Raw genomic sequence first — 72089 nt, forward strand, 5'->3', positions numbered from 1 at the left:
AAATGCCTGGTTTTGTTTCCATTGGAACTTCTCTTTGGAAAGCATCTGTGAATGTTAGACTAGAGTTATGAGTGGGGTAAAAATAAAACTAACTCTTAAGTGTGGAGGTTGTGGCCTGGGATATTTCAGCTATTTGCACGTCAATCACAAATCAGAGGCCAAAGCTGTTTGCAAACTGTGGTCCTCCTGGTTTGGGGTTTTTTAATCCTGAACCAATTGTATTTAAGAAGAACGTAGTAGTTTCCTTAAAGTTGTGCCCAGAGCATCCACGAGGCAAAGAGTTGTTGTGCTCTATAGCTGGAGTTGAGATTCCATTGCAGAGAAGTACTCCCTCCATCAGGATATTTAACTAGTCTGCCACTTCTTTCCATTTTCCTCCCCATTCAGGCTTGCTGTGCAGGAGAAGGAGCATGATTCTTAGGCCACGTCCAGACTGCCCACCATATCGGCGGGTTAAAATCGATTGCTCGGGGATTGATATATCGCATCTAGATTAGACGCGATATATCGATCCCCGAGTGCGCTTATATCAATTCCGGAACTCCATCAACCCCAACGGAGTTCCGGAATCCACACGGAGAGCCGCGAACATTGATCCCGTGCTGTGTGGACGGGTGAGTAATCCGATCTTTGATATTCGACTTCAGCTACATTATTCACATAGCTGAAGTTGCATATCTAAGATCGATTTCCCCCCGCCCTAGTGTGGACCAGCCCTTAGTGTTTTTAACTTTTAAAGTCAAACCTGTAATAATATATTGTACACAGATCGCCCCCTCATAGTGCTTCGTAAATATGAATGAATTTCCAATGCCCCTGTGAAGTAGATGGGTATTATTTTTATAACTGGAGAAACTGAGGAACGAAAATTGTGTGACCTTGGACAAGTGTCAGAGTTGGTGGCAGAGCCAGGAATAGCATCCAAGAGTCCTAACTCCCAGTGCCTTGCTTTAATAAGCAAATCCTGTTCCTTTTAGTGCTTGCCGTCCTGTGGACTCTGGAATCCTCTGTCCACATGGCACAGGCAGTGCAAGGTTCCGCACATTGATTGCTCTGCCATTGTGCTGCAAGCATGATTTAATGAACAGTGTCTAGAGGTCAGAAGCCAGTTCAGTCTCCATGGCCCATTCGTGATAGATGCTCTGCTAGATGCCCCACAAGGACACCAGTTGTGATTTGTGGCAGGTTGGTTTTTTTTTAAATAAGGACGCTAGTCCATGCGGTACTGGCTGGAGACTCCTTGATCCTTTCTGGATGCAACAAGTCTGCTGTGGAGAATTGAAACAGATCTTCTCTTCAGTTGTGGTATCCGGTAGTCATTGAGTCGGCTCCTATGACATAATGCCTTTGGCAAAGAATTGCTTCCAGATTAGCTTTTTGGCAAAGCAGTTGCTATGCTGATACATTAGTTGTGATTAGTCTCAACAGCCTGAAGGTAACTGTCTCTTGATGTGCTTGGCAAATGACCGTATAGACAACAAGACATTCCCTCCTGGACCTCTTGCCGTCAATTCAAAGGGAACATCAAGGAATTACTGATCTTTTCTTCCTATGCTCTGTCATTGTTGACAGCGCCACAGTCTCTCTGGCCCACACCCATCCTTGACTTCTCCTTGTTCCTTTTCCTGTCTGCACTAGAGACTTTTTAAAACGAGGCAGCACAAACACGAGGGAACAAACCTGCATTGGAAGGAACTGGAATGGATGACCTTGCGAGGCCTTCTCCACTTCAAAGCCCAGGCTGCTGCCTAGTTAATCTATGAATTTAGAGTTTGAACCATTGTGCTAGAGCAAAACTGCCTTAATTACCCCTCAGAATAAGAGTCTGATCTTTATTATGAGACACAGGTAGGTAGGAGGATTTGAATTCTACAGTGAATCCTTCACTAATGAACATCTCTAAGAGGAAAACTCCTGGCTTAAAAAACTGCTTTTAAAGTAATCACATGTGGCATTGTCCACAATTTTCATTCCACTTTTTGTCAAATACTTGACTCAATATGGTATTTGCTGGTGACCCCGTAAAACAGATTCATAAACCTCCTTCCTCTCTTTAAGGTAGGATGGATAATTTTGTACTTAAGACACTAGCCTGGAACTCAGGACCCAGTGGCTTCAGTTCCTGGCCCTGCCACTGGGTCCCTGTGTAACCTTGTCACTTAACCTTAATCTGTAATCTGGGGATAATAATTCTTCCCTGGCTCACAAGGGAGGGTAGAGAGGACACTTCTGAGGCACTCATACATTACCGTGATGGGGGCTAATGTGAAAATGCAGACAGGCTTCATTGTGTTAACAGTAAAGCAGGTAACCATCGCTGGAATTACTCAGAAAAATTCAAAACTGAATGATTCAATAGAATGGTCACGAATTCATGGTCTATTTATTAAAATTAAAATAGAGATCTCTCCATTATCTCCCAGTGTTCCAGACCTCTCTCATTTCCAGTCACGTCTATCATGCTATCAGAAATCCAGCTGACACCCCCAAAAATAAAGATTTTTGAGACCTAGGGTGGCGTATATAGAGCTGGGCCCAGGGTTTAGGGATAACTTGGATCTTTTGGTGCTTTTGGGGAAAAAAGAGCACTTTTTACATTTATTGATACCCTTTTTATGTAAGGTTTGAATGGATGGAAAGTTGTAGCCTCCCTGTTTTACCGTGTGTGGTGATGTTTAGCTCAACTGCTCTCAAACTGACGGCTAGGAGTGTATTGATACATCTGTAATTCTAGCCGAGAATTATTGGGGAAATGGGAATGTTGGCTCGATTTCTTAGGCTTCTTTGTGAAATTGGGTCTGGCCTACAGAGAGCTAAGTAGATAGCAAGGCTGCTGCAAAGGATTTGGAGGTTGCTCTATCATTGCCATCCTCTTGCTGATAACTGTGAGTCTTACTGCAACTGAAGATGAGCCAAAGTAGTGGTTCAGATCCAGTTTAAATTCAGATTTTAGGGTTCAGACTGACTGCTGAATCTGAACTCACAGTCTGGTTCCAGTTCGACAGCACAGAACTGTTCTTGCCAAATTTTAGTCTAAAATAGTGGTAATCAGAAGAAAGCATGAGAATTACCACTGTTTGGGACTGAAATCTCCCAAGAGGTTTTTCTCATGAAATTTCTGCCACATCCAAGCCGTAAAAGAAAACCAGACCCCCACTTTGGGACATGGAACAAGAACTGGAAGGAAGGGCTTGGGACTCAAATCCAAGTTCTGTCTATCTGTGTCTCAGATTGAAGGAGTTCAGATTTGATTCTCTGGTTTTATCCATCTTAGTATGAGAGCTGCTGTATAGACTGAAGACCAAGATCAATGAGGGTCCATCATGATCCTTCATGTACACCATTGCCCTAATAAATTCTATTCCACTCTTTCTTTCCCGCTCCAGCTGCCACAAAATGGAATGGAGGTGACACAATGGATACTAAGTATCAGAGGGGGAGCTGTGTTAGTCTGGATCTGTAAAAAGCAGCAAAGAATCCTGTGGTACCTTATAGACTAACAGACGTTTTGGAGCATGAGCTTTCGTGGGTGAATACCTACTTTGTCGGATGCATGTAGTGGACATTTCCAGGGGCAGGTATATATATGTGTCATGGTATAATTCCCCACTCTGAGCCTTAGCGTCCAAAAGATGGGGTACCAGCATGAATTCCTCTAAGCTCAATTACCAGCTTAGAACTTGTAGCGCTGCCACCAACCAGGAATTCCAGTGCCTGGTACACTCTGGTCCCCCCAAAACCTTGCCCGGGGACCCCCAAGACCCAGTCCCTCTGGATCTTAACACAAGGAAAGTAAACCCTTTCCCTCACCGTTGCCTCTCCCAGGCTTCCCCTCCCTGGATTACCCTGGAAGATCACTGTGATTCAACCTCCTTGAATCTTAAAACAGAGAGGAAAATTCACCTTCCCCCCTCCTTCTCTCTCCCCCTCCCAGACTCTCCCTGAGAGAGAAAGTAATCCTAACACAGAGAGAAAATTAACCTCTCTCTCCCCCTTCCCTCCTTTCTCCCCACCAATTCCCCGGTGGATTCAGACCCAGTCCCCTGGGGTCTCACCAGAATAAAAAAACAATCAGGTTCTTAAACAAGAAAAGCTTTTAATTAAAGAGAGAAAAACAGTAAAAATTATCTTTGTAAATTTAAGATGGAATATGTTACAGGGTCTTTCAGCTATAGACACTGGGAATACCCTCCCAGCCTAAGTATACAAGTACAAATTAAAATCCTTCCAGCCAAATACACAGTTGAACTCCTCCCGGCCAAATACACATTTGCAAATAAAGAAAACAAACATAAGCCTAACTCGCCTTATCACCTAGTACTTACTATTTGAATCTATAAGAACCTGTATCAGGGAGATTGGAGAGAAACCTAGTTGCACGTCTGGTCACTCTCAGAACGCAGAGAGCACAACAACCAAACACTAACAGCACACATAAAAACTTCCCTCCCTCAAGATTTGAAAGTATCCTGTCCCCTGATTGGTCCTCTGGTCAGGTGACAGCCAGGTTCACTGAACTTGTTAACCCTTTACAGGCAAAAGAGATATGAAGTACTTCTGTTCTATTAACTCTTACTTATCTGTTTATGACAATATGCAAGCGAGAAGCAAGCTAGAGATAACGAGGTTAGTTCAATCAGGGAGGATGAGGCCCTGTTCTAGCAGCTGAGGTGTGAAAACCAAGGGAGGAGCAGGTAGGAGTTTAGACACCTTACAATCCTTTTTCCTTTGTAGAGAGGTGAAGTGAGTAATGTAGATTTCCTGTTTTATTTTAGTGAAATCCATTTGTATGGAAGTTTGGTAATAAATCCACTGCTATCTACATACTAAACAGACCACAGTGAGAGATAATATCAAAGAAACTGAGGAGCCACCTGATCAGCATCCTATACAGCAAACAGGAAAACATCAAAAAAGAGCTCTCCAACCTGGAGACTTTCATTAATAACCAAACTTCCATACAAACTACTTCACTAAAATAAGACAGGAGATCTACATTACTCACTTCAGCTCTCTACAAAGGAAAAAGGACTGTAAGCTGTCTAAACTCCTACCTGCTCCTCCCTTGGTTTTCACACCTCAACTGCTAGAACAGGGCCTCATCCTCCCTGATTGAACTAACCTCGTTATCTCTAGCCTGCTTCTTGATTGCATATATATACCTGCCCCTGGAAATTTCCACTACATGCATCCGACGAAGTGGGTATTCACCCATGAAAGCTCATGCTCCAAAACGTCTATTAGTCTATAAGGTGCCACAGGATTCTTTCCTGCTTTTACAATGGATACTGTGTCAGTATAGAATCTATTAAGAGTAGAACTACAGTAGCAATATGAAATTTGTACTTATTGACCGGTTCATATTTGTATTCAACAGCACTTCACAGTTTAATCCAAGCCCTTTCCACAGTGATCCTAATGGGATTATTCTGGATTTACACCACTGGAGCAGAGAGTAGAATTTGGCCAACTAATCCTCACAACAGCCACGTGACTAATGTTAATTGTAGTGAGGGTCTGTCTGAAATATTTATGATGAACTGTGCAAAAACTTCACTTTAAGGCTTTCATATTTTCCTTGTGAAACCAGGAACTGCACAAGTGAAGGGGCCAGATCCTCAACTGGTGTAAATTGGCATTGCTCTGGTTTAGGATCTGGCCCAAGACCTCCAAAATGACCTTAGCTGGCCTATGTTACCCATGGAAGTGCCTGGCTAAAGTTAGGAGTCTCATGTTCACAATCCGTTTTTTCCCCTCCTGCACCCCCACTATTCCTCTCAACAGGAGCATCTGCACCAGAAACCTGATTCAGTAAGTTGCATTAAAGTCACATGAACAATACTATGGTGACCTATAGGTCCACTGATAACCACAGTTAAAATTGTAGTGATTAAATACTCTCAACAAACTGCCCATGAACATTCTATGTGTGAAAAATACATTCAGGATGGCTGCTCGCGGACAGTTCATGAACTGAAAGAGAGGCTCGCTTTGTCTGCTTAGTCTGCTATGAATTGCTTACTCAGCCCTTAACAGTAGGCTCCATTTTGCCCTCAAAGATTTAAACGTGGCTCCCACCAGTTTCCAGGGGAATTGCATGATGCATCAAGGGACAGCATTGACCCGTCTATGTATTACTGGACACTTACAGATGCTGGGCATGATTCTCACTAATGAAGGGAATAGGAGCTGAGCTGCTATGAGAAATCTGGAACAGAGTCTCCTTTGTTAAGACAATGCATTCTGGTTGACGCACTGCTGTAATGTAGGTGAAAATTTGGATGCTTGGATGGGAGGTTTAAAACTAATGCATCAAAATCAATGGGAAATTCAAGAATTTACTAGCCACACCCCTCCTAGAACGATTGGGCTGTAGAGGCAAGATTGCTTTGCAGACACAGTGGCTTTTGTGTGTCCTGGGTGGACTTTATGAATTGGTGATAACCCCGACCAGAAATGACTTGTCTTTATGGCTGGAGCGCTGTCACGCTGAACACAGGTACTGACCTCAGTAGATATATTTTCATTTTATAGTGCGAAATACCAACAATGATATCTACCTTATGGCTCCCAGATTATAATATCCGCTCCTTACCAATGCTTGTACAAGCCTTCCATTTAGGCTCACAATAAATACAAACACAGTTGCAGTAATATTTCATTTTTGATGGCATAGCAATGGTTTTTTATTATATAAATCAGGCTTTAGAAAAGGAATACAGCATTGTGACTGACTAAATAAAGAAATGCAAATGTAAAAGCCCTTACAAATAATAATAATAATAATTAATAATAAAGCTGCTTTCGAATGGACATTCAGGATCAACTGGAAAACACTGCACTCTTGGTGTGAATAGGAGAAATCAGATGGGCGCAGCATGCAGGCGGGTTCCTGATAAACTAATGCTCCTTCACACAATTTACAATCCAACTGAATTCATTTGCATGACAAAATTGGCTCGGGTATTCATGTGTTGCAGCAAGACAAGTGTAACATTACAAAGAACAAGTAACCATGGGGAAGGTTAATGCAGACAATAAGGAAATACAATGACATGAATTGGGTTCGTCTTTTGCCAACCTCTTATCTGAAAGAAAAATAACAGCCCCCTTCCTCCTTGTTCATGAATAAAAGAGTTGTTTCATGGAGAGGAAAGTGAGGGAAGGGGAGAAATGTGCGAAGTTGACAAATAAAGATCTATAATTCCATCATTTCACAGCAGGTGGTGGTTGAAGGGAGAGGTTTAATTATGAAGGAAGAACATGGGTTGGTGATGTGAAGCGTGTTTAGCTAATCCAGCCCTGAAGACATGTGGTTGGTAACTGAACCATCAGTTAAGTGTTTTGAGTAGCCAATGCCATTGTGTCAAATTCTGCTCTGTTTCACTGACAGAAGTCCATGGGGGGTTTGCAGAACCACATGGGCTGCACCAGCGTAACTGGGAGAAGAATTTGGCCCATCATGGGCCAGGGTTTCAAAAGACCTCAGCCCTCACAATCAGAGGCAAATTTTCAGAAGATCACAGCAGCACATCGGATGCTGGCTTCTTTGGCAAATCTGGTCACAAAAGTTGCTCCTGGGCGCTGAGCATTTTTGAAAACCTGGCTGGCATTTAGGTGCCAGAGTATTAGCTGAGCTCTTCTGAAAATCTAGGCCTGATTGTGGGTGCTGAATATTTCAAAATCTGGATTACTATGCAGCTTTCAGGAAGGGTTGGTTTTTTAGCCTCGCACATAGATTTATGTTGGCAGGTGGACCGAAGAAGCCTGGGTAAATCTCACTGTTGAAAGGGTTAGGAGAGGTCTCACTTTTGAGGCTGTGATCGCTTGTCCTGGATAGAAAGCGATATTCAGTAATAAAAACCTAACTGTGCAGTTCAGTGTCCCGTGTGACTGGAAAATCAAGCAAAGGGAAATGCAAAAGTCATTGCCAGAACTTGAACTCAGAGCACCACAGGATTTGAGATCAAAGACTCTTCTAAGCAAGCTCCGGCTTCCTATTCTCCACTAATCTGATGAAAAGGATGCTTGTCACTGAATAGAACATTACTTATGGTAGCAAGAAACGGGACTAATACCATGCTGAGGCAAATGTGTTAGAGAAACCAAGCCTACAGGGGAATGCGATCTCTTCCTCTGAGATCACATTGAACTGCAGGGCAGGAGAACAAGAGTTTTTGAGCCACTTTCTCTCAGCGTCACACCCTCCCCCGATTCACACTCATATAGTTTGCCTTTGCTTGGCTTTTGGAGTCATCCTCTAGCCCAGGCCTGCACAACTCGTAAAGTGGCGAGGGCTGAGGACCAAAACCCCCCAGCCCCACAGAAACAGCCCCCCCAGCACCTGAGGACCTAGAGAGAGGATTCAAGCAAGGTCCCATTCTGCCATCGCTTCTCCCATGTGTCCATAGCGTGCAGCTAGACATGATTTGGTACAGTCACGCGTATCTGCTCGAGGTAAGGCCAACTTTGCAGGGGGTGATGTTCATCAGGGTTGAGGTGTGTGGGAGAAGCTGTGCGTGTGGGTGGGTCTGACGTTTACACCTTCCTACAATATCACTGGAATCTGTGCTTTGCTTGCTCACTTTCAGGAGCATTAAAACATTCAACCATCTATTAATTTTTAAATAGAAAGTGTATGTGTGCATGACAACATTTGTAAGTCAGCAGATGACTGAGCTGCTGCTGTCATGTAAAGATAGAGTTATACCTGTATTTTCATAGATTTCCTGTGTGACTTTCGAAAGCCACTTTGTTTCTGTGTGCCTCAGTTTTCTCCTCAGCAATATTAGGATAATGTTACCTTCCTGTCCTCTACAAGCATATTGAGACAAAACTAACGGATATTAGCAAAATGTGCCGAGTTGCTTCAATGGGAGAAGCTATATAAGTGCAAATTATTATATTACGGTATAGAATTCTTTGAAGAGGAGGGGTAGGCTGGCTAATTGACTAAATGCTTATTACATGGAGGAAAGCTTTCTGGGCCGGAGAAACACATCACTTCTAACAAGCAGACTGCATCGTTAGCAGGCCTCTTTATTCATTGTTGTTCTCAAATTGGAGCACTCATCTCCATTTCCAGCCTGGATTAGATGCTCTGACAACAGGTACTTGATAAGTACAAGGGCCCCTCTTTAGATCAGCTCTGCTCAGCGACTCAGCAGGTTAGCCCCTCAATTGCCATCTGCAACAAATCTGTAACAAGTTGACAAACGGCTAATTTTAATTTAATCTTTCGGTTTCCAACATAATGGAAAGAGAAGAAAAAAAAACAGGGGAAGGAAGTGCTCACCCGCATCCATGATTCACACCACTCACTCGATGGGGAGTTTCTGTGCAAAAACTGGTTAGGAGCACAATAAGTGCCTTCCATTTTTGAATTAAATTTAACCCCAGGGTGCCACTGCTTCAGAGCCATTGGAGGCAGAGCTGTAAATCATGGTAGCAGATTCCGTTTCTGATGAGCACTTCCCATCATGATGACATTTAAACTATTAATTAATTAGGAGAGAGCAAGATGAGAAGATTTGGAACTCTCCCATTTGGATAATTACTGTAGAACACATTTGTTACTGTAATGAACATACAGGATATGACTTCAGTGAGTGCATGTTCTGTGTGTGTGTGTGTGTGTGTGTGTGTGCGCGCAGATTTTTCAGCAAGCACTAGAGAGAAGAATTTCTCCCCCCCCCCCCCCGCAACCCTGAAAAGAGGTTGTTTGGGAAGGATGTAATACAGGGGTCGGCAACCTTTCAGAAGTGGGGTGCTGAGTCTTCATTTATTCACTCTCGTTTAAGGTTTTGCATGCCAGTAATACATTTTAATGTTTATAGAAGGTCTCTTTCTATAAGTCTATAACATATAACTAAATTATTGTTGTATGTAAAGTAAATAAGGGTTTTAAAATGTTTAAGAAGCTTCATTTAAAATTAAATTAAAATGCAGAGCCCCCAGGACCGGTGGCCAGGACGTGGGCAGGGAGAGTCCTACCGAAAATCAGCTTGTGTGCCACCTTTTCCTACCCCTGATGTAATATATGCATGGACATGCAGCCTGATTTTCAGACGTGCTGACACCAAAAACTCCCACTCAACGCCCATTGGGCACAATGGGTGTTCAGCACCTCTGAAAACCAGCCTTGTGATACTCATTACACTACCTTCTGCTTTAGAATTGTGTGCTTCTTTATGGCTGATCTGAAACCCACTCATGTCGATGGGAGTCTTTCCAATGCAACTGCCGGTCCAATGGTTTCCGGAGCCAGGCAGAGCGCAAGCTGGTAGCACTCTCGTCTTGCACAGTTCTTCCAGTATCAGCACTGTTGATTCTCAACCCTCTGCTATTCCAGTCTGGGACTTCTTCAGCCATTGTATTAATCTGTATGGTGGACGCCACCAGAGTCTAGGCTGACAACTCTGGCTGAGCGCTGTGTTAAAGCTGCTTCTCATTTTACTTGAAATGGTGCTTATGGAACTGTTTGCCTGAATTCCACGCAGAGATCTCTGAAATCTTGCTCAGATTTCTCTTTTCAAAGAGGATAATGCTCATGTTGATAAAATGGGAGTTGCTGTTTCCTTACAGTATCTCTGCTTCCTGTTAGCAATCAATAAATAAACTCCGTATTTACTTTTTCAATGTAAAAATGACCTTTCCCTGCTAACCCAGTCTAGCTTGACAGAAGCCATTTGAATAGGAATGGGGAATCTCCACTGGTTTATATCAAACAAACCTGAAACCTACGTTTACAAAACTGCTTAATTTGTTAGGTCAGCTCTATCTTTGACAATTGTGACATTTATGGTTTAACAGAAAGAGTAATCGGATATTGACTTGATGATGTGTGGTAGTTAATTATAGACTTCTGGTAATATGAGAGGTTCAGTTAGAACCTCCTTATTGAGGACTTTGAAGGTAAATTGGTGGCCATTACTCCTTGGAGGTAATCAACATCTCTCTAAACAGTGTTCAGTATTTTATTACTGTGAAGCTAGAGGACATTGAAACAGTTACAGAAGACTCTGGAAAACTGGGCTGTTTTGAATAGTCAAATTAAATGACAAAACAAAGTTCGAGGAGAATACAGATGTAAATGTCCATCTGTCCTCTGACCCAGGTAAAAACATGGTTTTGGAAACATGTAAGTTAAAGTTCAGCACATGTTTAAATTCCTTACTAGATAGAGGTGGTTTGCTGCATCAGGGCCTTTGAGTACACAGACAAGTGTGAATACCATGATTTCACATTTTAAATAGGGCTGGTTGAAAATTTCCATCTGTTTTCTGCCAAAGTTTTCTTTTTTTTCTTTTTAAGTTAACATTTTCAGGTGGAGGAGAACATTTTTGATGAGCCCTAGTTTTAAAGGGCCTTGAAAAGGTGGCACTAAGTAGTTACTCTCAAAAGAATCAGTGGGAAATGGTACTTTTTCAGATAAATGGTTCTGCAATGAGGTCTGCATGGATCTAATCTCAATGGTGGAACAGGAGCACTAAAAATGTCACCCCCACCTTTATTCTGCATATTTGTTTCTCTGGATCTGTAGCCATTTCTTTACATTTTAACTCGGTCACCTCTTAGTTCAATATTCAGAAAACAATCTCCCAAAATTCTTCCTCAAACCACCTATGAACCCATCAACATTACTATCACAAACATGAATCCACTGAAAATATCAGAGAATCTCTCTTGGAAATGTTTTTAGAGACCACCTGATGTTCTGGAGCCTTCAGCAACTAAGATATGTGCAGCGATGGGATCCCAGAATGGTGTGTGAATCCCCCACCCCAAAACATACATGAAGTTAACGCAGTTAAGTTCATTCTCAAACTTTTTCTTTCTAAATGCTGAAAATATTCCTAAAGGCTGCTGAGAAAAAGAGAATAAAATGTTTTTTTAAAAAGTCGAAAGAATGCTGGGCTGTAACAGTGGGTTTCAAGAGGAACTAAATGTCAGTTATCTGAGATTCCTGCTGCTCTTCATTCTGATAAAATGGGACTTGGTGGGGTCAGTGCTGAAATTTCTAGTGACATGACTTTTTTCATTTAGTCCCCAACTCAGTAAAGCTCAAAAACCCTCTGATGAATCAGGACCTAAAACATTAGCAGAATGGCCATCTGGGTCACTCAGGAGTCTCTCATCGGGTTTGATTTCAGCTCCAAAAATTAGTAACACAAGCCAAATGGGCCTAATTTTGGATAGACAGTTTCCAATTTTGTTTTAACTTTTTCCACTCTAACCCTCCAAAAAGGGCTCCTTATCAAATACATTTTTAAGGCATGTTCCTATTTTTCTCCTTAAATGTTCCTGTTTACAGCTTTCCAATGCAGACAGTTACGGCAGCAGTGGATAGTCCTCCTCATCTGATGTCTCTGTTGTGGTCTATGTGCAATGAGGAGTTTGGTTAGTCCAGCTCACAAAAACTACTAACTTGCTTGGCAACAATAGTCTGGACTCCTCTCCTTGGTGGATCAGCAGGGCAATGAGTGAACTTCAGGCTTGCGTTTCTACTGTGCTGTGAACTTCTAGGCTAGACTTCAGACTTCACAGCTGTCAACTCAAGACCTTTTCTCAGCACAAAGGTCTCTCAAGAATAAGGAAAATCAAGACTTGTGACTTTTTTCTTTCATCAAATTTTCCTTTCCTTTCCTTTCCTTATCCATCAGTGGTCATGTTGTGGCCATGAGTGGATTATCTTCCTGAATGACCTCCCCTTCCCAACCAGAGAGCAGTGGCACATGAATTGCGGGCCAGCACCTGAAAGCGGATTGGTTCTTTTGTGGTTCCTTTGCTGTAGCAGACTTCCTCAATGGAGATTAGAGTATAAATTGTTTGTCCATAGTTCTTTCAACAGTCCTTACTTTTTCTTCTTGTATCTTGTGGTTAGACCACACTTGCCAGTTATTGCCTTGAAAAGACCTCATTGTTTCTGTGTGTAATAACAGTGAAATACACACCTCCCAGTACTGCAGGCTATACAAGCATTTTGCACATGGTTGGTGTAAAACAAATAATATATGAATAGTTATTATATAGCAAGTTGCTTCTGGAATATCTTAATCATTCAGGGTATTCATAATTATTACCATTTTAGCTTAGGAAAGAACTTGATATAACATGGGGACAACTTGTTCTGAGTCTGGAACAACAGGTACCAAAGTTAATCACAAATGAGTTCAGGACCTGACTGTGTACCAGTGAAATCAATGGGCATTTGCCATTGGCTTTAACGAGAGCCAGATTTGGATCTTCAGCTGTGAAAAATCGCATGTATTCTCAGTAGACTGAAAATAGTGCAAGTGAAAAATTATATCTATTAAACTTTTTATGAAAAGGTTTTGCATGCTGGGTTTTTTGCAAAATGTCATCATGAGAAGTTATGGGTCCCTCCATCTGAACATCTGTCAATCAGATAATTGATTTTTGCACAAATAACATTTAGAATTGTCATTTTTAAATCTTGAGGTTTCAGGTGGCAAATAAGCTCGTTTTTAAGTGGAGAAAACCCACTTTATATATATTCTTGTGTATGAAACATTGCAACATTTTGCAGAGTGGGAAGGGGAGGTTATTCCAAATTTGTCCCATTTCTGTTGAGGGGGGAGGGGGATCTCGAATATCAAAATGTTGTAAATGTTTTGCACATCTTAGCTTCCAGATCACTGCTCCATTGTGTATAGTTGAAGCAGGAAGGTTTGGTTATTACCATAGTAATGCATACAGTGGAAAAGTCTTTGTTTTAACCTTTGCTTGTTTGAGAAAAGAGCTAGATCAGCATTCGTGCTGTGTCAGGAACTCTGAGTTAGCTGGGATGAGGACACAGCTGCCTAGACCTGGTTAGGCTTGATGGTAGAGCCAATTGGCTTTGGAAGCTGAATGCCCCAGTTCTATTCCCAGATGTGTTTTATAATGAATTAGTTTAATTGCATACCTCTCAATCTGCCAATACCCAATTGTGGGACAAAGACCCAAAATGAGACACGCACAAGAAAATTAATACTGCAGGAAAGGTCGTAACAAGGTGGGATTTAATTCTTTCAGCATAAGATATATTTTTCTGTTGCCTCAGATTCACAATGCAGTGTTTTGTTTGTAAATAATGCCACAATAGTAAGTGTGGGCGAAGCAGAGGTGTGTGAGAAGCAGAGTTAAATTTGGATTTAAACTGAAGGATAGCTGAGAGGCACAGTATGGCTAATTATGTATGGTCCGATGTCAAAAAAGGTGATGATGGAAGCCTTTGGAGGCTGAAAAATAGTCTTTATTTGAACCTCCTAATATATGGCCAGTTTGCAACAATAGTCTGTCTGTCTGTGGATTCTAGGTCATTAGTACTTTAAAGCATAACCTTATGAATGTTCACTCTCGCTGATACTTAAACACCTCATTTAGGTTGCTTCCTTTAATATTGTGTTTGTAAAGTGTCACGAGGGTCTTAAAGAGGGCACGGTTGCTATTTCCTGTATGCTTTAATATCTAATATGATGGCCGAGGGTATGGGGGAAGGGGGGGAAAGTTGGTGGAGGAAAGAATAATTTTGACAAATCCAAAGGGGGAAAGCTTGGCAACATGGTGTAGCTGAGTGTAACCATAAATAAAACCCTGTGTGAATTCCCCTTGGAGACGCTACAGATCTATTGAACAGGACACCCTCTCTATAAAAATTGTCCGTGAGCGGTAATAGCAAGCTATACATTATGAGAAAATATAGCATGGGGATTTGCTATACTTGGAAGCAAAACTATGAGAAAAATGGTGGGAAGTTATAAGGAATTGTTGTTCCATCCCCTAAGAAATGTGTTTCATTCCAGACCCCCAGATTTAATCTTCCCCACACACCTGAATTAGAAATGAAAATGACAGTTTTCCAGGGTGTGCCAGAATCCATACAGCAATGGGCATTCTTTTGGGAAGCTAATTAGGGCAAACCGAGATAAAGCACCCTCTGTGCATTATGAGCTTGTAAATAATAGGAAAGGATTTCCTTAGGAAATTAGCACTCAGATGTATAGGAAGCTATGAAATCAAATGCTGCAAATATAGATTGTATTGTCTCTCCATTGATTTTTTTTTTAAACCTTAAAAAATGACATGCAGAAGGGAACCCTCCAGGATTTGACTGGCACAATCCTGCAAAACAACAAGTTCAGATTTAAAAAAAAAGAAATCCACTCATTTCTAAAGAAATTTCCCAGATTAGATTTGTAAATCAAAAACCAATATATAACATGCAAGAATTGATCTGTTTTATATTCCTCAGTTACATTTTTGTGAAGCACATTTAGAAGATTTAGAACGTATTTGCGCCTGCTGGTTGAGCCATTATATGCTTGAGTTCATACATCTATTTGTGAGGCTATAAAACAGGCATCGACTACCCATGTAAATTGTGTTCTCCACAATAAATTATATGCATACTTGCAAAAATACATAACTGCTGTTGGTTGGCTTACGTAGGCTGAATACTAATGATGTTTAAAGTTGCATTGTCCCTCTTCTCAGGCCTAATTTAGCCTCTACATCAAAAATTATGTAGGAAAAAACACTTTATCCTCTCACTGAGAAATAAAATGGCACTTTCGGGCACCCACATATCTTTCTTTTATGAAACACCACCATTTTCATACTAATTTTAGCTGCACAGGGTTCACGGAAAAGTCTGTCTCATCCAAAGCTGGTAGGAGACATCACTATGTATGTACGTTTTACAGCTCTGTGTGCGTGTGTGTCATATCCACCTACACACAGAGTGATCCTTTGTTTTCTTAATATGTTTTTCCCTGAAGTTCACAGACTTAAAGATTCTTATCCCAGGTTCCACAAATGTTGAAAACTATTGAAAGAACAAATTGGAAGCCCTAATGGGGCAATACACAAATGCAATGCCTTTCTCTGGGTGGCCTTCGAAGGATAAATGAGTTAATTAATTGGTTTGGGTGCTCATATTTCAGGCTTCTAAAGAGAAGTGAAATGTGCCTCTTTTCATGATGGAATAGGGGACTGACTCCTGGCTTTCCATTTTAGGTCAGTTGTTCTTACAAATAGGGGCTGTTTAACATGCGTGTACGTTTGGTTATTTTATTGTAGCAAACTTTCTATATTCTCTTCATTTTTGTTGTTTATGTGGTTTCACATCCTTCCTTCCACTCACCTCCGGTCCCCATCCATGGCATCTTGGCGTGTTTCCCCTGTGCCTTTTTCAGTCTGTTGTCTTTATCTAATTTGTTACACCTTTTAACATTTTTCTGCTCATTCTCTTTTCTCACTTCTTTTGAAGATATTTTTTTCTTTTCAGATCCCACCTTCCTCCTCAATTCATTTTCCAGTTTGTATTTTCCCTCTTTTCTCCCTTTTTCCATTACTTCTTCCCACCTCCAGTATTCCTTGTCTCCAGTTCCCTTTATTCTTCCTTGAACCCCAGACTACATCTGTCTTGGAAGCTCATTTCTCCATGTACCAATGGGACACCGTGGGGCTATGACATACAAGAATCTCTGCTCTGCTGGCCCCAGGCCATCCTTCTTGTGTGGACTGGGGTGGGGGGGTCATATTCTTTCCTTTCCCCTCTTTCCCTCTTACCTGGGCTGTATAGGAAATAGAGGAAGCTGTCAGATCACCTCTTCCCATGCCCCCTGCTGAGCGGGAGAGTCGTGTATCCCTTCTCTTGCAGTCACAGATCCAGGTGATGCTAATATACTAACCCGGAAACTTCTCCGGACAAAAGTTGTGTGGGTGGGAGCAAGCCTGGTGTTCCTTCCTCGCCTTGCAGATATTTATTTCAGAACAATGCTCTGCTCATGTCACTTTTCATTGGCACTTGGGTATGTTGTATAGCAAAGTAAGGGCTCTGCTGCGGAGAGTAGTCCTGTAATATGCAAGGAGATAGACTAGATAATGCAGAACTGTCTTTTCAGGCAGCAATTATTAGTAGCACAGCATTGCCTAGAGGCCCCTATCAAGGCCGTGTCTCCATTGTATTTGCGTGTACATGGATATGTGTACATGCACACTACCTACTCCAAAATGATTACAATCTAAATAGTCAGGATAAACAAAAAGGAGGAGGGGAAACAGAGGCACAGAGAGGTCAAGTGGCTTGCCCAACATGCTGCAATAGGAGTAGAACATGGGTCTCTTTGTCCCCATTATTCTTGTTGTATTTATTATTTGTGTTGCAATAGTGCTTAGGAACCCCAGTCACGAACTAGGGCCCCGTTGTGCTAGGTGCTGCACAAACACAAAACAAATAGAAGGTCCACAGCCCAAAGAAGTACCAAGCTCAGCATGACAACAAGTGGAGACAGACAGACAGGGGAGTGCAAGGAAACAATGAGACAATATTCCCATCCAAATATTCCCATCTGGACAGTGCTGCCTCCCAGCAATGAGTTATTGTTATCAATCATCCTCTGAAATGATCGGGCGAATGGTTGTAAGTCACTGGTGGTGGCAGATGTTTGGCAGGTGGCTTCTTTCCAGGGATGGCCCTGCTCTTCAGAGACCTTCATTCTGGTGAGAGATTGGGACCCAGCCTAGTGCATCTGTTTGAGTTCGACTGTCTTCTGGAGGATGACCAGACAGCAAATGTGAAAAATCGGGACAGGAGGTGGGGAGTAATAGGAGCCTATATAAGAAAAAGACCCAAAAATCAGGACTGTCCCTATAAAATCGGGACATCTGGTCACCTTAGTCTTCTGCAAACTTTCTGCACTCTCATGCAGGTCTCTGTTCTTCATGCTCTCCGTGGTTGAGTGAGCGAATGTTGGTTTAATTACTTTCCTCTGATAGCTGCTTACTGAAATAATAATACTAGTACTTTGCACCTATAGAGCACCTTTCATCGTAGGTTTTCAGTGCGTTTTACTAACATTTAATTAAGCTTTCCAACACTCCGGTGAGACAAATATTTTATAGCCATTTTACAGATGGGTAAAATGAGACACCGTGGGTACCCAAAGGGGCACAGTGAGGTCCTGGCTTAATTGGGAATATTGGCTCCCAGGTGTGCTTCTCTAATCGTGAGGTGTAAATGGATTAGTTGCAGTAAGTAGTAGGAGATGCCAATAGCAGTAAGTGCGCAAAAGAGGGAATCTGTATGTTGACTAAGAGGAAAATATTCGCAAATTTTTAATAAGTCTTCAAAAATAAATGCATTTACCCCATATTTATTATTTTGAACATTGCGGCATTTTCCTCTTTTCTATCTTGTCATTGAAAAGAGGGAGAAAAACATTGGAGGGTTCACTGGAGGGGGAACCCCTGAACATTTTTTAAATGAAATGTTTCCATGCTGCTTTTCCTTTATTTATTTTTAAAAGTCCATTTTTGATTAAATATCTTTAATTTGAAAAACTTCAACCCGCTGTAATGCTGATCTATGGGGCTGTGCAGCTAGGAATTACTTTTATTTTTTAGTTGCTAGATCACGTCTTCTCATTGAAAAACCAACAGCTCAGATGCCAGGACAATCACAAGCTAGGACTGGATCACGCAGCCAGGTTTGCATAGCAGCTCATGGTTTTTTTTAAATACCTGTAAAATGCTACGCGCAATCGTGATGCTATAGAAATAATACTAATAATGAAGGTACTCGTATGGGCTTGGGAACACAACGGCAAACAGCCTTCTTGTGGTGTTTCAGGATTTACGCTTCCATTCCCAGGCCAAAATCAATGTGTAGAGTAGTACCAAAATGGAAACTAACAAGATCCTCCAGTGATGACTCAAGTCAGTTCTTATTTGATCTGACTTCATTCACCTATCCATAATGGCAGTGCAGCCATGGCTGGCCTTTTTCGTTAGAGTTACTGTAAGATCTGTCAGCTGATTCATAGTGTACAGAAAACTCTCTTTAAGTCACAGAATAAGGACCCTTATTCTGTTATGGTGAAAGCCAGTGCCCATTGAAGTCAATTGGAGCCTTTCCACTGTAAGGGCAGGTATAACCAGCTGTTACATACAGTTTTATATCTTCATTTTCTTAGTGTACAAGTTTTCGTTCTTTGAAGACAGACAACACTGCTGTTAGTTTGCTTATGCAAGAGTCCACTGAGAGATGCTCTGGCAAGCAGTGCAGGAGAGTCTGCTATCTCCCTTTGTCTCTAAGTAGAGGCAATTCTTAGGATAGATAGGCTTCCTGGGAACTTGGCCACTGGTGTTTGGGCTGTGTTTTCTGGAAGAGGTGATTCTCTACATGCTGTTTGTGACCATCTCTGTTCCAGGACTGGTGAATGTAAGTAGACAAAGGAGGTTACACATAGAATATATCCAGATTCCATGTCATTGTGGGGAATTTTTTTTTATACTGGGGAACTGACCTGCAAAGCCCTGAAATTCTGCTACCGTTCTGCAGAAGAATAACACTAGTGTGAGAAGTGGAAAAATAGTGCCAGCACCTGACACAAAACCATTAGCTTTAACAGGTGTTGAATGGCTCCTAATTACTGTATGAGGAATGTGATCGTCTTGTAAAGTTTCAGCAACCACTTCCAGTGTTGGAAACCTTGTTGAAATAGGTATGCAAGTCTCTGGCTTGGTTTGTGCATGAAATATGTCATCTTTGGGCAGAACAAAATATTCCTAACAGCTGTGTGCCAGAATAATCCATTTAAAGGGTGTGTTACTTTAATACCAGGTTTCAGAGTTGCAGTGACTGACAAAGTAACCTAGATATAATTTGCCTTTGTGTCAGCCACACGCCACTAAAATTAGTATTAAGAGACACACAAAGCTCAGTGGAGTTTTCCCAGTTTATCCTGCGGCTGATCTTTTTTATACATTTTTTTCTTTTAAAAAAATTTTCTTCTCTTATTCTTTGCAGCTGGCATGTCTAAACTACTAACATATGTGCCTCTTATACAACGTACAGTTGCTTAGGACTTTTCAAAAATACAGAACCTCCGAATCCAATAAAATTGCAAATTTCACTGTATTTCACAATATCCTAAATAAACATGAACAGCGTGCATTTCTCTTTCTGGCATCAAATATTAATCTGTCTGTGGTTGGAAATGTGCTTTCCATCTTGTGTGTGCTCACATTGGGTAAACACTTGGGAGATTTGCTATTCCAGACCTTTCATTCTCTCCTAGAGTCAAGAGCATGACAAATTTTTCTCCTAATTACACCTGCCACTGTTTGCCTTCTAATACTGTAAATCCTCCATCACATAGTTTTTCAGATTCAGGATTAGGTTCCTTTTCTGTCATACAAATGATTGGAGGTGCAATATGTAGTTAGCAATGCACATTAGGAATGTTTAGCGGGTTTTTTAGGAGCATAGTTGTTGGATGAGAAGAAATGTGTCCAGATTTAACTTTGAAGGTGGAGTTCAAGCCGGGACTTCTGTCTACGTTTTGCTGCCAGTTTGAACTATAGAGACAGTGAGCACACTGTCAGAGAAAGAATCAGGGAATTTTGAGATTCTTCCCTAGTTTTGTGGGGGGTGGGGGGGCTCTTCCATGTGGGAGCTAATAGGGGGAGCAAGGAGTTAAATAACTTTTCCTTCTTATAGATAAGAGAACTGAGGTACAGAGCCATTGCCTGAGGTGTCACTGCAAGTCAATTGACCGGATCCAGAATGCAACCCATGAGTCCTGGGGAGGGAGAGAAGGATGGGGCTGGACTGGGACTAAGGGGTTTTGGGTTCAGTTTCTTGCTGGGTCAACTTGGGAAGTCACTCGCTGTGTCCTTAGATTCCCATCTGTATGATGGGGATCCAGAGGTGAAAATAACTTAAAGGGCTTACTGGTACTCTGGAGTCCTGGGCAGGGGATGGGGCTTCAACCAGAAGGGGTGGGGCCTTTAGAGCCCCACTGCTGGAGCCGGTGGCAATTTAAAGGGCCCAGGGCTCCAGCTGCTGCTGGGAGCCCCGAGCCCTTTAAATTGCCACCTGGGAAAGCTGGTCCGCTACGGCGCATCAGCTTACTTTCACCTCTGCGGGGATCACAATCCTACCTTTTTGTCTCCTCTATTACAATGTAAACGTCTCAGAGCAGGGACACCCCTTGCCCTCTGGGGTGCACAATGGGACCCCAATAATGGTTGTGACATTCTAGGCTCTACGCTAATATAAAGACTAAATAGTGGGTTTCTCATCCTGCTATCTACCCACTAGAAGACTCAGCCTTCTTTATTGGTATATTGGATGTCTGTCTCTGCTCTGCCCAGAGAAGGAAATTAGTTATGTAAGAGAAGGACTGTCCATCTGAGCAGGCGCTTTCTAAAGAGGTTCTTGTGGGCACTGCCCATCACTGTGGGAGGAAGAAACAAGAAAACTATTAAAATTTGACTAAACTTTTCCTGAGATGATTCTATTAAAAATCACCCCAAATAAAATAAATCTACCCCCCCTTGTCCCCCAAGATAGTTAAGCTCAACCAACCAAAACCCAGCAAAGAGAATCATGAAAAGTAAAAAGAAATTGCAATCTCATTTCAGTGGCGCTTTCAAGAATATCTGTGACATAAGCACACAGGAGTCACTGGAACTCAATTGCCTTTAAGACACAGGCTGCTGATCCGGAGCAGGGAAGGTATAAGCATTGCCTACCTTGTTTTTTCATGGGGCCTGTGCAAACCTCAGTAAGAGAAAAGAAAAGAGCAAAGGAAGAAAAAGGACCTGACCCGCAGGAAAGTGTAACGTTGTTTCAGGTTTGCCCACTTTCAGGGGTCACCCCTAGCCTGTCATACAGTCCTCCTCAGAAGCCTTAGAATTCCTGCATAGTCCAGGTCCAATCCATTTCTGCTCACTAGCAGCTAATCAACACATACAGAAGTGAGCGTCTCGCTGTGAGGGATTTGGTGAGGTCACCCATCACCTGTCCTTCTCAAAGAAGGGGTGGAAAGGGTAGCATTATTTTCACCTCCTGAAAGCTTGGCTTCCAGACAAGAACAGGGTTTTTGTCGTTCACCTTCAGCTTTTCTGTTTGGTTTATTGAATCTCTCTTGAATCAATCAGAGAGCTGGGACATAATGATGAACATGGACTAGATAGCTTAGTCAGGGACCTAAAGTCCCTTCCTGCTTTTTCCCCACTGTTCCTTTTAGTACTCTGAGTTCCATGAGGGGCGGGAGATGCTGGGTGCAAGTTGTACAGGGTCTTGCACTGTGAGGGACTGAGGTCCTATGATAACACAAATAAACTGATAATAAGAAGGAGATTTTAAAATTACCTTCCCTCCACTAGAGTTTCAGCCAACTTGCAAAAATCTCATCTCAGTCTAGAGAAAGTGTCAGGGCTAGTGAGTAACTGTAGCCCATGCAACTGGTTGTATTTTGAGAGAAAAATGAACAGGTGGATGGAGGATGGGTTGTAGTGAGTAGTAACCAGATACTTAGGAGAAGGAGGTGTGCGTCTTTGTAAGTAAGTCTCCCCTTTGTCATCTCTGCACTTCAGTCTCCTCATCTGAACAGTGAGGATAAAATACTTGACAACATCATATGGATCTAGTCTGAGGCTTAATTGGAGTTTGCTAAATGCTTTGAGAGCACTGGAGGAAAAATGCAAGAGGAGTGTTAAGAATTATACTGTTCTTCTCTCATGGTAAGAGAGAATAACACGAACCCATGCTAGATAATATCTGTTTCTACTTCTATTGAAAAGTGTACTTGGAACTGTCCTCTGAAGAAGAGAATGCTGATGGTCTTGTTCATTAGTTGCGTGAGGCCTTAGACAGAGGATCTGGAAGGCCCTGGAAAGAGTAGCTTATTGTGGGTAATGGAGAGGCTCCAAAGCTGACATATTTTTGCATCCAAGGATTCTTGGCTCAAAGTCCCAGAGGGGAGTCACTGGGTGAAATTGTACAGGCTGTGTTATGCAGGAGATCAGCCTAGGTAGTTATAATAGCATGATCTGCCCTTAAAATCTATGAACGCAACAAGAATCCTTGCAGTGCTGTGGATTTGACTTCAGCACAGGGTAAGGAAGGACAGTAGGGTGAATACATCTTCCAGGCCTTTCAGACCTCATTGGCTGGACAGCGTGATGAGGGTTGTTCATGCTGAAGCCTTCCTGTAGCACCAAAGTGAGTCGATAACAGATTCTCCTTTACATTTCTACTATTTAGATATTTTAATGGCCCTCATCACCATAGTGTCAGAGTGTCTGGGAGGCAGGGAAGTATGATCCCCATTTCACAGGTCAAAAGTTGAGGTACAGAAAGATTATTAGTCCAAGTTTCCACAGGTAGCCTGGCAGAGCTGTGAATTGACCCAGGGCTCTGAGTCTCACTCCATTGCCTTTCCTCAAAACCATCCTTCTGTTTTCCATGCAGATGGAGAGAAATCTGTGGTCTGCCACTCTCTCCTGCTGCAAACGCTATGTTTAAGTGGAAATCTCCTGGGCACACAGGCTCTGTGTAGTTTTGCTGGTACAAATCTTCCATTAACAACTTACAGCAGGGGGCAGAGAAAATTGGGCCAGCTCTGAACTAATCTGCAAACTAATGCACAAATGATGAGCTGAAGGGAAAGGATGTGCAGTATGGGCCAGATGAATACAGAAGAACAATGACAGATGTGTCCTGGGATGCCTCACTTTCTGTGTGTGTGTGTGTGTGTGTGTGTGTGTGTGTGTGTGTGTGTGTGTGTGTGTGTAAATCTATTGTGAAAAGAATTCTACACGTTACCTTGCAGGCAAACAACATCACAGCACACGCAACCAGAACTGTTGCATAACACACATCAATCGCACACATAGTAATTCAGATAGATCTTTAACTACTTCTTGCTTAATAAGTTCAGGTTAATACAGACTGAAATGTGTTTGTTGTCTCAGTCCACTTCATAGCTGGAGAGGTGTCCCTATCACATCCACCACAACTGGTAACAACTATCACCTCTGACTGCAATCTCAGCAGAAAAGGCTGAGGAGTGAATGCTTTTGTGGAACAAATGCCGCCTTCTTTTCTAGAGGTGATCCTTGCAGAACTGGTTTGAGGCACATGTGGGAAAGCTTGCACTGAGGGCATGTCTACACTTACCGGGGATCAACACTGCTGCGATTGATGCACGGGGGGTTGATTTAGCAGGTCTAGACCTGCTAAATCAACCGCAGATCACTCTCCCATCGACTTTGGTACTCCACTGAAACAAGAAGTGTAAGGCAAGTTAACGGGAGAGCTTCTCCCATTGACCCAGTGTGGTGTAGACACCACAGTAAGTCGACCTAAGCTACATCGACTCCAGCTACGTTATTCACCTACATTGCATAATTTAGGTCGACTTACCCTGGTAGTGTAGACAAGGCTTGGGTTAACTAGAGGGCTTGAGTCTATAGGAATAAAGAGGGGAAAACAGTTTGCTTCACTGTTAAGTAAATAAACCATCCCAATTACTTGTGGGCAGAGGTATCTAGTGTCTTTTCTTGTGGCGGTGGGTATCCTTGAGAGCTGGTGAAAAATGCCACTTTTTTTTACAAGAAACAGTAGAAAAAGAATTCTCCATGTTCTGGGAAAATGTTATATAATATTGTTGAAAAACTAGAAAAAATCTATTTTTGTTTTAAACCATTTTTTCCTACCAAAACCTACAAAAAAAAATTAACTAACAAATTTTGGTTTCTGGGTTTCATTTAAAAAAAACAAACAAACTGGAAAATCTTGACTAAAATGAACATTTTTTTCCAAATTTTTTGCTATGGTTGTCCACAGCCCTGCACACAAGTCCCTCCCTGCCTTCTCAACTAAGGAGATAAAAAATTGGAGACAAATAAATATCTTTTTGCAGCCTAGATAATTCCAAAAGGAATTGGAGCTTTGAGCCAACAGCAACATGCTGCTGCAGCCGGTACCGGTTTCCAGGTATAGTAGTGGAATAATTTGTCAGTTTGCTGGTCTAGAATGTGCCCACAACACTTTGCAGTGCAAACATAGCCAAAATCGCTAATTACTTCCACATCCTTGAGAGACGTAAGTTATACCGACCCAAGTGCCGGGGTAGACATAGCAACCGCCATGAAATAATTCCTTTGCTTGCCTTGGACACGGGATTGAAAAAGTCTCTAGCTAGAATCCTGTCTCTTCTCTCACCCCCCTAATTTTGAGCCTTAAGTAAATAATATACTTAGATTTTCAACTGGTGGAAATTGTCATTGTTTCACTGACTTCAGTGGGTCTTTGCTGATTTACTCCAGCTGAGGGTTTGGCCTTCGGTGTTTATAGTGCTTTACACATTCAAAATACCGTCGGGGCAATAAGCCTCATCACACTTCTGTGAGAGAAGTGAATAAGTATTATCTCCATTTGGTTGGGTCTTTGTCATGGGGCCCTATGCAGAACTTCAGATCTGAGTGTTCCAACCCGGAGAGAGCTTCACAGACTGAGCCCAACCTCCAGTTTTCATGACTGTAATAATTGAGCCAAATCAGTTTAGTTCACCTTAAAAGCCTGATGCTTTAAACAACTCCCCCTATGTTTGAGTCAGAGGAACATAAGAAAATCTCTATTAAAAATCCCATGTTTAAATATAATCCTACCGTTCAAAACCCTCCGAAATGGAGCATTTTAAACTCTCATTTCCCTCTTGGATGGAGACTTTAAGTGCCAAGTTCTAGCCCAGCAGGAGTTTTATGGTAGATCAATCCTGTAGTAGGGCTGACATAACCTTAACTATAGCAACCCCAACAAGAGGCCATAATGATGGAGAAGTGCTCTTGGTATTGCAAAATCCATTCCTTTAAGCACCGGGTTTCTCCCAATCCTTCAGAAAGAAACAACAACAACAAAAATCCCATTTCTGCCTGATAGTTATCCCAATACCATTATCCACTGTGGCAGGTATATCTGTTCGGGCTGGGCTTGGGCCAGCCTAGCCTCGCTAAGGCTTTACCACCGTTCAGAATGATTTACAGTGATTGGCTGCAGTTGTCACGTTTGGTGATGGTGACCTGGTTTTGACCCCTGGTAGATAGCCAGACAAGATTTCCTGTGAAACACAAACAGAAGGTTAAATGCTCTAGTTTTCAGCTTAGATGGAGCCAATGATTTTGAGGACACGCGCTCCCCTCCCTATTCGTTCTTTATTTCATGTCATATTTCTCTCTTGTTTGTGGGCGCACAGGGCTCCTGCGCTCTCTTCTTTCAAAATATGCAGCAACTATTTTCCAGAGCTCTGTACAGTGGACTGGATCACATGGGAGCAAGTTTAATGAGTTCAGTCCCTGACAGGTCTCGGTGTTTTGCTCCCAGCGCCACAAATGCTTTTACCCCTATTTTGTGTGTGTGGATGCCATTAAATCCCACAGGGGATATGAATTTGGCAAACGTCATCCTAGTCACTGTTGTGGGTGCATTACAAAAGGATTGTTGGTCATGGCTTGCTGGTTTTGCTCATGGAAATATAAGGCATGAGATGGCCAGGGGGTGTTGCAGAGCAGCGATGAAAGAAGAGTGTGTGTCCCTGCATACAGGTGTGCAAGAGAGAGAGAGAGAGGGACAAAGTGGTGCAACAAGGATAGCTTTAAATTAGCTGCTGCTGCCATCTTTTGCAAACTCCAGAGAGCTAGTATTTATTGAACCACCCACCGAGGGGAAACAGGACATCAAGAAAAGGGGTTAAAAGGTTCAGTGTGAGTATGTAAAAAGCACATCATAAAAATAGCTGTTACCTTCCTGCTAATTACAGCCTTCTAGTGACCCCAATATGGTGACCATCCTAATGCCAATGCAAGCAGCCAGCCACTCCAGGCATGGCACTAATGAAAAGGAAAAAACCCAATCAATTACATTTAAAAAATTTGACTTGTCTAGGTAACTGAAGATGATAAGAAAACAAATCCAGCAGGAGCCACTTCCTACGCATACTGCCTAGCATCTAATCCATGCCCTATAACTTACATCAAAGGGTTAAAATACATTAGAACTTAAACAGGATAAACTTAGTTATACATGTATTTTGTGCCTACTTTCCAGCTGATTAACTAGCATAGGGAGGTTGCGACATGCCCAAGATCCCATATAGTGAGTTTCTAGGTTTTAAGGCTAAAAGGATCACTGTGAACAGATAGTCTGGCTTCTACCATAGAGCTTCACCCAGTGATTCCTGCAGTGCTGGGAGATAAACCCAGAAATAGAACTCAGGAGTCCTGACTCGTCACTTCAGATGCATGTGAGACAAAAATGTTTCGCTTTGATTAATTTTCAAATCGGCTGGAACTTGGCCATTTGCCATCATCCTGGGAGGTTCTTACTGGTCACAGTGATAGGGAGGGGAACCACCTAGATCAGCAGTGGGATATAAAATGTCAGCAGGAAAGAATGACCGCATCAACTCATGTTATTTTAACACACCTAATTGACTATAGGCTATTAGACTCTCATGGAATAAAAACAATATGGCATGAATGGATTCCCTCCCACGTCAAACCAAAAAACCTATGATGAATTGAAGTAACTGAACTGAGGCAGACCATAAAGACTTTGCCTTCATTTTAGGTTTGGGAATTGGTGTTTATGAAGTGATTGTTGAAGATAAATAGGGGATATGACAATAAGTTCAAACTTACTTCAGAAAAAAAAAATATATATATATATACACATACATTTAAAATATCCATCTCCACCCCATAAGTATTAACCTCTTTTTCCCCTTGAGATTTGATACTTGCCTTGAGCTATTTAGAGTTTAAAAATCAAATTTGGTCTGACGTGACCAGCAATGTTAATGCCATGTAGAAATAATGCCAGGTATTTCTAGTAGCACTTTCATTTAGAGATCTCAAAATGCTGGATTAAGTATTAATTCTCATGCAGTGTAGTTGTAACCATGTTAGTCCTAGGCTATTAGAGAGACAAGGTGGGTGAAGTAATACCTTTTCTTGAACCAACTTCACCACGCTGCCTTCAATGATCTTTTACAATATATGCTAACTATTCCACCTTGCATTTTGCTGTGACGCTGAGAGTACCTTTCCCAGACCTGTGGCTCATAAAGCTTGTTTCTGTCACCAGCAGAAGATGGTCCAATAAAAGATACTGCCTGACCCACCTTGTCTCTCTATTAATTCTTGTAACACCCTTGTGTAGTTGATGAGTATTATCATCCTGGTACATTTCAATAAAGTGAAACTCAGAGAGGTGAAGGCCCCATTTCAGTGAGGTACTTATGCATATGCCTAGCTTTAAATGTATGAGTATAATCCCACTGACTTGAATTAAAATGAGACAGGTCATGTTCTTAACACAAGGTATGTGCTTATGAATCTTGCTGAGCTAGGGCCCTAAGTGCTTTGCTTCTGACTTGCTTTATGATCTTGGACAGTGTTTAAAATCAAACTCAGGCATAACAAATCCTAGTAACCTGCTCTAACTACTAGACAAAATGCTCTCTAAATATGAATAGTGATATTTACTTGTATTAGGCTAAAGATTTATTTTTTTTGCTCTCCAAAAATGACACAATAAAAATGGAGATAGGACTTAAGTGTGTGTGTGAGTATGTGTATATAAAGGCTTTTCAGAATATTTAAAATGCTTTTGCCTTCTGGCTCTTAACTAGAACTTTTGTGCAAGTTTAAAACCAATATATGTTTACAATCAAATTATTTTCTTCCATCATAGCCATACTCTAACTATTCTGTCATTTAAATGCTTAAGCTCATGCATAAAATGTCTGTATACCTATATATAATCAGCATAGCCACCTTTCTCGATTATGGGCTAGTGGCTTTTTGGACATCTAGAAAAATATTCTTAAACTGTTCCCAATTATCATTCACATCTGTCTAATAGCTGGGGGTGTGGCCAGTCCAGCCACAAGTATGTTGATCCATCCTGGCACAGGTGTGGTGGCCCTTTTCCCCAGCTGGGCTGGCTGAAGCTGTTTGGGGCAGGCGCTGTCACTTACAATATGTTCGTAGAACACCTGGTAGTCAGGACCCTGATGCTGTTGCACTGTCTTGGGGCTGCCACATGATTAACATAAATAACAATGGCTACTCCACAACTTGCCCATTGCTTGTGGTAGACTCTGTCCCTGCAAAACTTCCACCTAAGTGCCCCCTGCATGAAAGCTCCAGTTGCCCTGGCTTTGTGTGAGGTGTCAGGAATCCCAAACTATATGATTAGTTCATAGTAAGGACCAATTGGACTTCAACAGGAAAAAGCGAAGAAATGGCATAGATCTTAGAATGGGTAATGAAAATCCCACGTGTTTCTACCAAGAGGGACTACGCTCCCATTTAACATCAGTGTGATCTCCCCAGGCATATTGAGAAAATGACTCCGGTGCTTATATAACTGAACAGTCACCCACAGTTGTTTGAACCTACTTCATCAATATAGATTTTTAAAATCTATATAAATATTCCACATATGATTAAGGCACACAGCTTCGGCCTTTGACCTAATGAAGGAAGATCTAATGTTAGCCAATGAGTCAGAAAACTAAACCAAAGATGATAGGCTGTCTTAAATGTTCATCACTTGACAGCCAATCTCTGGACTGTGTAACACACATTTCCTTAGCTTCCATGAAATTGTCTTCTGTTACCCCTGCCTGCAACTCCATTCCTGCTTGCCCTCTCAAACTAATAAAAGGCCAGTTCTCCCACTGTTGATTTAAGAAGCACAACCCAGGCAGTTCAAGCGACAGGCTGTCGCCTCTTTCAGCTGTTGGGTTTGCTTGTTCTTTCTTAGAATAAAACAGTGAGGTGAATTGAGGATGGAGCGTTAGGCTTGGCTTTGAATTTTTGCTCTGTCTCAGTATTTATTATTCCAGCTGGTTTGTATCCAGCTTTTATTTAAACATTGTTTGTTTGTTTAATTTAACGTAGACCAAATTAGATCTCAGGAAACAGATACCGTGCACCTTTGTGCTGGTAAGAAAAAGAAGTGGTGTCGTTCATGTCAGATAATTGGTGGTTTTAGCTCTCTGTAGAATAAATTACAGCAGACATATAATGGCCTTTCATCCAATCACTTCTCTACTCTAGACTTGAAATGAGGTTTGTTGAAAACATCATTTCAGGGATTATTGACCATAGCAAAACCTTGTTGCCCATGTTCTTTGTATGTATTGAAAAAACACGAGTTTAAAAAGGCAAGCTTTAGTGCTTTGCCAGTGAATCAGAGACTGGTCACTAGGAACTGCAGGAGCCAAGAGATTATCTCTGGGATACAAATTCTACCCTATGCTCATTCTTGGTCCCTTCCTAGAGAAATGGTAGCTCAATAGTCAGGCTAGAAAGGCTCATTGGAAAGGAGACTGAATCCTTTCTTTTGTTCTGTATGGTAGAACATCCAGTATTGTGGAAGATCAGATTTATATATTTTTATTTAAGCATTATGCTGAATCTCCCTCCCCACTGCAGCTACTGTCAATACTTTCTCTTTGTCACCTGACCCCATAAAGTACACAACCGTGTGTTGTGTTTAGGATTCAGCCAGTTGATATAGTACTTAGAGTCCTAGAATATTTAACACCCGTTTTTTAAAGAATAAAGGAAGGTCCGAGCCCTCTTCTTGCCTGGATGCTCAAGGCTGGAACCTTGTGTTGAATTCTGCAATGATTCCAGTCTGCAGTTTGCTTTATAGCTTCTCTATCCTCACCAGTCACAGCCCGGATCTGAAGAACTACTCTGGAGCTCTAGCTATGTGAATTTTGTTCTGGATTGAATTTTTTTTGATCCCTAACTACTGATCTTTCTTGTGCTTCCTCGACCCTTGTTTCTGATGAGGCTGGAAAGAGCTGTACAGCTGAGGAAAATATCTGCTTCTGCAGGGCTACAGGAGTTCATGGCATAGTTTTTGGGGATCCTCAGTGGATTTCTGAATGGTGGCAATCAAAACAAATCTAGAAAGCTTTTGTTTTCTGCAGGGCTTAGCAACTTTTCTGGGACACTGCAGGCACATGGTTTCCTTGGACTGTGGACTGGCTCCACCCCCACTCCCCATCCCACCCTCGCCACCGTTGTGTGCTATTCTATCTGTTGCTAGGATTTACAGAATTTTATTGTGCACAGTTTGGACCTGGATCAGAATTTTTCTGTTGCCTGAGTATATTCAGATCAAGGGTTTGCTTCGACCCATAATACAGATAGAGGCACGTCTGAGAAGAGGGAACTGAGCAAACTTCCCTAAAAATCCAAAATGCTGGAGTGGGCTCATGTATAGGAAATACCCAACAGCTCCTTGATATCTCCCTGGCACCATGTGTTGTAGCTGAAACTTTGAATCACACTTGAATCGCTCGGACACAGACAAAATTTCGAAAGAACTACTTCAGCTGGCCTCTCTGGCAGAAATACTCAATGTTAGGCTTAGCACAATCTCAGAAAGGACATGCCCTTGGAAGGGACAGAAAGGGGCAGGGGGCAGAGACTCACTTTTGTGTTTCTCCTCAGACTGACTACAGTTATATCAAAATTGTCCAGAGAGCATGGTTTCAAAATTTAAGGTGGCAGTGTTTCTCTGTTAAATAGCATGAACACTCCAGGCATATTTCAGTGAGTTCGATCTTCTGGATCTTTTAACAGGCATCCTTTGAATAGTATATGTAAAAGTTATAATGTACAACTTCCCTGGTCAGGATAGGTGGGTTGCTTATAATTGCAATAATAGACTTTTCATGTTGTATCATATTATGTGTACAATGCCTATCACAGCAGGCCCTTACTGGAATTACTATCTGCTACCATCCTGCAAATAATAAATTAGAATACTCGTATGCCTGGGGCCAAGGTGCTCACACCAATCTTTATTTTATCAAAAAGAAGTTTAAAAGGTGACTTTATCATGGTCTACAAAGACCTACGGGGGAAGAGATTTTCTGATAGTAGAGGCTCTTTAATCTAGCAGAAAAGGCATAGCTAGATGCAGTATTTGAAGCAGAAGCTAGACAATATAGACTAGAAATGAGACACACATTTTTAATAGTGAGGATAATTAACCATTATAATAAAAATAAATAATTCTCCCTCACTTGCAAGTCTTTAAATCAGACCTGGATGTTTTTCTAAAAGAGATACTGTAGCTCAGAGAGAAGTTAGGGGATTGATGCAAATCTTACTGGGTGAAACTCTCTGGCCTGTGTTATGCAGGAGGTCAGACTGATTGATAATAGGTCCATTCTGACCTTTAAGTCTAGTTTCTGTTGGGTTGCTTGGCTGAAGTTTGGTTTCCTGAAAACAACAGATCATCAGTGCATCAGCTCTCCTGGTCCTTCTCTGCTCCCATGAGAGCACGTACATTTCAAAGCCTTTTTAAAGGAAGGAAATTGTACTTGAGAAACACAACAGACCTCACGAAAGCTGGATGCCTGGTCTTGCAGCACTTGTCACAGAGAACAAAACAACTGAGTAGATCAGCCCTGATGGAATAATGGGTGATGTGTCTGAATTTTGGTTGCCTTCAGACTTCTCTAATACCAAAAAAGGATCACTCTGGAAAAATGTTCTCTGCTACTCTGACTACTTGCTATCTTTTGCCATTCACTCCCCTTGCAATTCCCCATATGGCTGCAGGACACCTGACTGCTCAGTGACTTGCATGACTGTCCTTGTGTGACAGTCGCTGGGTTCAATGGCTAAGATTATCAAAGTCAGAAAAGGGATTTGGCATCCAAGGCACTTATGTGGCTTTGAAAATCTCAGCCCATGTGTTTTCTATACTTCTACATAACCTCTTGGGATGTGCAGTGGACGTTAAATGCTTAAGAGTGGTGAGTTGCCCAGTTCGTTTGTATCTGCCCATGGACCAGCCCCCAAAGCGCATGTTTTAGCTTTGAAAGTGCTGGCTTATCTTTTCATTTAGCCCTTATAAAAGTTTGGCCAGCCACTGTGGAAGAAGCTAAATCATGTTGGGCTTCTCCTGTGCTAGACAAGTGGGTTTAGTTTTGGTTTTTTAAAGCTTGGTTACAACGCACAAGCCAAATTGGTTTATAATCCAGTATGGCTAAGCCATGCTACAGTACAGTTGTCTTGATAGTCTAGGTGAAGCCTTCCTGCCCTTATTCCTCTGGAAGGTGTTTCTTATGTTGAATAGCATAAGAAATACCTGAATAGCCATCTTTTACGGTACTCCTGCTACCCAGTTAACTAATGGTTGTTTCTTTGCTTCTAGCCTGCCAACCTGCTGTGGCTTTCTAGCAGTCCCCTCCTGCAGCGTTGTTCAGCTGTTAAGAATTTGCTTCCAAAATGCACCAACCTTATTTGTTTGTTAAATCTGTAGATGGATGCTCTTCATTCACAGTTTGCTTTAAAAGCATGTCCTTTGGGGGAAGGCATCTTGTAGCCCCAAAGGAAATCATCCAGGCAGAATGAAAGGATCCAACTTTATGCTTCTACAAAGATTTTCTTCTACCAAAAATTCATCAAAAAGATGATATGTTGTTTTCGTCTACCGATGTTTCTGCTTCCTGCCAAAATCTGCCCTTAGGGGCATGCATGGGGTTTGTGGTAGAAGTCCGTGGAAGAATTTGACTCTGAGGGCTTGGGTTCTGAATACTTGATGCATAGATCCATACTGAAGCACTTTATAAAATCCGGTGACCCATAATGCACAGTCTCATGCAAACATTTTAAAAGTGCCCTGGCCTAGTTGCTGCTTTTGAAAATTAACTCTGTCTCATTGTTTCTTTTCTAATCCTATCCTCAATCTGGATTCCTCACTCCCCATTTTAAATCAAAGGCACTTCTGAGCTCTCCAAGGGCAGAAAATTACACATGACCCATTCTGGTCTGAGAATTACCCAAAACACCCAGCAAATGATTTAGGTTAACCTGTGTGGTGCTATTATTTTCTAGACCAGAAGGGAAGTGTTACTACTATATATGGAAAAAGAAAATATATGAGGCAACAAAGTATCTGGTGGCTCCTAATTGTGTGGCTGACTCAGGGCTGTCAGTCGTGGAGTTCAGAGCTGACTTTACAAATGAATGCTTAAGAAGAGCTCTTATATTCATATATTTTTACCCATAAAAGAAGGATAGAGAAAAATTATATACAAGCATATAGAACATACCCACAAGGCCTGAATTCCAGAAGTGCTGAATTCCCACCACTCACTAGCTTCATTGTGTGCTTGATATCTTTGAAAATCAAGCTTCATGGGAGTCCCCAGGATTCACAGGGTTAAAAACAGGATGTTTTAAGAGTTATGCTTCAAGGCCAAGACGTTGCCTGCTAGGTTTTAGACCAGAGCAAAGTTTAACAGCCATGTTATAAACCCTGGAAAACGGGGGAGGGCTCGAGAGGACACCTTGACCTATGACAAGGCTACCGGGCAATGTCTAATAATGCTCCAGTCTTACTGTGGATTTCATTAGCCAAAGGGAAAACATCTTCATCCTGTACAGTGTTCTCAAGGGAGTAAGGTTAATAGGATCCAGATCGTGGGCAGTTCCAAGACTTTGTCAACTCTCAAGCAACAAACTATTATTTGATTGTTCCCTTCACAATGAGATCACATCGGAGATAGGGTCCAGCTGTCCAGTCATCTTGGAGACTAATTAGCCCAATTAATTAAGAAGTTGCTCCATGTTTCCCAGTGTCACTCAGGGCCCTGGGAGAGACAGACAGGGAGAGTGAGAGAGGGGTCAGAGGGAAAGCTAAGCGTCTATTGTGGAAGAGACACAGTAATTAAACTACAACAGACAGGAACTTCTGCCTCTTGAAAAGTGCTAATTACAGCCCATAGGGTCATCGTCTCTTGATGAATGGGAGGCACGTGCCCATCGATTCCGTTGGCCTTAATGGGAGGTGCGTAGGGCAGCCAGGGGAGAACTGACTCCATTATGACAACAATGAGAACTTCACTCAGCATCTCTCTATCCCGTGCCAATCAGGGGAGTGTCTCAGCATCCAGTATCTCAAGTAGCTTCTTACATTAAGCCTCAAGTGCACCTGTGGGGCAGCTGGGCACCGTGGAGGCAGACTGGCTTAGTGGATAAAGCACTATATTGGGACTCAGGAGATCTGGGTTCTTTACATGGCTCTGCCACTGGCCTTCTGGGTGTCCTTTGACAAGTCACTTCACCTCCGTGCCTCAATTTCCCCAGCTGTAAAATAGGATAATGATCCTCTGCTTTGTAAAGAGCTTTGAGATCTACTGATGAAAAATGCTATATATTATTATTTATTTATATCTCCATTTTTACAAGTGGGTAAACTGAGGCAAGGAGCATTGGAACAACATGTCCAAGCTGACCAAGTGAGTTCAGGGCAGAGATGGCAACTAGATCTCTACACTCCTCCCAGCTGGTATTCTAGGTGCTAATCCCACTCCCTGCTCTCATTGTGGCATGGGATGGAAGACGCCGCCGCCGAAGGATCTACCTGCGCTGACTGGATTTGGTCATCAGTATGCAGCAATGGCCGTGCTGCAGTAAGAACCATTGTATTTACTGAAACCCTGTTCAGCCGCTCCTCTAGCCAGGGCAGCAATGTCGGCTTTTCATTTTGAAACCTGTGAATAACTAAATCCAAATGGGGATCATGAAACTTTGCCACTTCATCTGGTCGTGGTGTTATGGGAGCATTCGTAGGCCCTGCTCAGGATGGGTTTCCATTGTGCCAGGCACTGCACAAATGTACCCAGAAAGACGTTACCTGCCCTATAAATCTGACTAGATGGAACACGGCATTCAAAAAATTCCTCCCTGGACTATTTAACCTAAAGAGAGAGGACCCAATGAACATAAAGAATATTGCTCCTTCTCCACTGTCCCTTTGCGGTTCATATTTTTACCTAGCACCAGAAAAGGCATTGTCAGTTGAAACCCAAACAACAAATACTAATGTTTCATTTTAAACCCAAGCCAATCCACTTTATAATCCAAACACGGCATCCTGCTTGAGCATTGCTGTTGGATAATCACACGGTGCTGTGGCCTTTTGCCCTTGTGCCTCACACAACACACCCGAGGCGTGAGATTAGGCTCCAGTAATAACACACCCCGTTGTGCCTTTTTGCTCAATTGATAAACCTGCTGTATTAGGAGATATTGTCATAAAACTGAATGGCACCCTGTAAATCGGAATCTCGCTCTCTTCCCTGTAGCCAGGGAATTAGATACTTTAGCTCCTCTGCTGGCTTTATTTCATGGCTGCAATATGCAAGAGACAATATAAGTCCGTGCTTCATTGTTTTTAAAATGCTGTGCGCAACTCTGGTGCTGTATGCAGAATATCTGCTTTATATACTGTGTTTGATTCCCCTCTCACTTACATCTGTGTAACTCCTTTGGCTCCAGTGCAGTTAGTCCCTGAAAAGTTACCTTGCTCAGTACATGGGGCAGGACAAAATGGCAATTGAGCTGAGCTGTTACCCCGAACTGTAACAGGGATAAAAACTGCTAAGAACGAGGATGTATGTGTTTGGTCTGATCCCACACGCAGACTCTCTCAAGACCTTCAGTGGCACACAACTAAGAGCAGCATTTTTAGCCCTTTTAAAAAGTGTCACTTTAGAGGAAGGTAATTAAATAGTGATGCAAAAATGAAGTCAAAATTCCATGCTTGGGACCTCTCACGGGAGCTATTTGCTAATAAAGATGCAAAACTTGTACATATTCTCTCTCTCTCTCTCTCTCCTTTTAATTTCCTTCTGGGATTGTGTTTTTAACTTTGCTTGTGAAGTTCTCGGTTTATAGAGAAGTATTTGTGAGGTTGAATGAGCAAAACTTTGAAAAGAAGGTGGTTCCCCTCCAGCTCTGGCAGGAGCACTGAAGTCCAGTGTATTTACATAACAGAATGGGACCCTTTGTACGTGGCCTCCCCAGCAGATTGATTAACAAAGAAATACACTGGAGGCGGACTGCATTGAGTTGGCTTGATCACAGAGCTCTCTTGTTGCATCCCCGCTGAGAGGCACACTGCTCGGCCCAGTCAGAAGCATAGTCCAGCCACTTTTCACAGTGTCTGTCCCCACCCCGGGCTATGGATTAACCAAGGAGTGATACAAAAGGCACATATGCTCCTGTGTCCAGTCCTGTCTATTCATATGTGTGTTACTTAGCCTAATAAGGATTAGATTTAATGAATTGGAAGGAGTTAACAATATAAAGAGGCAATAGAAAAAGGCCTAAGTAGTCGTAATTCCATTTCATGTAGCTTTGGTGTTGCTTTGCTTTCAGCGAATAGGTGTAATCCTCTTTGAAATCAAAGGTGGTACAAAGTATGAATTTAAATTTGACATTTACAGCGCCTATAAGATTTAGTATTCCAAAAAGGTTTGTTCTTAAAAAGCCATCTGCTCTCCAGGCCTCCCCAGCACAAGCTATGCCAAAGTTGGTCTGCAGTGTGGTTTTCCCAGTGAGGGATCCTTGTGTTTTCCTATGAATGGGGGTAACATGCTCTTCATGTGGGGGCAAAGAGAACACCACGACTTAATTTGTCTTAACTAGATTAAGTCAACAAACTACTAGTGCTGTAGGTTTTGGAGGAATTTAAGTTGCAAGCCTTCTGACTGAGTTCCAATTAAATCTGTGATATGTCATCTGTTAGAGGCACTATATCTTGCCCTGGCTAGGGAGTCTAGACTCAGTGATCGAATATGTCTTTCTGTCTCTCACTACAATGAAGCTTGTCTGTGATGCCCTTAGTGGCAGCATCCTTAGGACATTCGTTTCTCCTCAAACCCTCTCTGTTGCAAGCAAGAAAGTTGCCCTATTGGTTGCGACCCGGCAGACCTCATTGGTCATAGATACCTTTCATCTCCTCAGAAGCGGCAGCCCTGTCCTGGTCACAGCTTGTTTGATGGCAGAGAGATGTGGATGCTTCACTGCACAATTGCTGCCATATGTGGAGAGGATGAGGCTGGCCTAATTGCAGACAGCCTGCTGAAGCTGCATGGAAAACTTGGGGGTGGGGAGGGGAAGCCTATTTAGTGGCAGTTCTGCTGGTGTAGCCCATATTTTGTGGGGTATTTCTTTTTCCTTTTCTTGTCCTACTAGGAACATGTACACGAACATGGCATGCTTGTGAGCTGATTGGCTCCAGTTGTTTGTGCTCTACCTGAAGTCCCCATATATTCCACCTCAGCCTGGTGAGCATTTTAATGTAGAGTCAGGGGCTAGGACATTTTGTCCAGTTCAGGGCCACTTTGCCAATTTGCCTGAGGGCTGTTCCTAATGGATATGGTGGCAGCTGTGTCCTTGTTTAATACCAGAGGTGCCTACTTGCTTGGATCAAGATAGCTGTCTAGTCTCAGAAAGCCACTGTGGCTTTAAAGGTAAAAGCAGCTGTAGGCTGCCTTGTAGCACACTGGGCTGCATTTGCCTTGTAACAGCACTTTGATCCCCCTTACATACCTAGTTCTATGTGTATAAGGCCTGGTTTAGACTTAAAAATTGGATCTAGCTACATGGCACAGGGCTGTGAAAAGTTTGCACCCTGAGCATTGTAGTTAGGTCAACTTAGCTTCCACTATAGACACACAGAAGAATTCTTCTGTTGACCTAGCTGCTGTCAACCTGGTCCAAGTCTGGAGCTCCTGTGGGGGAAAAAAGGTGGATGCTGAGCACCCACCAGCAGCTCCTCTATTAGTCCCCCTTCCATTCCCCAGCGCCTCCTGCCAGTCGGGGGCCCCACCGATCAGTGCCTCCCTCTTCCTCCCCATGCCTGCCCTGATCAGTAGTTTTATGGTGTGCAGGAGGCTCTGGGAGAGGGAGGGGGAGGAATGGGGCGGGAAGAGGAAGGATGGGGTGGAGGCTTGGGTGGAGTGGGACTGGGGCCTGGGGCAGAGCCAGGGGTCATCCCCACACACACGGCACACTGATTTGCTTGCATCGATACGAATCGAGGGTAACTCCACTGAAACCAATGCAAATACCTTGGTATAAAAACAGCATGAGTGGAAAGAGAATCAGGTCCAAAGCTTCCAATTCATGGTCTCATTTAAGTCCTTCAGCTGTTAAAGAAGCTCATCTATTATTGTGTTTTATTATTCTTTGTGGCTGGGAGCCCCCATCATAGGCCAGGATCCCATTCCGTTAGGCACAGTGCAAACACCTAACAAAGACTGTCCCTGGCCAAAGAGTTTACAATTTAACATCTCTGTAGCTTATATACTTCTCTCTCTGCTGGTGCCTCTCACATCCTTCCTTATATGCTCAATGCCAAAGACATGGCAGACTTCCAGACTTTTGAGGACGATGCCTCCAAAAGACACCCAAACACAGCACTCTGGTGCCTGGAAAAAGTAAAATCAAGGGGGATTTACAGTATTTGAATGGACAGTGATGGATGGGGAGGGAGTGCCTTTTCTTCAATTCCCCCTAATCTAGTGGTGTATGGTGAACGTCAAACCTGTCCTCAGATATATATATTTCTCTCTTTCTGAAGGCAGACAGATTCTGCATGGAGGTGTCATTTGCTGCCTGTCTCCGATGTCATTGATTTTTAAGTCATTAATTAACGGTAGGTGTCAGCTGGGAAGATGAATTCTGGCCCTTCTCTCCTTTCTCTTTTGTTTTGGATTGTAAATGCTATAGATCTCCCCTGATGGAAGGGCGAGAGGTCAGAGAGCATGAGAGCATCTCTGAATGTGGGATGGCCATATGCAGAGCCCTCCCAGATATACGCTTGATAAGAAGTGGATGGGGAGGAAATATTCCCTTTTCCTGCCTATGCAGCTTCAGATAGAGATGCACCAGCTTTGGATAGTTTGATCTTGGGTTTGTGGGGGAGATTTTGGGGTCATTGCCCTGCTGTGTTGCCCACCTACTGCCACCATGTCCTACCCTATGAAGACTGGGAAGGGAACCCATCATGAAAACAGGCAAAGAAGATTTGTTTGTTCATGAGCACTGGCAGGTAGGCTAGTGCCCTTTCTGAATGCAGAGGCACTGAAGTTTGTGCAATCAATTTTCTGATGCTACTGCAGACCCGCCCCATCTACCCAGCTACTTCCTTCTCACAATAGTTTGGCTCTGGCAAGTTGTTTGTTAGCTGTGTAACTCACCGGATTAAAATCAAATGAGGAGGGAGGGATAAGGAGTTTGGTAATGACTAGAAGTTGTTACCACCTAGTGGCTTTTGGGGGAGTCTGGACAGAATCCATTTGGTGTCCTTGGTCCAGTTCGGTGAATAAAAATACCACATCACAACAAAATGAACTGCATAAATGATATGTGGAAAGACCAAAGACTGGTCAGGCAGACCAAATGTATTTCCCCTATACCCACAGAAGTGGTTGTTTCAGGTCATTATAGAGGTTCTACAAAGGGGCAGGAATGAGAAGATTCTAATGCAGCCGCCTGTGCCCTGCCTGTCCTTCCGGATAGAGAAAGAGCTACTACTCCGATGCTATCCGTCTGATGCCTTCCTGAGTGCTAAATATTCATAAACAAATGAGCATAAAGCAATAAAGGAATATTTCACACTACTATCTCTGCAAAGGTTGAGATGGCATTTCAGTACTGAAATCTCTCTCAGCTCATTTATAGGAAAGCATCTGATGTCCTTGCTTTGTCTAATGATACCAAGTAATCATTAGGTTGCACTGTAAACTCTTCTAGACAGGGAACTGTATATTACAATTGTCTGATGGAGACAATGATTCTCCAAATGAATAACTCCAAAACTGGGGTTCTTTTTACTCTCTCCCCCACCCTTTTCCTCCCAACTGAGGTGATCAATGTATGCTCGGTGCGATTTGTGCATAAATGAGCCTACCATTTTCAAACCAGCTACAGAATTCACCAAATGGCTGTGAAATACCTCCAGGTGCCATCCCACTAATGCAATCCAGAGTCCTGTGCATTTATGCTGCAAACGCCAACAGACTGCCTCTGCAGTGCTGCACTTTGAACCTCTCCCGGACATCAGGAGAGTTTGGGACTGGATAAGGGAAAAGGACATTTACTTGTGTAATTTGTTATCTTCTGGGGTAGAGGAAACTGCGCTTCAGGGCAAACCTGGGTCAGGATTTCACCTCTCAGCCTCTATTAGGTTTCAGAGGGAGATTTCAAAATGTACTTCTCCTATTTGTCTTTTAAAAAAAACCAGGGAAAGTGGGTTGTTTTTTGAGGGAGACACCTATTTGTCTTTGGCTTGAGTGGGGAGGTGGGGGGAAGGGATATATTCCCAGCAAGTCTATCTGAGCTATTTGCAGTGTAGTCCTGAAAACTTAATCCTTCCATACAGGAGTATCTTATTTGACAGGAACTCAGTGTTATTCGGTGTAGTTCTTCCTGAGGGCAGGTGGGACTTTAGGGTTCTATGTCCATGCCAGTCACCCGAGTATCTAGGATTCCAAGATGGGATCATTACAGATGCTCCACCAGAGCTGAGACTTTACCCGGCTCTAAATCAGAAACTCCTTCATGATCAAGGCTTCCCCAGTTACTGCTCCTAGCAACTGGTAGATATTTGTAGTTTATTTGTCATGATGGAGGGGGTGTGGTTGGATTCCTAAGAGATGGAAGGACCTGGAGAGAATACATAATTCAGAATTCCTGACTGGAACACGCTGGAGTCTCCATCAACTCACCAGCTTGTGTCAGGGAGGTGCTTCTGATGAAGATGTGGATTCTTCAAAGTACCAGAGAAGTGTGAGCAATCCCCAGTCTCCCTCACATCCTTGTCCTACCAGCTGAGATTTGCTCTCTGCATATTTTAGCAGGATTGCCATATCAGACACGGATGTGCAGAGTGGAGGTCACACATTCCTGGCAAGTCTGACACTGGTTTTGCAAACAAAGTCCTAAACTTGTCTTTCAAGAGAGGAAGTTCACCAGCTCAGAAAACAGCAAAAGGCAGCATTTCAAGCCACAAAAAGCAATGGGGATGGGGGGTGGAAATAGAACATTTATATAGTCTTTTATTAGCAGTAGTGCGGCATTAACACTTACAAATATAAATGAATGAGACATGACGTGAGTAGATTGGCTGAGACAGAAGAAGAAATGGGACTATGTTAGGCATTCAGTAAGGAAATGTAGCTGATACTTCACTGAAGTGCTATCAATATTTTTACAAAGGATTTCCAAAGAAGTACTAGAATTGCCAGAGTGGATCAGACTCGAGTTCCATCCAGTTCAGGGTCCTGTCTCCTGACCGTAGCCAGGACCAGACGCTTCAGAGGAAAGAGTAAGAGCCCCACATGGGCAGACATATGTTGATCTGTCCCTTGCATTGGGTCTCAGCCTGATTTCTAAAATGTAGAGATTGGCTTAATCCCTGACGCATGACATTTAATATCCTCTCCAAAATGTTTGTTGTCATTAATTATAGCTCTAGATATTTTTTGATATCCCTATATATATCAAATCTGCTCTTTATCCCACTCTCACTTAATTTGTGATGAACACTCATGAACTAGAAGTGCCCATGATCTCAGAGATTCTGGGTGCTGGGCTATCGATTTTCTTTGCATTTTCCCATTTCAACAGGAACCCTTTCTCCTGACCAAGGAAAGAAGCAATGCCACTTGAAAGACCAACTTTTATATTAAGTGCCACATACTGGAAATGTTTATACTGTACTTACCCCCTGAAAAATATACTGGTTATATTAATAGTATAGCATAGCATTCAGCTGGTCTGATTAGAAATGTGGGGACGGGGGGGAAGGAGAGAATCAGCAAGGATTAGGGAAAAAAATAAAAATAAGGACCTGGCACTTGAAGCAATCTAATGCATTCCAAAGGGGGAAAAATGCTTTTCAAAAATCTTTAATCTCCAAGGGGCAAAAGTGATCTCTGGCAGAGATTATTCTGTGGTATTCATAAAAAGGGGTGTGGGGGGGAGAACGTCATCAGAGGCAGGGAAATCACCTTCCGTTTAATTTGGTGTCCTAATTTCATCAAAGGGCTCAGGCCCACACCACTTTGATACCTGATATCTGAGCTCTGGTAAGGAAATGTTCCTTTGTTGGAAGAAGAGACCTAGAATGCACTGATGATTATGCCACTCATGAGGTGTCAGTCTCCAGCCAGCCACCAACGTAAATGTTATTAATGAAACAGGAGAATTGGAGTTGGTAACATTATAATGCTTGGCAATAAAAAATTCTGTTAGGAGGACATTCCCATGGAACAATATTTTATTACATCACAAAATGAATGAAAAGTCTCAGGGCCCCCTCTTGTTTCAGTGTCCGTTCCCCAGATGTTTTTCATCACTTCTGCATGTTTTCCATTTTATTTTAGTTTTTTTAAACCTTTCATTTAAAATGTTTACTTTGCAGTGGCTACCCAAACAGATTCCTGAATCTGCCACATCCTATGCTTTCCATACGCAAAGAGAAACCATCTACTTCTAGCATGGGTGCTTTTTTATTTTCTATCTAAGTGAAAACACACACACCAGTCTCTGATAGAGTATGGGGTGTGTGTCTCCTCTATAACATGCTGCAGCTGCCTCCAGCAGGTTTCTAGAACTTTAAAGACAAGGTACATTTTTTAAAAAGCATAAGTTAAATAGCTCTATGATCACAATTCTGAGCAGGTGCACCTGGCAAGGTTTGGGATTTCATTACATTTCACAAAAGCTTGCAAACCTCTTGAGCGAACCTCAGCCACTTAAGGTTTGTGACTTAAGTGGGGGCCTACCCCACCCTATTGCCTCAGATTGCTCCCCAGTGAGTCAGATTCTGCTCTGTTACATTTTTGTGTCAATCCAGGCTCATTCCACTGGGGTGAATCCACATTGATGCCTTTGTAACTGGCAGTTGGGATTGGCCCAATGTTACTATATATTCTGGGCTCGGTTACTATTTTTTCTGCGGTGTCTCTGCTGTCCAGTGGGATTGTGCCCAGCCACTGTACAACAATGAAGGAATCTTCTACCACATCCCCTTGTGCCTCATGAAGAGCAGAGAACAATCTAGTCCTTTCTCTGCTTATTTTACCTTCCCCTCCCCACCCCAAAAAAAGTTTCTCAGCTTTAAACTAGCATAAATATTAATGGAAAATATGAAGGTTTCTGGCCAGTGTTGATTGGCTGTGTGTGCAGGAAGCCTGCCACTTTAGCAAAGTTCAGGGTGTTTGAAATCTCTGAATACTTTTGAATGTTTTTATGGTTAGGAAACACTGTGGATACAGTTATGCTGCAGCTAGGAGGTGTAGTTCCTTGCTCAGGTAGATGTACATGCACTAGTTCAATGGAGCTGGCACACTAAAAACAGCAGTGGCACGGGTAGCCACCAGGGTACATACCTAGGTTCCCAGATAGGATCGTGTTTGGACGGCTAACCCAAGTCATCACCCATTCCACTGCGGCCACACTGCAATTTTTAGCGTGCTAGGTATATCGAAGTTAGTGCATGTATGTGTACTCAAGCTGAGAATTTCACTTCTGTGCTGCAATGTTAGATGCACCCTTTGAGTCTAAATTGCAAATGAACTTTTGAGCAGGATCTTGATGCCGAATTTTCTCACATGTGTATCTGAAAAAGCCAGAGCTTGTTTTCCGCCTTGGAATCTGTTCCAGCAATGCACACTGTTAATGCAATGTCCTCTCATTGTACTGTAAATCAATCAGCAGGTCATATGTGAAGTGTTTTCTTACACTGGGGTTAAGAGCAGGCCTCAGACATGGTGACTTGAGGTCAGTCCAGCGGCACATTGTGACGGCTGATGTTATCAATGCTGTGAGTATTTTTTGGTGAGCTTTTATTAAGTGGCAAAGGAATGTCACTCATAGTCTAAAGGATGTTCATGTGAGAGCTCTGGGCTGTGCAATTAATCATTAATTTATGTTTGCATTTTTCCAGAGGAAACTAACAAGCAGCACATTAAGTGCATGGAAAGCTTTGCTTCCTAACTGCCTGCATTGCCTATAATTCTTGCTAGGCTCTTTGGCACAGTCTCGCTCTAGTAGGATTCCTATGGTTCTGTTTATCTTCTCCCATCTTGCCATTTTCTGTATAGATTCTAGACCTGCATAGAATATTTCCAGCAAACCCCCACGTCAGCTATGTGTCAAACTAGAAACTCTGGCCTGATTCATTTAAAAAAGTTCACCCAAACCTTCCAGGGGATCCAGAACACGGTTTTGAGAAAACAGTTCTGGGGATCTATTTCTGACCACATACTGCATTCAGGCACAATTTATGGCTTTGAGCTAAAAACACATCCCTTTGCAACCTGCAGTGTATCCAGTCCACATTTTCCATGTGCTGTGCCATTTCAGCAGTTTCCAGTTTACTGAGAACTTGCCATACCTAGTGTGGGGCAAACACTGATCTCCTTGCTGTAAATGGAGAGGAGTAAGTCCACTGAGGTTACTGCCCATTTACACTCATGTAACTGAGAGCAAAGTCTGACACTGCATTAGTGACTGCTAAACTATGGCTAATGTTTCGTAATATAAATGACCATCTTCAGAGAAACAAACAGGGAAATCTCTTTTAGTTTGTGGTGACTGATTCAGATATTATTCTACATGATGATGCACAGTAGTTTACAAGGGATAAATAATCCACTCTGCTGCAGATTTGGAAAGATTCCATCTCAGAAGTAGGAATCAGAGCCTATTTAGGGGAGAATGCCATTGAAATAGCATGTCAGGCCAGATCCTCCACTGGTCAGCATAGCCCCATTGAAGTCAACTTACACCAGCTAAGGATCTGGCCTTTTGTATCTTTGTGGTCTTTTCCAAACAAGGATGAGCTGAACTTGTGTGGCACATATAAACCCAGGCAGTTCAAATCAGAAGGACATAATTGCACAAACTGCTGAGTTTCCCTACTGTCCTAGATGGATTCCATAGGTTTTCACCCAGTGGGGCAGCGGGAGGAGGGGAAAATGTAGCTGGCTGGTGTCTATAGCAGGCAGAACTACTTGTTATGAATAACATAAGGGCCTGGTCCCACAAAGACTTACTCACATGCTTAAATCTCAGTGGGTAGTCCTATTTGAAGTTAATAGCACCATTCTCTAGGAGTAAAATTAAGCGTAACACTTTGCAGGACCAGAGTCTACAATTGTAAGTGCCTCAGTGGCAGAGGGTCCCAGCTGACTCTCAGCTCAAATGTTGACTAGCATCCTCTCCCCTCATAGCAGAAGGTCTGGTGAAGGTCTGATAGGTCTGCCTTCTAGCTATGCAGGGACCCCAGAAACTGTAAGACTGGTCCTGCTGAATGCTAACATGAGGCTAACATCCTACCATCTCTTCTCATAACCGGTTGTGGTAAAATGACAGGTTCTATTATAAGGACAACTCAGACAAAACAGGTGGGTTTGTGTTGTTACAAATCAAACACAACATACAGCAGGACTTAATTTCCAATAAGGCACTGGCTCTTGAAAATTTACAGTATGCTTGGTTAAGGCAAGTAATTTTATTCTGTAACAAGCCCTGTGCTGTGGGGTTTTAGAATCACTGCCAGCAGAGGTTGTAAATATTTTTGGACAACAAAACTATCCATTAAAGAAATGCACCTGCAGATGAACAGTCTTAAGTTTGCTGACAGTTAAATATCCCTCTGTGATGCTTGTTGTTATTGAGTTTGGCTGCAGCCACACCCCTTCTGATTCCTTGTCCATGTGTAGAATAGGAGATGGGTAATTGTGTGTGGGAATGTGTTACCACTTCATTAGCCAATTCCTCCCTGCTCTTAGATGCCCTTCACATGACAGTATCATGTCATCATTCTGCCTTCATCCTGGCCATGACACGGAGACTCATACTAATTTCTCAGCCCAGGCCTTTCATCTGGGTCTTAATTATTTTCTCCATTCAGAACAAGTTATTGTTAAAGTGACATCTTAATGCCAGTTATCTGATTGATCTATTACCTATCTTCCTACCCAGGGACAAAGAATAGAAACCACAGAATCCTTTTGTCATTGGAACTGGAGAAATACAGTTTTAAAAAAACCCTCAAGGCACCAAACAGAACCTATTGCAAAAAAGAAAAAGTTAGCAAACTTCACGTTTGATTTTTGATGGGTTTACTTTAGTGGATAATTTTATGCCAAAACTAATATAGGTCTTTATGTCCCTCTTACCATTGAAGGATTAAGGACAATTTCGATGTTTTTTATGTGTACCAGTTCCTTTAAGTGATCATTAGAGAGAGACGTTGTCTAATGATCTGAGCACAGGCCTACAAGCATGTAAACACCACAATAGTAATCCCTGCTCTAAATCCCACTGCGGTGCGGGTAAGTCATTTCATTTCTCAGCCTCCGTTTCCACATGTGAGGAATGGGGTATTGAGAGGATGCTACTAAACAATGGCAAATCTTTGACAGTGGAACACAGGTGCTCCAAGTGCTAAGTGTCAGCAAAACTGCAGCTTTGTGAAATTATACTGATGTGAAGACCTGATTCTCTCTCACTTAAACTAGTTTTACATCAGCGCAACCCTAATGACTTCACTGAGGTTACTCCTGATTTACACTGGTGTAGGTGAGAGGAAGAGCAAGTCCTGTATGTAGGGCAACATATATTTTGAAGTATGGCAGTGAGGGCCCATGAAATTCTGCCCTGTCACCATTCGCACACTCTGGGGTCAGATTCAAAGCCCTTTGGAAAGGTTCCCCCTTGACTTCAGTGGACTCTCCACAGTCTGAGGGGTGAATGCACACAGCTGGTTTCAAAACGCTGTTTGTACTGAATGCGCAGCTTCGAGCACCAGCATTGTTTTTAAAGCATTAGCAATAGCCATGGGTGGGATTCCAAAATAGCAGCCTCTTGGCAATTGCTGTCAGAGAGGCTAAATACTGAATGGACAGGAGAGCAAATTACCCTTCATCCTGATCCCTTCAGGTCCAAGTTGGTGCATGTTAATAGCTCCATCTGTAGAAATCTCCCTATGCCTGACTTTTTCTGTAGCTAGATAAGAATTCAGTCAACCCAGCCCCTTTCACCAGTGCTACAGTGAACAAAATCTTCTTAATGAACCAAGAAATTTAGGAGAATGTGGGAACAGGTCTATAAATGGTTAGAAATGGCATTATTCATGTAATTTATTAACTAGATAAAAATTATGGCAGACTATTGTTTGAAATAGGCATGTGTCAGCCCATCCCCCATCTCTCCTCCCTCCGCCATGTGGATTATTTTACTGTTTCTCACATTGTGGAGTCATCTCTTTCCTCTTCATGTGACATTTCCTATCCACAAATCTCTGTTTAAAAGTACACGTAAAACTGGGTTAAGTAACATGAGCAAATAATACATGCCTTGTATTGGAGAGCCTTTATGTTGGGATTCAAACTAGTTTGCATGCTGATTTGTAGCGGTGCCCAGGCTGTCCTGTCTCCAGGGTTCTTCACCAACTAAGTAGTAAATAAGGATAAAATGAACATAGCCTTTTCTAAAACAATTTTGGAGGTAAAAAAGATAAGGGAATGGAGGACAGTTATTGACTGGAGCTATGAAAGTACCAGAGTTGCTTTTCTCCTTTATGTTGCCACAGGTTGTGGTCTGGGATGGGTGACAAACGAGTAGCAAATAATTGCAGATGAGGTTTTGCTTTTTTTTTTTAAGTGGATGTTTCTAAGTGTATCACCTGCAGCTCAGCTCATCTGTTTGCAATAATGTTGCACTTTGTTCCTCATGTAAATCTCTAATGAATGTTGCTTTTTAACTTTGGGTTCGCAGAAGTTTATTTTTAGAAGCCCAGAAAGGAATCCAGCCCTAAACCCCTCTCTTCTTAAATTCTCAGATTGCAGGGTCTGCTGGGCCACGAACAGGAGTTTGTCTGATGCATTAAACCCGACACTCTTACCTAATCAGCTTCAGATGGCACCTTTGATAGCAGCCGCAGATAAGCTGGAAAGGCTGCTGCTGCTGCTGCTGCTTTCCTTACAGTGTCTGCTTCCTAGTACAGCTTGCCCACTGTCTGAGTGCAGCATTAAGAAAACAAATAGCCACCTTCACCAAACACATTGGATAAGATACCACATTCCTTTTCCAGCTCACCTTTGCTACAGAGATTTAGTCTTAAACAAGTGGTGACTGGCATAGGGGCAGTGTATCTAGCAGGCAATGCTTTTTAATGTATGCCATCAGACCCTGGAAAAAAAATTCTTATGGCAAAAGAGCTTAGCCAATAATATAAACAATATCTACTTCTCTTCATTCACCAATATCAATGTGATTTAAAGAGGAAGATAGATATTATTATCCCCAGCTCACCGGGGAGGAAACTGAGGCACAAACAGGTAAAGCGACTTGTCTAAAGTCACACAACTGGTCAGTGGCAGAGATGAGAATATAAACTAGTTCTCCTGCCTTCCAGTCCATTTCCCATTGACTCACACTGATTCCCATACGTGTGTGTGTATGAATATGTAACGGCAGTGTTTTGCATGGTTGTTAAACAACAACTACAACAAAAATCCTCAAACACTGCAATATGATACTCATTGCCCCCAAACACTGCAATATCATTGATTTAGTGGTAGGGTTTAGGAGTATTAGTGCAAAATTCCATAGTACTTGGCTTTATATGAGGGATGAGCCCTGAACAGGTGAAAACTCACTGTGTTTTAATATTATTAAACTCCAAGCATCCCAAGATGCTACAAATAATAAAGAGTAAGCATAAAAGGGACTGTAAAAAAACTTGTGCTGTGATGATTTATCCAATGGAAATCAGCAGAGGAACGAAAGCCCAAGTAATTTCTCAGCAGCATTCGGTTGTTTCAGGGAGTCTATTTGCTGCATGGGAAGAAGCCTTGTGGTACTTTGGTGATGGCTGAGAAAAACCCAGCCTCAGCCTTTCTAGCTTCTGATGTTAATCTTTGTGATGGGGAGGACAATATTGACAGCAGGATGGTGCACTCTGCCTTCAATGACAGGCCATATGTTTGCAAAATAGACTGAAGTACCAAATATAAAAGGCATAGGCAAGTGTGGAGTGAGGGACAGATGTATTTTTTTTGTTTTATGAGTAAAACTTCCCCCATTTGGCAGCAGCCCAGTAACAATTTATCAGCAAGGGACTTTTAGAAAGCATCTTCCTAGGAAGTCAGAATACAGAAAAATCCTTCAAATTAAACATCATTTAAAACAAAGCCCTGCGTCAATATAAAATGGTGAAGGGACTTGCAATGAATATGGGTTGCTCAGTGTAAATAATTTGGACCTGTTTCTGATCTTGCACCAAGTGTACACGGGTATATATCACTTCTTTTCAATTGGATTATTCTAGATTTTTACACTGATGTAAGCAAGAGGAAAGCGCTCCGATGAGATCTGCTGTTTCAACACTAGGTGGCCACCTGGGGCTCTCTTGAGACAGGCACTCTCATCTTTGGTCCTTGGTGACATCCAAGAGTCCGGGGTTTTTTAATCCAACTTGCGCTTAATAGTTTGTTTTAAAATGTACATTGCTTAATATTGATATGAAACACTTAAATGTCCTGATTCATACTCAAGTATCGGGGATAGCCGTGTTAGTCTGTATCCACAAAAACAACAAGGAGTTGGGTAGCACCTTAAAGACTAACAGATTTATTTGGGCATAAGCTTTCGTGGGTAAAAAACCCACTTCATCAGATGCATGGAGTGAAAATGACAGCTGCAGGCATTATTATATTGACACATGAGGAGAAGGGAGTTATCTCACAAGTGGAGAACCAGTGTTGACAAGGCCAATTTGATCAGGGTGGATGTAGTCCACTCCCAATAACAGATGAGGAAGTGTCAATTCCAGGAGAGGCAAAGCTGCTTTTGTAATGAGCCAGCCAATCCCAGTCCCTATTCAAGCCCAAATTAATGCTGTTAAATATGCAAATGAATTTTAGTTCTGCAGTTTCTCTTGGAAGTCTGTTTCTGAAGTTTTTTCACTCAAAGTATGGCTACTTTTAAATCTATTATAGAATGTCCAGGAAGATTGAAGTGTTTTCCTACTGGCTTTTGTATGTTACCAATCCTGATGTCCGATTTGTGTCCATTTATTCTTTTACATAGAGACTATCCGGTATGGCCAATGTACATGGCAGAGGGGCATTGCTGGCACTTGATGGCATATATCACATTAGTAGATGTGCAGGTGAATGAGTCCTTGATGATGTGACTGATGTGATTGGGTCTTCTGATGCTGTTGCTAGAGTAGATATGGGGACCAGAGAAGGCAACGAGGTTTGTTACAGAGTTTGGTTCCAGGGTTAGTGTTTCTGTGGTGTGGCGTGTAGTTGCTGGTGAGTATTTGCTTCAGGTTAGGGGGTTCTCTGTAAGTGAGGACTGGCCTGTCTCCCAAGTTCTGTGAGAGTGAGGGATTCATACTAAAATCAAGGGCATGTGAGAATTCTATATGCAATGCAACCAGTGGATTTTAATAAAAACAATTCTTTTCTGGTTTGAACAAAAACCTGGATGGCTGGGGATCCCTGAGGACATGAATTTGTTGAGTGTGATTTAAATTTTGAACTGTAATTTGCAAAATCTGCAAACTTTCACTCAAGGCCTGCTCATTTTTTGGGCCAACTCATATTTTTTTGACCATTACGGACACAACCACCCCTCCTCCCCCCATATACATATCCCACGTAGCCTCCTCTTGCATGTGTATAGAACGCAGGCCTGTAGGCTCTATGGTTACCACAGTACACAAGCTTGGAAAGTGGCTTTCCAAGCTCTAAGCCCTGTGCCTGAGGTCCCGGGTGTATTGTCTTTTTTCAGTGCCTGAGTAAAAATACATTAAATTTTTATGTATTTTACTCAAAATGAGGAAGATAAGCTTAGGAATGTGTGTGAGCGTGAGATAGAATGCTAGTGAGTGAGTCTCTCACCCAGTGGGTGAGACTGGACATGTCTGTGCTTTGCACCTTGTGTAGTCATTTATAGCTGCTGCTGTTTAACATCTATGTTGTGATAGTGCCTCACTCAGTTCTGGTCTCCATTGTACTAGATGCTGTACAAACACCTGGCAAATGACAGCCCCTGCCCCAAAGACCTTACAGTCTGTACAAATAGGTAAGACTCACGCCCTCACTTTCACTAGAGTACATCAGGCGTGTAGACTCTGGAGGTGTCAATGGAGTAACACTGGTGTAAAACCCCTATGAGAGGAAAATCTGGGACAAGTGAGTGTAAAATTGCTATAAAGTTGATTCAGTAAAATTTTACAGCCACTTTGCCAAGGTGTAAATAGCTACACAGGGCAATTGGGCTCAGAGTTTAGATAAACTCCTCTAAATTTAAATGAAGACCAGTGCTTTTAACTATGCAGCCATGAGCCAGACAAATGCTGAAATGAGGAGTGGGGGAGAGAAGGGGAGATCAGATTTCTAAGCACCCTTGAAACCAAAGCTGCACTGTTTATAAACTTCCATAAATATTAATTGATATTTAATAAGGTAGGCAAACACAAGGGAAAGTATTGTTTTGGCCAACTCCAACACAGCAATCCCAGCCAAGCGTGAAAGAGTTTGTGTAACTTTCCTCAGGGGTTAAGAGCAGGTCACGGAAGGTCCTTTTTCCTGGCCAGTGTCCCAGCTTTTTAAGCTACAAGGGAACACAGTAGGCTCATGGGAATTTAACCCAAATACCTGCTGTCTATAGAGTGAAACTATTTGACTGCACATAGCTTTTGGACTTTAAAGTGTATAGACTAAATCAAAAGGGGTCGGGGAAGGGGAAATACCTTCCCTCCTTTTCTTCCTCACCCTCACCAGAAACGAGGAGTTGATGGTAATGTTGCTGATGAAATGAATGATGTTGGTTTTCCAATAGGATTATGCTTGAAAGGGGGTTAATGTTTTGTCAGTTGTGAAGTATGATGAGATAATCGCAGAAGTTAATTGATATGCCTTCCCACATAACTTGACAGCTCAGACAGGTGGTGAGTCGCCCTTCTGCTTGCACACATTGGACTGTTGTCTGCCATGGCTGGGTTCTAACTTACACAGACAAGCTGACTGAGAAATAGGTCAATGTTTAAAAAGAAAAATCCCCTCAATCCGGTGCCGCAAACTGGAAACTAACAGTCCCTCTATGTCTTGCTGCATCGTCTATGTTGTAAAATGGAGGAGTGGGGGGGGGGGGAAATGCTTGAAAGATTGCCAAAATTATCCAAATGAAACTCACCTGGGTTTGGAGTGAATCACCAGCTCCAAACCAGAGAGCAAGAGCACTGAAGAGATTCTTCTCTTTTCGCTAACCTAAATGTACATTGGCCACTTCAGGGATTCTCAGTGAGATTCAGAGGAGGCCCAAGTTACAAAATCAGGATCTGAGTTTTGAACCCTCAATAGACTAGGTGTGCTCAGAACCAGAGTTGGATTTGATCAATTTATGGAGGTAAAGGCTAACAGTACAATAAGGAAATAATTTCACATTGAGGAACCTCCCCAAAAATCTGTGGCTTCGCTTCTACTTTTGATGCAAAGCCCGGTGAAGCTCAGCAGTTCAGTCCAAAATATTCTTGGACGTTTGTGGGATGGACTTTTTGAAAACATTCAGTTGTGGCCTTCACTCTTCTCCCATGGGATTCTGATGGTTGATTTAAACGGGACAACGCTAAATGCTTTTGAAAACCCCACCCTTTGCATTCATCAGATCCATAGCTTGGAGAGACTCAGACCCTGTCTACACTACAGAGAGTATATGGCATAGCTATGCTGCTGTAGCAATGCCAGCATACCCCTGTAGCATTGACATGGCCTACAGCAATCGAAGAGTTTTTTTCATCCCTGTAGGAACAACACCTCTCTGAGCAGCAGTAATGAGGTCAGTGGAAGCATTCTTTCATCAACCTAGCAATGTCTATGTCAGGGGTTAGGTCAACACAGCGACAGCACTTGGGGGTTGGATTTTTCACACCTCTATGCACCGTAGCTATGTCAGTCTAAGTCTTAAGTGTAGACCAGGCCACAGGATGTGGGTGGGCAGGAGAGTGTGGATCAGAATCAAAGAAAATTTTCACACACTCCTGGGGACCAAAACCATAGGGTTTCATTCAGTTCTGAGAGCATTATTATTTACATAGAGAAATAGGAGAGAGAGGAAATTTGGAAAAACTTCTAACAACCCAATTCAACAAAACACCCAAACGATGACCCAATTCAGCAAAGCCCTTAAAGTTTCCTGAATCAGAGTCCATGGCTCCTTCTCCTTAACATCCGTCTCTTCCTTACACAGAATGGCCAGGCAATAACATATCTTGGGGATGTTTTGTTTATTCTTGTTTATTTTTGAGGATATAATATATTGTATTAGTTAGCCAGTCTGATGAAATACCTTACTGGAGTCTTTCCTCAATAATACCAGCACCAAGCCATTTATTGCTGCAATGTGTCAAATGATTGGATCATTAGCCTATGAAAGATTAGATAAATTTGAAGAACATATTTGCTCCTGCATGTGGAAGCAAAAGCTGAAGGTTTTTTTTTCCTTAATACGGAAGCTTCTAGCAATTTAACCAATCATACTTCTTAACAATTGTGTTTTCCACCCAAAATGGATCAAAGTTGCTCTCAGTTGCACCTAATTTGGGAAGCTTTTGGAATTCTAAAAGAAAATTGTGGCTGCAGAACTAAACATTGTTGCTGCTATTCATATCTCAGACAAAGACAGCTTTACAATAGTTGCCTGTCTGTATCAAGTTCGCCAGTTTTAATTACAACACCCCACAGTGGAAATTTCACAAAACATTTTATCCGTGCGTAAAATTTAATTAAACAAACAGAACCCTAAAGAAAGCATTACATTTGTCACAGCAAAATCTGCAGTGGAGTAGGATATTTCCTGCTCTTACAAATGGGTTATGTCTCAGGATTGACAGGGGTTACCTTTGATGCAATGCAGATGGAAAATCAAATGTAGGAATTAATCCCTCTCTAGCCAGATTATGTGGAATCTTAAACAGGTGGCAAGGGATGTCAAACCCTTTACATTTTTCATTATATTGTGGTACTAGTGTCGTCAGATGCTGGCCAACCTTCTAGCAGAATGTGTTATGTGATATAATTGTAAGGTGGAAAACAGTGAAGGAATTTCTTCCATTAGGTTTCAGAGGCCATGATGGCATCTTTAGTTGATAAAGGAACTGGATTATGTCTAATCCCTACTTTTGGTGACATTTTATTTCTTAGAAAACACTTTCTTAAAAACACTTCCACTACTGCAAGTGGAATGTAAAATATAACTTGCAATGAGGCTCAAGGCAAGGTTTTCAGAAATTAGTAGAAATTGTGAGTGCCTCTGTTTTGGGGTTTCCAATCAGCAATATTTTAAAGGGGCCTGATTCTCAGAGCACCCACCCTCTGAAAACCAGGGTCTTTTTTTAATGTGTGTCAAACTGGAGACCCAAAACTGGAGGCATTCGCTTTCAATAATCAGTTATTTAAATGAATGTGAATTTTAATGTATCGTATTGTCTAGAAGTACAGATTTTTTTGGTAATGAATAATACACTTATGAACCTTGAAAACTTGGAGAAACAGGCTGTCAGACAGTCCAGGGATTACAAATGAAGAGGTGAGTATCATGTATAGAACACACACAATACATTGTCTGGGAAACTTCCTTTGGAACAGCATGTGGGACACACTTCAAGGATCAAAAAAGCTCAAAGGACAGAGAAATAAATGGAGAGAGCATAGAATCAATTTAGATTGTTTGCACCAATTAATGATGGGGCCCTTAATCCAGGGTCAAAACACTCTTAGACTTCAGGGAAGTTGTGGTTCTGATCTGAATTTTGTGCACCAAACTCAGCTTCTAGAGCCAATCCAAGACCTGGACCCAAACGCTCCTGAGCTTCAGGCATGTCAAGATCTGAGTTTTGCAGCTCAGATGTACCCTAGACTCAGTACTTTTCCTATATTTTCAGTATTTTGCAGAAATACCTCCAAATATTTGGGAAGGTTGAGCTACACAGCATATGATTTCTACTATATTCCCTGCCCTCGGGGGTCAGCAAGCTTCTAAGGACAACCCCTATCTCAGTCCACTGAGCTCTGATCTTTGAAGCCAGAAGGATCTACTTGCTCAGACAGATGCATTAAACATTTGTAACAAAACCTTTGACCCGGTGGTGGCATTTGTCACAAACCTGAAACCTGAGCAAGGTTCACCAACCATCAAGCAAGCCTGGGATTGAGCTGGGGGCATCATGGGAAACTTTCTGGTTTCATCCAGGTTTTGCTTTGTTGTTTTGGGCTTATTCCAAAATGAGAGTCCAGGGGCACACAGCCTAGAAAACAGTGAAGCCAGAACAAAAAATCTGTTTGAACCTCAACAGGCAAAAGTGTTTCTAGTTGGGCTGGTCCTTCCACACAGCAAACTAATATTTGCAGCATGAAGGACTGAATGTAAACAAATCATCCATGAGAAAAACTGTGGAGGATACACCATTGTGGAGAAAAGTAAAGGAGAAATATGCCATTTTTTCTTGATGTATTGTTAGTATAGGCTAAAAAAAATGTTATGGCCTCTTCAAGACCAGACACCTTCCAGATTTCCCTGCATTCTCTGAGTGATGCGCACCAATCGGACCAGGACAGGAAGGCAGCTAATGGTTAGTGCATGGAGGACAGTGTTTTGAAGACTGGATTCTATTCCTGGCTCTCTGATCCTGGTCAAGTCACATTGGGCTTGATCTTGAAAAGTACTGGTGACTCTGTTCCCAATCCAGCGAGGCACTTAAGCACATGCTTAACTTCAGGTGCTGGCATAGTTCCATTGATTTCAATGTACGTGCTTAAGTGCCTTGCTAGATTGGGGCCAGAATGTTCATCTCTTTGCAGGATCAGACCCCTTAATTTCTCTCTTTCTGTGCTTCAGTTTCCCCATTTATAAAATCAGGATAAAGACGTTTACCTATCTGCTTCTGTAATTGCTTTGAGATTTAACGTGGAAGCTGTACAGTTTCCTTTACATTTCAATATGATTCCTGAATTTAAAAAGTTAAATAATGGGTCTATATAAGAGCAAAGCATTGTTTGCTACTTGCTCAGGCTGTTCCATTGTAGCTCACAGAACAATGGGGATTCCTGATTGTTTTGCAGAAAGGTCAACTTTCTCACAGGAGATAAATTTCATGATCACAGTTCCACCAACGGCATCTTCTGTTTGGGGGAGGGGGGGAAATGAGTAAAAACCGATACACCAATTATATATAATTTTAAAAATATATAATCTATATTCACAATCTTTGAACACCTTTCATTGTTTAAAATGCTAGCCTTGTTTCATGGACTCTCATCCATTCCACTTGTGAATTATTAACTAGAAGTAGTTGAAAAATGCAAAAAAAAAAAAAAAAAAAAAAACCCCACAGAGGAATTTTTTTAATAGAAATTTTCAGTTTTTGAAAAATGTCAAGCACTTTATATGCTGGCCAAAAAAGTAACATTTTTTGGAACAAAAATTAAAATTTCTGCAAAAAATATAATTTAAAATTTTGAAAATGCAAATATTTTCAACCAGATCTATTCTTAACCAGTTAGAAGTACCTGAAACACTGTGCATTCATTTATAAAATGCAACAGTGCATTAACTCAGCATTGCTATGGCACTAATTGTCACCTATGTCCTGTTTGCAGTTAAATCAAGGTGTAAGTTAGGGGACTTGCTTAGAGGATACAATATAAAAGTGAGTCAGTGTCTCCCACCATCTAGAGTATGTACTAGGGAGTCAAGAGACCTGGGTTCTATTCCACACATAGTCATTGACTCACCTTGGGGAAAGTCACTTAATTTCTCTGCACCTGTGTTTTCCCATCTGTGAATTGGGGCTAATGGTATTTAGCCTTTGAGATCAATGAATGAAAGTGCTATGTATTACAGTATACGCCCTCAGTATGTGAGACTCTTTGCCCATGTCTTCTGAGTCCCCTGAATCTTTTGACTTCAGCACCCCGGTGAATTTATTTATGGCAATCTGTGAGAATTCTGTGCATCATCAATGCTGACCCCACTGGATTAGGTCTGTGAGAAGAGAGGCCAGACAATCACCTTCTGGCAAAGATGATCCACCTACATTCCTGTTGAAGTCAGGGTTGTACATGTCTAGTACTATGGTTGAAAATATCCAATTTTCCTTCCCAACACAGGCTTTCTATTTCCATTGTCATTAGTATCACAGCTTTACTTAACTGCAAACAGCCAGTCTGGAATGCTGTTAGTTTTACCTCATCCTTAGCTCAGATAAGTTCACCAGTAGAAACTGGCTATGAAGTTCCATCCCAGACTGTGGAAGTATCCCAAAACCTTTTCCTCTATACCCAGCTATGAATCCACAAGAGTTGAAAGGGCTCAAAGAAAAGCAAATGCTCTTTTGCATTACTCTGCAGCTTCACTTGCCGAGGTCAGAGTTCAAGGTTCTATGCTTCTCCTGCATTAGGTAATAAATTCCCTAGCCCCTTGAGCAAGAAGCTGCATTCACTGAATCCCTTTAACTGCTTGAGAGGTTAACCTTGTTGTAATTTCTTTCAGGAGAAACCTATAATGGCTGCTGGCAGACATGTAAAGGAGGAACTGATAATTGTGTTGACTGTCCTGTGTGTATATATGTAATTTTTATTTCAGTTGAATGTGCTCTGTTTGTGACTTGGGCTCATAATAAGAAACTCTTTACACTTGTAAGAACTGAAGATCTCAAAGCACAGCACTGCTCTGAGGTGGGTATGTGCTATCTCCATTTTATCAATGGGGAAACTAGGAGCAAAGATGAAGCGATTTGCTTGTGGTTGCACAGTCACTGGCAGAGCTGGAAATGGACTCCATTGTTCAACTTTCTCAAACTTGGGCTCCAACCACTAGGAAATGATCCCTATCACTTTCAGTGTCTGAAAAGCATTTTAGTTCCCCTTCAAAGACTCCAATCCGCCCGCTCAAATCCAAGACATGCGGCCTTGTCCCCACTGACCTGTCGCCAAAGAGAGAGCAAGGAAGAACAGTGTGTTTTATTCTGGAGGTTGACGTTTCACTATACAAGTGCTGTTGAAATAAGGAAAAATGGAGGGAAATTGTAGTGAGCTTAGCAGACAAAATTGAGCAGTTGGCTGTGGCAAGGCTCACAGTACTTAAATGCAATAGCTGATCTAATCGTTGTTCTTGAGGAAGCTTTTTGCCGCATTTTAGCACACAAAGCTTTCCCTTTTCTCTTTTGTGGCTTGAGCTGCTATTTAAGAAAGCAAAAATCAATAAACCTTTCCAGCTTTCAATCTTTTGCCCCAAAAGGTGTTTTTTTGGGTAGTGTTTTGTCATTCATAAGCTGTGGCGACAAATCCTTGACATCATTCGTGGATAATATCGATCAGCTCTTCCATTGCGCCAAAGGACAAATAGAAATCATTTATCTGTCTGGACTCCAAAATAGCAAAAGACAAAGGACTCTGCCAGCCACCCATGACAATCAGCAGCTGAAGGTATTAGCAGGAGGTCAAGTTCAGAGGTCAGAGGTCAAACAGGTTGTCATCAGTTTCTCACAGCTTTCAGAATGGAAAAAAACAGCTGGTTCTTATTAGCCAAATCCACTCCACTGTAAAAAGAGAAGGGGGAATGGGAAGAGGTATGAAGGGTTTGCCGGTTGTGAGATCAGTGTGCACAGGAGAGATTTTGAAAAAAGAGGATTGAGCGAGCAGAGGGTGCCGTTGGCAAGGCCGTACTTCAGGAAGGGAGCCCTGTCATGGGGTTTGCTGTGTCAAATTCTCTGCATACTAGCGTGATAAACAAAGATACTGTCACAAAGTGGAACTGCTTGTGGTATTGAGAGAATGAGCTTTCTATGAACTAATCCTGTTGTCCGGTTAAAGGGTGAGAGAGTGTGAGTATATGTGTGCGTGGTTGGGGGGTGGGGAGTGCCAATCTTCCTGCCAGCTTTCAATCCTTTAAATAATCTGAGGATTGCAGGTAACCACTTCCAAATCAGACAGGAGGAAAGTTGCTCCTGCAGAGGTTTGGTACCAGCCAAAAAGTGAGTAAGGATGGCCTTATGATAACCTAGAAAGTGGGAGAAATGTGTGGTTTCTTTTCCTCCTTATGATATATCAAGAAGGTACAAATTTCAGGTCTTTACTGACCTGGTTTTGCAGGAGGACCAATGCATTACTGGGATTATGACAGGATACAAAGCTGAGTAGTTGGGGGGGAAGGAATTGTATTTGTTTTAATCTCTTTGGGTTCTGTTTGGTTTGATTTTGTTTATTTGTTAACATGACCTAATTCAAATCGCTGACAAACGCCTAGAGGACAAGGGCTCTTTGCCCAAAGCCCCCTGTCAATTCAAAAGCAAGCTGCTGAGAGATCCTCTTTCTAGTCCTCCATGAAGACCTCCACCAAAAACGAAGTCAAGACATGATATTTCTAAAATTAAATCCAACAGCCTGTCTTCCCCCATTTCATTTATAAAAAGCTTTTAGGGCATCTCTGTGCATCATGGATGGTCACAGGGCTATTAATTTCTTTTACTTGTCATCTTGAAATCAGTCTGGACACCTTGGTTCTATTCCTAGGCTGAGGCCAAAGGACTTGTGGGGGAGCAAGTCATTCACCTCTCTGCATTTTTCCACCCCATAAAATGGGGTAAAGGTGTTTTGTCTGTCTTCCATGAGACCTGCATGATTAAATTAATAAATGCCTGTAGAGTGCTTTGAGATCCTTGGATAGAAAGCACTTATACGGGTCTGATCCAAAGCCCATTGGAATCAACGGGAGACTTTCCATTGGAGGCTTTGGATCAGGCTCCATAATAGGCCCGTTTCTAAAATGGCCACATCACTCATCTTTAACACATTCGTGGCCTTAGGATGGAAATAGAGCTTATGCAGGACATAACTGATGCATCGCTTTGGTGTAGGCCTTCTGTATAAAGGTGTATTTCACCCTTGATTTACTGGCTGAAAAAGTATCTGAGTCTTGTCTGTTTCCTGTTTAGGATCTCTTCATTAGGCTGCTCTCTCGTACAGCTTTCTCCAAGATTCGTGCTCTAGGAAGAAAGCACCGAATGACAGTGTTCTGTGGGCAATGGTGGGCTCCTGAATTCTGAATGAAAGGGGAAGTTGGCTTCCAATTTAAAAAAACTTTTTTTTTTCTTTTAAGGCAACTGCTAGTAGAGAGTGATGCCTAAAGTTGGGCAAATGCCTGAAAAGGTGCCCATTCTTTTCACAGTCCTCTTTGAGTGAGTTTCAGTGCTTTTTTTATTGTGTTGTTTCCAAAATTGCCAGTCCCCTACACGGAACACTTCTCCTCACAACCAAGCCTCAATAAAATGAAAAAGAAAATAAGAAATTCGTAGGTGTAGACGTAGAAAAATGAGTGACTAAATTGCAAAAAAAAAAAATGTAAGTGTACATTCGGATAAATAATTAGGAAACATGGCACTGTGGCTCAGGGTTGAAGACTGGCTAGACACAAGTTAGCTCGGTCACTGCTGAGGGCAATAGTGCCTGTATTTCCCCTCCATGGGCCCTTCGTTTGATACATCGTATTTGTTTGCAAACGCCCTATAATTCTTTATCTCTGTGAGGTGGGGGGAGGGGATTGTAATATACAACACTAATGCTTCAGTGATTTTACCTCTGCACCACTACCAAATCAAGGCTGGCAAACTCGAAAGCTAAGCCAATAATCAATCTTGCAGCAACAAATTGGCTCAGAGAGGAACCTCCCTTGATCTGTCCAGGACTCATGAGCCACCCTATCACAACAAACTGGGGTGTGCAAATCAGGACTCCTAAGCATCTTGGTGATAACAGTTTGCACAGCCCAAGGATCATCAGCATCCCTACAACAGCAAATCAGTGTGCATGTGTACTGAAGAAAAAATATCCTCTGTTTAAAATAGCAGTTATCACTCACAAACTACCTAAGGGCCTAATAAAAGCAATGAGGAAAATTTATTTTTAAAAATGTAGCATACTTTTGATTTTTTTTATTTAACTACAATTAAAATAGCAAGATAATGCCTCTTTGCCATCAAATTTCACGTGAGTCTTTCAGAAATATGAAATGCCTTTCCTGGTATATGGTGGAGAGTCAAACCATAATCTAGAAATCTTAGTGCACCAAATAAAGCAAGTCCATGAGAACATTGCAGGGCTGTCCCTAGGAAATGGAAGGATTGGAGCTTTTCACCTGCAAGGCGGCAGAATAAGTCCATTTCCATCTTCTTTCTGTAAGACACAAATACTTTAACATTTACATCAGTCAGCGGAGTGCTCCAGCCTAAATCAGTGTTTGTGTAACAAGGAGAGTAGGGTTTATACACAAAACCATTTGGTCAGTTCTAAGTCCAATAGTATCACAGAGCACCTCTTGTCTCCCTCCTGAAAGGGCTTTCTCCAGGATTGCTTTGCTTTGGCTATCAACTTTACTGACTTACATGGTGAAGGCCTTCTGTGGTGTAAATCTGCTTTGGTGCAGTCAGTGTTAAAAATCACAGGTGCTCCCTAAGCAGGCTCACGGTAGCAGAACAGAGGGCAGTGCTGCCGTTCAGTGTCATTTAACGTATTGAGTTAATATCCTGGCTGAGATCACATGCTATTGTGACCAGATGTCCCAATTTTATAAGGACAGTCCTGATGTTTGGGTCTTTTTCTTATATAGGCTCCTATTACCCCCCTTCTCCCCAGTCTCGATTTTTCACATTTGCAGTCTGGTCACCCTGTACCCCCTTCCCAGCCCATCCTGCCCATTTTCATAGTGGGGGTGAGATGGGGGAAGTATCAATCCCACAGAGGTTCTCTTCCCCACCTAGTTGGGCACCCTACACATGTGGCTAGTTGGGTAAAAGTGGACCCAAACGAGGATGTTTAAATCCTCTTTGAGAGGAGATGGGAAGTTCCAATCAAGGCATGATCTAGCCAAAAACTACTATGCAACACTGATTATCTGGCAGTTACTGGTCAAGAGACCCCAGCGCTGGGACAGCCGAGGGTGCTGCCTGTCTGGACTCAGTGCTCTGTGTGGGAAGCTTGTGCAGCATTTGCCAGTGCTATGCCTGGCTCTAGCTAGTGCTGTTATCCCTCATTTGCATAAGCAAAATCATTCAGGCTCAGATGCATTAAAAACAGGGACATGGTCCAGTCTTCTAAAGCCTGGTCATCTAAAAGCCCTACGCTGTGAGGAACTGGATACAGAACTATCGTCAGTCCCTCTCTTGCCCATTCTCTCGCTCCCTGCTCTGCTTTCTACAGCTCCATCTCCCCGCAATTATTCCCAACGACATATTATATTTTTTATTTTTGTTGGACTCAAAAAGATGCATCTGATATTTAACCACACATGCCTCAATGGAATTTCACTCAGGGACTGCACATAACACAATAGTGGCAGCAAGGTACCAGCAGGCTGAAAAGAGACACACTGTGTATATATACTTGTATGTACATTTTATTTATACCATGACACGTTTTTTCCTATTCATCAGCTACTAGCTGAGACGAGAGACACCTTCTTACAAGCAACAGGCATCTTATTGTAATATAACAAGGCTATCTCTTTGCACTTTAGATAGCTAGCTAAGCAAATACTTGTCCAACCATAAACCATCACTGGCTAAATAAACCCAGGTCTGGAATGCTACAAGCTGGTATTACAGATTCACATTAAATACTTGATGTGGTAAATTTAGTGCTTTACTTAAAATATGTAAAAATTCTCCTTTTATTTTATTTTTCTCCCAAGGACACTGTCAAGGTCACCAAGAATCCTGATGCGACAAACAGTGTATCAGGGATACAAACCCATTTCACCAGACTATTGTTGTACGTATCCTCCTGTGCCTCCAACTTCATTTCCACTTCAATTTTATCAACCTTCCACTGGAGACACAAGGAGATAGGAAACAAGTACTGACACGAATTAGCCCTGAGATTGACTGATATAGCTTAGCCCAGGGAATTCTGGGTAAAACATTCTCTGGGCTCGCTCTCTCTCTGCCTTTTTATTTTTTCCTGATTCACTACAACCAGTCTCTGTCAGTCACCTGTCACAGATGTCACCAATCCTGTCCAAGATGACAGACAGGGCAGGAAGGCTTTGGATGGGGTAATTTGCCAAAAATACAAAATGTGGTGCATTAAAAATGGCAGCGAGGTCAGTGAGAGAATGGGTGGTGGAAGCTTGAGGGAAAAGATTCCCTTAGAGAGGAATAGCTGAAAACATTCTCTTCTCATAGCCGTTGTGAGCCTCCGGAAATCTTATTCCTTTCCTCTCAGAAGCATTTCCTCCTTTGCTAACTTTGCATTTCTTTGAAAACCTTCTGCCTGAGGATCCGATAGCATTTTATTTATTTGGATGGTCGGTAAGTGTTATCTCCTCATGAGCAAACTGTGATATGGAATGGTAAAGTGATTTGCTCAGCGTCCTGGGAGGGCTGCATTAGAGCTGGGTATAGATCTGAGATCCCCTGACTCCAGATCTTGTGTTTTAGCCATCATATCTTGCTTCGTTTCTTCTTAGTGATCAGGATGTTTTCCCTCCTGCCTGTGTGTAGGAAGAGAGCCTCCCTCTGTATTTCCCCTACCTTATACTTCCGTCCTACGGACACCACCCTTTCAGCCAACATCTGCGAAAGGGTGAAGGGAGTGCATCTGCCATTCTAACCGTGGTGAGTTCCTTCTTACTGTATCAGCAGTTCTATTGATTTCAGTGGGACCGTTTGCGACATAAGATACTATAGTGGAACCTCGGAGTTATGCACATTTTGGGAATGGAGGTTGTTCATAACTCTGAAATGTTCGTAACTCTGATTGTTCTTTCAAAAGTTAACAATTGAACATTGACTTAATACAGCTTTGAAACTTTACTGTGCAGAAGAAAAAAGTTGCTTTTAACCATCTTAATTTAAATGAAACGAGCACTGAAACAGTTTCCTTACCTTGTCAACTCTACTTTTTCTAAACTTTCTCTTAATTTTTTTAGTAGTTTACGTTTAACACAGTACTGTACTGTACTGTATTTGCTTGGGGGAGAGGGGTTCTGCTTCTGCCTGATTGCGTACTTCCGGTTCCAAATGAGGTGTGTGTTTGTCTGGTCAGTTCGTAACCCTGGTGTTCATAACTCTGAGGTTCTACTGTAATCAGTGTGAGTAAGGGTGGCAGGGTGGAGGCTGCCAGGTGTCTCGCCCAAAGTCACAAGTAAGTCAGCAGAAGCTCTGGGAACTGTGGCATATTGAAAACTGTATTGAAATTGTAAGCTGTCACTTTAAGTGCTGAGGTTTTTTTCCTGGTTCCAGCTGCAGAGTAGGGTCTTGGTGCACTGTATGGGCCTAGCTGCAGTCAGTTCTGCAGACAGACAGCTAGAGCAAGGTGGGGTGAGTTGTTCCTTTCTGTCTTAAGGAGCAGCCTGCTTTTTATTTCTCTGTTTTTGGGTTCTTGTGAATTGCTGTTCTGAATCCAGGAGATGAAGTAATGTTACACTGCGCCTTCCAGCAAGAGTATTTTGTTTAGTTTTTTATCTAACTTCTCTCTGTGTTTGAGGTAAACACAACAAGAACACAACCCAGGAGTCCTGATTCCCATTTCTGTGCTGTAGATCCCTGCCTGCCCTAGCTAAGCATAAGTGGAGGAAAGGACAGAAATAAGTGTGGAACAAAGCAGAACTTCCCAGTTCACATTCATCCACAGGTTGTGTGTGCATGTGGGGTTTTTTTTCTATCAGCAGTTCCATTTGATAATATCGCTAGATGTTGCCCTACCAATTCTATCTGCCACACAGTAAATGGGCTGCCACAGTGTTTTCTTTTATCTGCACTACTAACAGGGTTCATTGCAGAGTATCAGCACTGCGCTAAATTATAGTCCTGCCATTGGTGGCGTACAAGTTTTAATTCTGGCCTACAGCTTGATGGAAAAGGCCCATGAAAAGGCAGACAGCAGGTTGTACTTTCACCCCATGCTATCAGCATTTCAAGTGCAAAGCACTCTCTGGTTTGATGGAAGCACCTGACAGGGCTGTGTTCCTTTCTCAGGGTTTGGGGGAAAGGAGTATGTTGGAAAGGGGAGAGGTTTTTCTGCACAGTGTCTCCTGCATATATTTTATGCAAACTTCATCCCCTTTTTCTTCCTTGGGGTGACATGAAATTTATGTCCCTTTGGTTCTAAAAAGCTCTTATAGGCAGGGGGGAGGGGAAGTGGCAAAGTGGGGAGAGAGAGAATGAAAGTGATTTTAATTTTTTTTAGGCATAGAAATGAAGCTGATATTGAAAGTGAGTAAATTTTAATGAAACGGTGCAAAAATGACATCATTTACTCAGAAATCATTAATTTGTCAGCCTTAATATTTCAGCTACAACATTGCCTGTCAGTTTGTGCCAGCAATGACTGATAAATCTATAAAAGTGTGCTGCTAATTTACTGAATATTTATGTGCAGTGTCATTTGCAGAGTCGGATTTGAATTTATTTCACTCAGTATTCAGCTGGAGAACATGTCTAACAAACCTAAAATGAGCAGCACCAGGCTGCACAAAGTAAGGCTGGCAAAACTTCTTAAATACCATTTTAAAGGGAGAGGAGTGCTGACAGGAAACCCTGCTGCTTTCTTCTTGGAAGATGCCATTCCAATGATGGGGCAAAAGGCTTGGTTATTGCAAATTCTATGTATGTAATGGAGAGTTTTGGGGGGGGGGGGCTGTATGTCTTCAGGAGGTATGAAATCTCTCAACCTTACAGCTTTTTTGACCCTAACTTAATACCTCATGCTTTATATAATAAGTTTCATTATCTGAGCACTTTAAATTTACTAACTAATCCACTCAATTTCCCTATAGGACAGGTAAATATTGGAGTAGGAGAAAATATTTGTGGTGATAACTTTTTTGTTACAATTTTGCGTGTTTGAATTTGAAAAGCTGGATGAACATTTACAGAGCTTCAGAAGCAAGATATTTTTATTTTTTCTGTCATGGTGACTGAAAACTTTTGCTTTGTAAATTTTCAGGGCAAGTGGGTTAGTTGTGATTGGTCATGTTGTCATACGATGATGGTTCTGGACCCAGGATGGGCTGAGCTAAACCCTGTGTGGTCTATGGCCCTTAGAGAAGCCATTTTCACTTATCACCTCATGGAGAGTGTCTGCCTTTTGTGGCTCTTCCTGAGCCGGTCAAGGGAAATATTGCCCAGCAGTATGGAGTGGCTGCTTCTTGATCCCACCTGATGAGGACCATCCAGGATTTGAGGGTAGGGGGCAATCTTTCTTATCTAATTTTGCTTATAAGCTTTTCTGTGGCATTCTTCACCATGGTAACTGAAGGCTTCCCAAACATTAGTCAATTGATCCTTAACTACCTCACAAGGAAGTTGCGAGTTCAATGTTTATAAAGTGTTTTTATTATTATTTTTTTTCTATTACAGTAGTGTCTGGAGACCTCAGCTGAGATCCAGGCCCTGTTGTGGTAGGAGCTGTTTGCATGCACACATGTGGTGTGATAGTCCCTATCCTAAGCAGATGAGACAAAATGGGGGAGAAAGAAAGTTGTATTGTCCCCATTTTACGGATCATATATTAATGTTTATTTCTCACTAATGGACTCTAAAATGAGCTGGGACATGTATGGTTTGGTGGTCTATATCAACCATGGGAAAGGTGGGACAGACAGAGAGGCATGGTCATTGGAATACCTGCTGCCCACTGCTTCCCGTAAAATACCTGTGTAACAGGGTAACAGTTGGAGAGATGCTATGATTGGAATACTCACTACCCACTGCTGCCAGCTAAAATATGTGACAGCTGAAGAGTACAGTCATTGGAATGCCCACTGCTACCCCGGTTAGAATGCCTATGCAGTTGTGTCATGAATTTTGCACTCCTGGAAAGCCATGATACCAATGATGTCTGATTGTTCTGGGAAGGCATGACTTTATAGGCAGTGTTCCATACCCCTACTCACCTTCTGGAGGCGTGTTGTGGGAAATAGGGGAAGGGAATCTGGTTCAATATAATGAAGAGAGTTTGGGGATCCTGCTCCTTTTAAAGCACAACTTATTTGGTCACAGCTGTAAACAAGACTAAGATTTACTTAAAAAAAAAAAGTCCTGCTTAAACCTTAACGCACATATTTCTTAGCTTAGAACTAAGGACTCTGTGGGAACAAGGGATAAATCCCCAATATATCGGCCGCATGCATTAATTTGTCCATGGCACAGGGATGAGGTTAGGAGAATGAGTTTTAAGCATGAGTCATTCTCCAAAATGGATTTTAAGACTTTTAATTGTGGAAGGTTAGCATTAAAACTTATTATTTATGAAGCTTTGGCTTGGTCTTATATGGCCCCTGTGTCTTTTTGTTATTTTTTTTAAGCAAATCTCATTTATTTTTTTCCCTAAAAGATGGTGTAGGATCCAATATGAGCATTATGAATATTTAATTTTCAGAGCAGGGTTTACACAGGGTTTACCAGAGCGTCTGTCAGCTCGGCTCTCTGCACAATGAGCATAATTTTGAGCTCCGACAGATCTACTTCGTGGGTAGGTCATTTCCTTTATTGCTCTGCTCATATTTGGCAGCACTGCTTTGAACTTTGGGGGTGCACGTTTCTGGTTTGGGTACAATTCCCAATTGCACTGGGAACCGAACTCCTGAAGAGCTAGGTTTCCACTAAGGCACCTAAACGAAAGGGGCAATTTATAGAAATGTTCAGCACCCGGCCACTGCCATTGACGCTTACAGCCCAGTTCCCCGAGAAGATCACCACTCAACATGCTGAGATACTTGGGAAAATGTGGCCACTTATTTTGGTGCCTAAATGGGAACAAACTATTTTGCAAGTCAGGGCCTTAAACTTTATTCTAGCTCTGGCTTCCAAGCCTCTAAAGAAATGATAATTGGTAAGGGCGATACATGCATGGAAGATGGAAGATATTGGGGTGAGGGGTATTTAGTGGTGGTGGTGTTTCATGTTTTGGCTCTTTTCTGTGGCAGCAGGATTAAACTCTGCATCATAAAGAGAAGAGGCAAGAGGAGCATCCTGAAACCCAGTGCTCTCATCTCCCTCCTTGATCCAGGCCTTCCAGTTGCCTCCCCTGTCAAGTTTCCACCCCCCAACTTTATTCCCTTCCCCAGATTACTCCACAGCCATCCTTTTTCGTCACTTTTTTTCTCGCTAGAGTGTGGAACTTTGTCTTCTGAACCACCAGACTCCTCCTCCTTCCTATGGGGTCCCAGGATGTGGCCTGTCCAGTTTTGCACAAGATGAATCCCACTGCAACATGGTTGCAGCAGCTAACACCTCATGTGACCTATGAAGGCTAGCCTCCAGCAATGCTGTGCTTCTCACCTTATGATACAGTGGCCTTAGAGACACTGTGACAGCAAGGGGAGTTTCTGGCTGACTGGATTCTAACTGCATTGGAGCTCCTCCCAATGTCAATCTGCCGCACATCCCCGTCCATGCCTAGAGCTGCTCCTGGCTTGCAACTGCCTTATTTTACATATCTGGTGATAGAAAACACATGCAGGAACAGAGACTGGGGGGCCTTGGGAATGTCTGTTAAAGTTACCAGTTCTTGATATCCTTGAATGATTGATCCCATTTCAATAGAAGGGTAGGTATTTTCGAGTTGAGTTGAGTTGTTATCACTGAACAAGTGTATTTTACTACTCGAGCAGGGCCTGTCTTTTACTACCCAAGTTGGGGTGTTTCATTCCCAGAGTATTTTTCACTATATAAAATTAATGTGTGTTACAATCAGCAAAATAAGTGCAGGGGGCACCTGAGAGACTTCAGAGTTGTAGAACTTTATTGGCTTTCTTAAAAGTAATATGATACAATAAAAATATTTCACAAGAGGGAGGAATTCCCGGGTTTCATTTTAAATAGTTTAATCGTTAGTTTGTTTTAGAAAAAACTATTTCCTGGAATGTTAAAGATTAGTCCAGTTGAAAGGCAAATTATGGCTCATTTGAAAAATCTGAATGTTCTCTAGCTTTTTCTTCAGGGGCTGTATATAAGAGATATGGGATTCCATCTGGGGTGCTCAGATGGATTTGTCTCTGGTGCACAAGCTGTAAAGGTAGCAGAGCAGTAATATTGGTACCCACCAACCTGAGAATCAATTCGGGCTCATTCTACTGACTGAGAGGTATAAGGTGAAATTCTTACCTTATACCTGCAAGGCTTCAGGCTTTTTTTTCTTTCTCCGGCCACATTTCAATTTCCCTATAGTATTAAATGAAAGTGATTTGACAGTGCTGTTTGTATTCAGTCTTTTAGAAAACAGAGCTATAGCTCTTCAGAATGCATCATCCCTGGGCAGAGTCTAAGTCTCATTCTTACACAGAAATTTATTATTTTTCAGTTTGTACTTTTTTGCCTTTTTTTTAATGGGTGGGGGTGTCATCTAATGGTCACAGCAGGAGAGTGGGCTTCAGGAGTCCTGGGTTCTATTTCTAGATCCACCACTGACTTCAGGCAAGTCATTTAAAATCTCCCTGACTCAGTTTTCCCCACTGTAAAATTGTAACACCTACCTGATAGGGTGTGTTGGGAAGCTTCATTCATTCATTAAGCTCGAAAGGTACATTGAGATATTAAGATGAAAGCTTCTGTATGAGTACCCTGCATTATAGACTTACTACTTTTGTTTGTTATGCATTTCTGCTTTTAGTTACTGCTTTTAGTTCAGGTGTTCAGAGGATTTTGCCAGACCAGGCACCTATCAATTATATTAGTTTAACAAAAATGCATGCAACTATTAATACCAGCAAATTTCCACAAAACTCTAACTTGTATATAACGGTTCATTAATCCCAATTCTCTCTAACAAAGCAGGTGTTAAATGATATGACCACCAACTCGACTGCGCAAGCATTTTCAGAAGATGTTGGCCCCATACTATGCTCCTCATATGGCACATACCTGCTTTCCCTCTGTCTTAACTTCCCTTAATACCCTCACTAGGCAGGAATATGCTGATGATATGCTAATAAGAGGTAATTATTATGCAGCTGCTGTGTTCAAAGGGATATTTCTACTGAAATGAGTTCTGTACTCTCGGACGAAATAAATATTTACCTCTGTGTTATCCATTTACATTTGGTACAAAATACACAATAGCTGGCTGGGTTCACACACTTTATGGCTTGTCTGAATATAAGGGTGCACGTGCGCCCACACCCACACCATGAGTCTGGGATTGGGTCATTCCCAATGGCTCCTTACCACTGTTGTAGCTACCCAGCTCCCCTTTCCCCACCAAGGTAGATCTGGTACAAAAGGCATCTTGGCAGCTCTTCATTCCTTCGGCTTTCATGCCCAATGTGCTCTTCTGTGCCTCTTGCTCTACCACTTGCCCTGGCTTAGAAATGTTTTTATTCTGGGAGGTTCCCTGTATTAAGCTTAGTTAGCCCCAAATGTCTCACCTTTCCTCCACCTCCCTTTCCCAACCCGATAAATGCTGCTTCTGCAGTTAAGGTAACCTCCCCAAATGTCCTTCATTTGTCAAAGATCGCAGCCTTTTACTGCAGGTCATTATTTCACCAGGAATTCAAACAGAAATATTACTAGTCCACGCCGAGTGATCTATTTCGCTTCCCCACCCACCACATTAGCCTCTGAATACTCTCATTATACCATTACTAATTAGAAATTCTCTCAAATTGGCGGCTGCATTAAGAAAAAAGACAGTGTGCTGAGCATATGGCATAATATCCTATTAATGAACACTCTAAATTCAAACTCAGGTCAGCTGCTCATTTCTTGCTCACGACACCCAGGCAAGGGGGGTTGGGGAGGGAAAGCAACCTTTCTTTTTTAAATGCATAATACCAAATGCTTAGGATGCAGCAGTGCCTTGGGCCAATACTTTATTTTACTTGGTTAATTTTTGTGTACAGTTGTAAAAATATCGTGCAAGCCAGTGACTTACTGGCTAAGTTTTCATCTGTGTTGAAATGTCCCCTATCCCTTTCTGGCTATAAGAAAGATCTCTTCCTGAAACAATAGAACAATATGCCTTTCACTTGCCTCCAAATGTCTGCTAATAATATACCTCCCGGACTTGCCGTGCTGATGCACCTTAGTAGTTGCTGCCCATCCTGATAAACTAAATTACCTGCTCTAGCAAGGCCTGTATAGGGGTTATGTAGGTAAAGGTCAAAAGAGAGTATAAGGGAGGGAGGAGGGAAAGCAGAGAGTATGGTAAGGTTCTGGTATGCTCCTTGGGGCAGGGACTCTGCACAGTGCCTAGCAAAGTGGGGCCAGATATTGGTTCCTCCCTAGGCACTGCCATAATAAACATGATTATCCAATAATAAAATGCACACGTTTTAAACATGAGAGTAAATCCCATGGAAGTCACAGTTCAAAT

The sequence above is a fragment of the Gopherus evgoodei genome, chromosome 17 (assembly GCF_007399415.2).
Source record: "Gopherus evgoodei ecotype Sinaloan lineage chromosome 17, rGopEvg1_v1.p, whole genome shotgun sequence".
In the NCBI taxonomy this organism is placed as follows: domain Eukaryota; kingdom Metazoa; phylum Chordata; order Testudines; family Testudinidae; genus Gopherus; species Gopherus evgoodei.